The sequence below is a fragment of the Cibotium barometz genome, chromosome 66 (genome assembly GCF_041138505.1).
Source record: "Cibotium barometz isolate CiBa-2024 chromosome 66, ASM4113850v1, whole genome shotgun sequence".
Taxonomy (NCBI): domain Eukaryota; kingdom Viridiplantae; phylum Streptophyta; class Polypodiopsida; order Cyatheales; family Cibotiaceae; genus Cibotium; species Cibotium barometz.
The window spans coordinates 10,530,246-10,602,334 of NC_141111.1; the positions used below are offsets into that span (position 1 = coordinate 10,530,246).

Consider the following 72,089-nt stretch of genomic DNA (forward strand, 5'->3'; position numbering starts at 1 on the left):
CGAGTTCCTTTCCCTTCCTTTGAAGAGACTATGGGTCTTCTTCATGATAAGTGCCTTACTCGCAAGCAAAACAAAAAGGACTCAGCTTTTGTAAGCCAAGGCAAGGACAAAGGCAAAGGCAAGGGAATGATCAACGCAAAGGCTCTAATTCCAATGCTAAAGATTCTTCAACCAAATGCAACAAGGACAAATCAAAGGATTCTTCCAAGGAGTGCACTTTCTGTTGTCGTAGTGGCCATACGGAGGATCGTTGTTTTGCTAAGAAGGCGGCATCCAAGAAGGTAAAAGCTGAACTTGAATCCAAATCTAAGGGTTCTTCTACATCAACATCTTCTCATGACAAAGACAAAGACAAGAAGGAAGACGGTAATGCCAAGGTTGCATATGTTGCTATGTCATCTACTTCTTCATGTGACACATCACTTGTGGTAATCAAAGATCATGATATGCATACTACGGATGAGTGGATTGCCGACAGTAGTGCTACTTGTCACATGACGAATAGTTCTTCCTTATTGGAAAACCATAAGTCTATCTCTTCATCATAGTACACATTGGTGATGCTTCGTCTCTCCCTGTGATTAGTATTGGTGATGTTTCTTTTGGAGATGCTATCTTACATGATGTTTTGCATGTGCCTAAGATGTCTGCCAACTTATTTTCTATCTCTAAGGCTACTTCTAAAGGTCTTGGGTTTACTTTGATGATGAAGTGATTAAAATCATTGATAGACAGCCACTTTCTTGTGTGGCACATGGTTATCAAAATGTTGGGCTTTATCATATAAGCTCTTTTACAGCACAGTTGCCACCACATGAGTCTCATCTTCATCAATTGTTTGCTTCTCCTAAAGCACTTGTTTCTAATGAAGATAGTGATCTATGGCATTTCCGCTTTAGCCATGTTCCTCTTGCTACTTTGCAACATCTTGTCTCACATGACATGGTTACAGGTCTACCAAAGCTTCAGAAACCTCGCCATCACATTTGTTCTTCTTGTGCTCAAGGAAAGCAACATCGGGCTTCTTTTCCAGAGGAGGCTACTCATAGGGCCACACGCATACTTGAGCTTATTCATGCTGATCTTGCAGGACCTATGGAAGTACACTCGCTTGGTGGATCCAAGTATTATATGCTTCTTGTGGATGACTTCTCTCGCAAATCATGGGTTTATTTCTTACCTAAGAAGTCTAATACTCTTTCTCATTTCAAGGTTTGGCTTGCCCAAATGGAGAATCAAGCAAGTCAAAAGGTATCTTTTCTCAAGACTGACAATGGAGGTGAGTTTACAACATTTGAGGATTTTCTAGCTTCAAAAGGCATACAACGACAAACCACCATACCCTACACTCCTCACAGCAGAATGGTGTGGTTGAAAGAAAGAATAGAACGGTGAAGGAAATGGCCCGCTCCCTCTTACATCATGCGAAGCTACCTTCCTCCTTTTGGGGTGAGGCTATAGCTACTTCAATTTATCTTCTCAATCGCTCTCTTATGAAAGCAGTGGACAGCATGACTCTAGAGGAGGCTTTCACACAGGCCACAAGGAGGTAAATATAATTTAATGATAAAAGAGAAATTCCCATGACATTGGAATTCAATCATTTAAATGAAAAAAGAGGAATTCTTGGTATATTAGAATTCATGGATATTTTATCTAAATTTAAAAGAGAAATTTTAGATAAATTTATTTTATGTACGGGAAATATTTAAATGATAAAAGAGAAATTACCATGACATTGGAATTCAATCATTTAAATGGGAAAAGTGGAATTCTTGGTATATTGGAATTAATGGATATTTTATCTAAATTTAAAAGAGAAATTTTAGATAAATTTATTTTATGTATGAGAAATAAATGATAAAAGAGGAATTCCCATGACATTGGAATTCAATCATTTAAATGGGAAAAGTGGAATTCTTGGTATATTGGAATTAATGGATAATTTATCTAAATTTAAAAGAGGTTTTATGTATGAGAAATATTTAAATGATAAAAGATGAATTCCCATGACATTGGAATTCAATCATTTAAATGGGAAAAGTGGAATTCTTGGTATATTGGAATTAATGGATATTTTATCTAAATTTGAAAGAGAAAATTAAGATAAATTTATTTTATGATAAAAGAGGAATTCCCATGACATTTGGAATGCAATTAATTAAATGCAAAAAGAGGAATTCCCATGATAATTGAGATCCAAGAAATTAAATGGAAAAAAGAGGAATTTTTAGTATAATTAAATTTATGAATATTAATCAAAAGTGGAAATATAGATAGAATTTATTTTTGTAAATCCCATGAATTCTTTTATTCAAAAGAGGAATATTGAATATAATTCAATATAATTCAATTGAGAAATTGAGAAAGAATATGGAAATAGTCATCGAGAAGAAGAACCTTTATCTAAGCCAAACAATTGGCAAAAATTTAAAAAAAGTCCCATTATCGGTATCAAAGTAGAAAAAGCTATTAAATGGGACTAAGATGTGAATGGGATGTGATAAGATGTGAATGGAGGTGATAAGATGTCAATGGGATGTAAATGAATGTGATAAGATGTAAATGGGATGCAATAGGATGTGAACGGATGTGATAAGATGTAAATGGGATGGGATAAGATGTGAATGGATGTGATAAGATGTGAATGGGATGGGATAGGATGTAAATGGATGTGTGATGATGCCATAGGTACACCAATGAAGGAATGATTGGAAACTAGAATTCAACCGAATATTTTGGAGGATTATGATCTGTGATACTATGATTTCATTAAAAGATTATTTTAAAGTTAGCTAAACCTATGAAACAGGCAATTTCATATTGGGTGTGTAAGTGGTGTGACTAGCTTGAAGTTTGCATGAAAATCCGGCTAGGGGGCCTGGGAACTCTTTTCCCTGATACCCAGGACAAAACCTAACTAAATTCCTATATGGATCCCATAACTACAGTGGTTGGGCGGTTGGCTAGCCCATGGGACTGGATGGGGTTAGGCTGGACTGATGGATCCCTAAAATGAGACTCAAATTTGTTATGGTACGATAGATGAAGTAAATCCCGGATAGTCTTGTTCTATGGAAAAGAGTCAACGACTGTGCCTCTCGATGAGGAAAAAAGCGTTGGTATCTATGATCCAAGTGCAAGTTCCTTCCTTGGTCTGACCATGTGACTTACAGGTTCGGTCGGATCAGTTTGGTTAGTTAAGGCTCTTGACTACGTTAGAATAAAAATATCCTAGAGGAATCGCCCGTGCTTTCCGAGCGGGGGAAGTTTTTCCAGGTTCGGTTTTGGGAGAACTGAGGGACTAGTCTCTTTTTTGGATATCCGTGGGAGGCCCCAAGTGAGAGGCTATGTCCTGCGCAAGAAAAGTGCTACTTCCCCTACTAGCACCCCCGAATTCGTTGCACGGAGGGGGCAAAGATCTTTCAATTTCTATAATATTTTTCCAATTACATGATGCAAATAGTGCTATTACAAGGCCACGAGATTTCCCCTAGGGGGGAGATGCACTAAATATAGAAATCTCATTCTTTCCCATGACCTCTAGTAGGGAGTAGTATCACCAAGAAGGGGGAGGGGAAGAGGGAGAGGGAATGCACACTTCACAAAACCAGCATATGAGCCCAACTCTAGTCTTAACCATAGCTACCATATCTGATTTGTTAAGGATGGCAACATAAATACATAGGGGGTGACAAGGGAATTAGGAATTTCTCAAGTTCATGCCCTAAGCTAAAATCCCATGAAGTCGTACTACAAAGCAAAACTCATGCAAAGCTTCAATGGAGATGGGGATCCCATCCAACACGTGGAAATCTTTGAGTCCATTTGTGAAACATGTGAACACATTGATGAGCTCATAAAGATCCATTTGATTTTCCTATTACTATGTGGGAAGACACATCAATGGTATAGGATGCTTAAGCTAGAGGATAAGGTCAATTTCACTTATCTTAAGAATGTCTTCATGCCAAGATTTGCTACTAGAAGCGGTGATAAGTGGAGCCCAGTGGCACAGCTCTACAATATCAAGCAAAAAGAGCATGACTCAATGAGGGATTATGTCTCTCATCTTAAAAATTTGAACTCTTGATGTAAGCTTTGGGAGAGGCTAATCGATAAAATAGTTATTGTCGTGCTTCTTGAAGGGAGTACAGACCTAAGAATACATAACTATCTGCTCTTGTCAAGACCAGCCACATTGGATGCATGTTGTAAATTTATACATGTGTTAGAGAATGCACACTTTGGGATTGCAGGAGGACACTTCGCTAGGGAAGTGACAGCACAGAAGATTCTCCAAGTAGGACTATGGTGGCCAACATTGTTTATGATGCAAAAGAGTTTTTCAAACTTTACGAGGAGTGTCAATAAGTTGCCATACCACATCAAAGGGATAGGATGCCCCATACCCCCAGTTATTGTACAACAACCTTTCGAGAAATGGGGATTAATTTTGTAGGACTCATTAGTCCTACCAGTATAAAACCCAAGCCTGCTACATCATAGTGGCGATGGACTATTTCACCAACTGGGAAGAAGTTAGGGCTACCAAGAAGGCATACTACTACTAAAGAAGGCATACTATTTCACCAACTGGGAAAAAGTTAGGGCCACCAAGAAGGCATACTACTACTAGATTTCTATACAAGAAAGTCATTTCTAGGTTTTGATGCCCATTATTAGAGCTAATGAGTGACCAAGGGTCACATTTTATCAATGAGGTAGTTGATTGCCTTATGAAGGGCTTCATGATAGTTCACAAAAAGTCGTCACCTTATTATTAGACAAGCCAATGGGCGAGGCACAGAGGATAAGCAAAATCTTGTGAGTGGCATTTTGACAAAAACTGTTCAAACTAGTAGAATGGATTGGGAAATGATATTAGAGCTAATGAGTGACCAAGGGTCACATTTTATCAATGAGGTAATTGATTGCCTTGTGAAGGGCTTCATGATAGTTCATAGAAAGTCGTCACCTTATTATCAGACAAGCCAATGGGCGAGGCAGAGAGAATAAACAAAATCTTGTGAGTGGCATTTTGACAAAGACTGTTCAAGCTAGTAGAATGGATTGGGAACATAAGCTTACAACTACGTTATGGGATTATTGAACATTATACAAAGTGGCAACTAGGTATATACCTATACCCCATTTTCGATTGACCTATGGGGTTAATGCTATGATGGCCATGGTTTAGATAGTTCTCAGTTTGATAATTGCAGTCAATGAGAGGTTTATAGAAAATGATTTGGCTAAAAGACTAATTGACTTAAAAATTTGGGAAAAGACTAGACTATTAGCAATACATGTGCTAATTTGGAAAAGACTAGACTATTAGCCATGCATGGGCTAATGTGGTAGAAAATCTTCGATGGAAAAAATGGTTTGACCAAAATGTTAAAGACAAGGAGCTTAAAGAGGGAAGCCTAGTGTTTATGTATGGAACAAGGAGTAATAAACAAAAAAAGTTGAGACTCTGGGGAATAGGACCCTTTAGGATCACCAAAATTACCCCATAACAGTCGGTCAGAATTGGGACCCCTAATGGGTAGTATCGAGACCAATGGGTGCATTAATGGGAATAAACTAAAAATTTGTTATGGACCCCTAACCCAAGACATGCTTGCTCAAATCCATAAAAAGAAAGAGGAGAAAAGAGAGCAAGACAGGGTGAAAAGACTTGCCTAAGAAGAGGCTACGGCTAGGATCAATAAAGATAAAGAACGGTTCAAGGGAATGGCATTGTCAAACCAATATGGCTACGCTATCATCCATGGAGGATGAGAATCTAGATAGAGTCTATAAAGGTCAATATGCAAGTGTCTATGGCTATAAGCCATAATAATAGCATAGCTCTAATAAACACAGGAGCAAGTCACAACTTGATGTCCTATATAACATGGGAAGGTCTATAGTTGGAAACAATAAATGCAAGCAATCATAGTTTCTATTCTATTATGATAAAGGTTGAAGGCTATTTAAGAGTTCAAATCCTTATCAACAATAACCCTATGGCCGGAAAGGTATATGTTATTTATGCAAGTGTTTATAGAAGAGTAGATATAAATAGAAAGAGGGTGGATTAGTGCAGCCGATTTCTCCATGGAATGAACCATCCAAATGCAAACAAAAAGAGGCAGAATGATAGTACCACTCTAGTCCCCCCAAGTACTAAGAAATGCTTATCTTCAACAAAAACTCAAGGTTGCCCCAACTCACATAATGATCAAAGGAACCATGAGGCATTGAGAAAAGCTCAGTCTCACAGAATGATCAAAGGAACCATGAGGTCTACATTGAGAAAAGCTTGGTCATGTGGTGAGGCCTCTCCAACTAATCCTAGCAACTATCATCCTTCAAGCTTATTAACGAGAAAGTAGTGAACCTCCTAAAGACACAAGGCTATTATGAAGGGAATACCTAGGGTTGGATACCCAAATAGGAAGTGAGAAGGACCCTAGCTTATAATCAAGATAGTCAATGACACCGAGATGACCATAGTGGTCTTAGGGCAACTCAGCATAGGGGTCTAAAGGATATAGGGGTTCTTCAATGATCAGCATGGTTCCTAGATGCCTCACGGTTCCTAGATGTCGCATGTGTGAATATGTAAATGTGCACATGTGCACACACATTTACATATTCACACATGTGCACACACATTTGCACATGCACAACCACCTACCCACATGTGCACCTCCATTCGCACATCGCATATGCATGTTGCATGTCTACATTCACTCATGCACATGCACATTTACATGTGCATGCACATGCCCACACCTCTGCTCATCGTACTCCCCTTTACATATTCGCACATTGTACATGCCCACACACTTGCATATTTTACACATGATCACCCCACACATTCACCTCGCGTAAAGGCATATGCACACACACTTTCACCACACATTCATCCATGCACACCCACGACACCCTATACACTTACACCCGCACATGTATCCACAATAATTTATGTATGTGCATGCACACATCTTTACACTCGTGCGTGCATACGTACACGCATGCACCCCATACATGTTAAATTGCAGCAATGTGATGAGCTATGGTGGATCAAATGCAAGAATCAATATCATAAATAAAGAGATTAGATGATGATTAAGATGCAATTAGTGAGCAATTAGTGAGCAATTAATTGATAGCTTAATGTAGACGGATAATCAAAAACCAGCAAATTCTCATTAGGCCAATGCCTCAATTTATAGAGTTTACATCCAAGAATCTAATCCCACTAATCTCTCCTTGATTCACTCCACCTCTTTTGCTTGATTCTCTCCATATCTTCCCAAAATATCTCCACACATCCTAAATCTTCTCATGCTGCCCTTTATTCTCTCCCAATAGATACCTCTCACCTTTTCACAGCTTCTCTCTCATTTATAGATTCTCTTTTACATCCTCTTGCTAAGGGCTTGTTCCCGCACACACCCTATTCACTTGTATATTTCAACACCTCCCCTCAAGTGAATAATCCTAGCACACTTGGACCCTATACCAAGTTTTCCTCTTACTTGGTAGCCCGCGACCAGTGCCTCAAGTCCCTAAACTCATAGTCCTTGACACTCTCTCTCTCTCTCTCTCTCTCTCTCTCTCTCTATGTGTCCAAGGCTACTACAAGTGCCCATGACCTTGACTAAAGTGCTCACACATACATCTACCACATGGCCTATATCATCGATGGCTCAGAGGTGGTTTTACTCTGTTGGGGCAGGCTACATTGGCTTGTGGGGTTTCTCTCTCTCTCTCTCTCAGAAAATATGATCTGACTCCACTTCCTTTAGGAGCCTCCATGAAGTTTGCCGATGTCGTTCCTTCTCCACTGGGTTAACTATAGCAGTCTCTTGCCATGTGTCGTGGCTTCCCGCAGTTGTGGCAAGTGAAGGTCCTTCCTCCTACTCTTCCTCTTCCTCATCCTCGTCCTCTCATGAGAATCCTCCTCGGGTGAAGAATACTTTTTCCTCTCGAGTTGTTGAGTCCAGCCATTTCTTCTCTTTGACCTTGGTCTCTTGCTCTAGTAGAGCTCCTTCTATGCTACCCTTTATTCTCTCCCAATAGACACCTCTCACCTTTTCACAGCTTCTCTCTCATTTACAGATCCTCTTTTACAGCCTCTTGCTAAGGGCTTGTTCCCGCACACACCCTATTCACTTGTATATTTCAACAATACACACATTTACATTTGCATGTCTATCCATTTACAGATTCTCTTTTACAGCCTCTTGCTAAGGGATTGTTCCCACACACACCCTATTCTCTTGTATATTTCAACAATACACACATTTAATATCCACCTTTGCATGCACACTCGTATTTCCATTTACACATTGTGCATACACATTAATGCATGCATGCACACATTTGTGCTTGTGTATGCACCATTACACCCGTTTAGGTACAAATACACTTCATGCACCCAAGATTCTCCACATTTACACCTATGTGCACCCCACATGCACTCACCTTCGCATGTGCAAATGCTCTTACACCCGTTTACATCGTACATGCCTGCACCTTTGCATGTGCACAAGCACACACACCTACACCCCTCGTGTGTGCAGGTTCATTCACTCACATACCCATGTGTATGCACCTTTGCACATGCACGAGCACACACGTACACCCCCCACGTGTGCACATTCATTCACTCACACACACCCATGTGCATCCATTCATTAAAAGAAGCACCTGCCTTTTCACACCCATGTGCACCTCATTTATCCACACATGCACAACACCCCCTCTCATCTCAGAAAATCAAAAGCCGTCCCAACTTCTCTCTTTTCTCTCGCCCCTTTACCCATGCCTACACCCAAGTGCTTAACCTACCACTTCCCTTTGATACAAAAGGATGTAGCAACTACATTCTAAATGGCAGGTACAATTTTAAAATGTATGCTTTGCAGTTTCCAAAACAGATTTACACCATATGCAAACTAGTCATAAAAGCCTTTGTCAGCTAGCTTGTAGAACTTCAACCACATTCATCAGTGGAAAGGGCAGGTAGTGCCATGATATGCAACATTTGTCAACTTGTGTGAGTGAAGAGAGAGAGGTGGAGGGTAACCAAACAATTAATTGACTACCCTTTATAATCATATGAGCCTTAATATTTACTAAGAATTATTGATTAATTGACTACCCTTTAGCATCATATGAACCTTACTATTTACTAAGAATTATTGATTAATTGACCACCCTTTAGCATCATATGAACCTTAATATTTACTAAGAATTATTGATTATTGACTGTGTAAATTTATGTCTATCTAGATTAATCCAAGGGATTAGGTTAACAAAACTAACCCTACCAATTAGGAGAGATAGCCTAGGTGTGAAGCAGTCATTATTGTAGAGAGTTAACCCTACCTTAGAATTAGGATATATATATATATATATATATATATATATATATATATATATATATATATATATAGAGAGAGAGAGAGAGAGAGAGAGAGAGAGAAACCCTAGCACACATACATATGTAGATTTATTAGTGAATTAGGTTTATTTTGGATAAACTTACAAGGTAAAATATATTTGTAGAGAAACCTAGATAATTAAACTTTTTGGTGTAAATCAGATAAAAATTTATCCTAGAATTTGCACATTATCTACCCTAAGATATAAGAATCCATATCCTAAATATTTGGAAAAGAAATGATGGAAATGAGACTCATGTGAAACTAGTTTGTCAATACTAAAATTTTCTCTTTCTAGGAAATTCCTATAATGTGCATAATTTAAATTTGCTTTAGTGATAGATTAAGGTCACTGAATAGAGATTAGAAGATTCGGGCTGAATCTAGAGAAAAAATAAGGATTAGAAATATCATTGATAAGGGTCAAATCAAGAGAATAAATGAGGATTATAAATATCATGATAGAGGGATTAGAAGCACGTGCACCCTTCCAACCAAATGAAGAAGAATTGGCTCCAACTGATAATTTCAAGAGAGAAACATGGGAGAGGATGGTGAGACTGGTTGAATGGTGGACTGAGTCCCCACATCGACTTCCCAAATGTTCATGTCAGGACCTTTAAGACCCTTGGAGAAGGAATTCTAATTTCTTAACACAAAAATTAGAGCATAGCATATACTTGCACAAATTGAAAGCATAAACCTTAAAAAACCAAATAAAATAAACAAGAGAGAGATAGAGTAGAGGTCACCGTCAACACAAGATTGGGTTGAATCTCCCCTGGGTAGAGTGTGGCCCTTGGACCACTCTTCCATATTTATATGTATTAGAGAAAGTACTTGCTTTCCAAAAAGATAATTCCAAAAACAAAGCACAAGTGCTTTTGAGTTTATGAGCATGCAAGCTCTACAAAAATATAGCAAACACTAATATAAAGTCTTGGGCCTATCAAAAGTATAAAATATTATTTGGTATATACAAAGATATGAGGCCTTAGCCTTACAAAAATATTGATGCCTAAATATAAAACCATAAAAGGTGTTCACATATCTTCCAAAATATCCCATAGTGGTCTAGCACTTATTCCACCCATGATTAACACATAATCCACCACTCAATCATTTCCTTCATCTAAAATAATATTAGTCAGTACACACAGCTGATTAAACACATTAATTTTGACCATATCACACTAGTGCACATAGCTGATGAAACACATTAATCCTAGTAGACACATCATACTAGCGAACAAAGCTTGATAAACACATTAATCCTAGTAGATGATAGAAAAAAGCACTTTCAAAAATAAAATATACCAAAATAAAATACTAGGCATCCCCATAGAGGTTATGACTAACACTTCATGCAAGAGAAAGGAGACCAACCCAAGGATTATCAATTTCCCTTTCAAAATAGGCCAAATTTGCCAAATGAAACTTTAACCTCTAAGACAAGGTGATTAGAGAGCACTCAAGGTGTTGTACAAAGGTGGAATGATGCCATTGGCTTATTGCAATGATAAGCAAGAAGAAAATGAAACCAAAAGTGTCCTTGAAAATCAGACACAAATGTCAACACAACCAATGGGAAGGGGTAAACAACTGACTGCGTCTTTATACACATTTAGTGTTTTGGACCAAGGTAATGACTTTCAAACTCTTGATTAACCTTTGATGAATAAATGTACACCTAAAATTTCTCTAGGAGAATATGAGCTAAGGGCTAAAAATCAAAATGAATGATTCTAAAAGTGACTGGGAGTCAATAACCGAAACATATATGATACCTCTTGAGGATCCAGTCAACATTTGGCTAGATTTCCTAGTGGGCAACCATCAATCAAAATATCTAAAATCTATGCTTTCTGGTCATTTAGCAATGAGCTAGATGCCAAGCTATCCTCTGTCAAACAATCCGCTTTCTCATCCCAATTAATTAACACTAGTCGTCTCTAAAACACAACACCAAAATCAAACCACAACATTAAAACCATAAAATGTCTTTGCCTACCAAATAGACAAAGAGGGAAGAGTGTAGGCTTTCTTACTCAAAGAAACCTTCTCCTTGTGCAGGGTTTACAACAATCACCACCAGCGGCCTTGTAGCATGCCTCCACTTTCTTTCATCTTTATAAAATGCAGTTCTCCATTTCTGTTCGAACTCATTTGCAGGCAAGCTATCTACTAGGGGATCAATATCTTGGGTGGGCAAGGTACTCGTCCTATTATTTACATGTTACAACATTAGTTTGACAATATGTAAATGTTAATCATACATTTCAAGTGTTATAAGATTGAAGATTTACCTGGAATACTATTTGGGAATTTTCTAAAAGCTCGCAGTTGTACCAGGATGGGTGACCCTTTTTTTCTACGTCGAGGCATGCTTCTCCATCCATGCCTTGTTCGTCGCTCTAGTGTGCTTCATAATTGTTTCTTTATTTGTTAATCCAAGCGCCCTAATGAGGCACACTTTGTCCACAAGAGATGAAGAAACATAGCCCACTTCATTCATTCTATGGCAAAAAAATTTATAAGTTATGATGAAAGATAAAACATACTACACTTGGACCTTCCCATGTCAAACATACTTAAGACATATTTTCTCGTAATGTGTATGTTCTATTACCTATTAAAGAAAGCTTTGATTGTGAGGACCTCCTCCTCGCTATCCTCATTGAATTCAATAAGGATATCGTCAACACATGGATGCTTTGATACAATATTCTTGAATGCTACAATCAGTGTGAATCTAATTAGTCCTAAATTTATTTTAAAAAACTTAACACCGCATTCAAAAAGTAAGCAATTTAATATGACACATTTATTAATCTCCTCCATCCATGCCACAACGCGATGATTGTTCCCACACATAAAACATTTTGTTACTCATAAATACCCACTCCGTGCCTTTGATCACATTCTCAAACTCCTCATTTTTCATTCACCATAGTCATCCCATGCACTAACATCATTTTGCGTTACTTCTTTAATAAGATTATAAGATGAGGAGATAGAGCAAATGAACCTGCATTGATCAGCAACATAGCCATTTGCATAGAATTCCCTTGCCAGCTTCTTGTGCCTAAACTGCAGTCTTCGTATAGAGGGGTTAGGCACAAGTCTACACAAGGGAATAGATGGCAAAGGAGTGGATACACATAGGTTGTGCTTGGGAGCCATAAAAATACCTTATGCAAGATTTGATAAAAAGTGGATAACAATTACCTTTACTCTATTTAGGTTGTCCTATAGGAGTTCTAGTTGCAAACGAGTTGCATGTGTCACCATGAAGTGGTCTTCATTCTCACCTTCTTTTTTAGTTTCCTTCACCTCTCCTACTTCCCTTTTTGCTTTCATGAATTTTGAAGCACCTTTTTTTGAAGAGCGTGGTGGATTTCTTCAAGGAGTCTCATAATCATCATCATCTTCTTGTACTATTTTTCTCCTCTTCTTCGTACTTGTCACTTCTTGGCTTGCTTGTCTTGCAGCAATAGGTGTGCTCTTTAGGCATTGGGCACGCTTTGGATGTGGGGTTTCCTTTGATGTGTTTGGATCAATCTAAATACATCGACATATATAAGACAAATTACTCAATCGCTTGCTACAAATTACTCTCAGGAAAACCACCCAAAAAAGAACATAATTCCAAAGGTGGGAGAGAGAGATAACAACACTAACGCGATCGCTTACTATCCATTACTCTCTCAGAAAAACCAAAAAAAGAGCATAACTAAAAAGGTGGGAGAGAGATATAACAACACTTACGCAATCACTTGCTGGCCATACAATGATGTAGCCTATGGTTTGATTTAACGTGCTAATACCACCATCTTTGAGGGGAAAAGAAAGAGGCACTTCTCCCACTTTGACATCCTCAATCGGCACGCCAACATGACCAGGCACAGTAAAGGAATGCCATGGACGGTATCCACCACAATGGGGTTTACGTACAACATGGTCCCAATATAGCTACTTTGGTACCGTTGAACATTAAGAACACATGTGTCCCTCTTTCGAGTTGGGAAGACACCATGTAGAAAAGAGGAGCTCAGAAGAGGATTGCAAAATAAGACTACTCAAAAGGAGATTAAAAGAGGAGAGAAAGAGATCGAACAAACAAAGTGAACAAAAAAGAAAGAAACCAAGAAGTTATAAACAAAGGAAGAAGAGATATAAAAAGAGAAAAAGATATAAATAGAGAGAAAGCTATAAATACAGGGAAAGCTATAAATATAAAAAAATTTAGGGCTTGAAAATTTTTGGGGTTAGAGAGAGGGAAGGAACAAAGAGAAGGGGAGGCGTTTGAGAGAGAGAGAGAGAGAGAGAGAGAGAGAGAGAGAGAGAGAGAGAGAGAGAGAGAGAGAGAGAGAGAGAGAGAGAGAGAGAGAGAGAGAGAGGCAGAGGAGAGAATTAGGCGAGAGAGAGAGAGAGAGAGAGAGAGAGAGAGAGAGAGAGAGAGAGAGAGAGAGAGAGAGAGAGAGAGAGAGAGAGAGAGAGGCGGAGGAGAGAATTAGGCGCGAGAGAGAGAGAGAGAAGAGAGAGAGAGAGAGAGAGAGAGAGAGAGAGGGGCAGAGGAGAGAATTAGGCAAGAGAGAGAGAGAGAGAGAGAGAGAGAGAGGGGGGGGGGGGCGATCACGGTCCACACACACACACACAGAGGCGGTCTCAAGAGAGCGAGAGAGAGAGAGAGAGAGAGAGAGAGAGGGGCGATCATGGTCCACACACACACACACACACACATAGAGAGAGAGAGAGAGAGAGAGAGAGAGAGAGAGAGAGGTGTGGTGGCCTTAAGTGAGGGGAGGGTCCCCTCACTAAGGGCGACGTCACCCTTAGTGGGGGGACCCTACCCTCACTAAGGGTGATGTCACCCTTAGTGAGGTTACCCTTACCCTCACTAAGGGTGACGTCGCCCTTAGTGATATCGTCCTTACCCTCACTAAGGGCGACATCGCCCTTAGTGAGGGTAGGGTCCCCCCACTAAGGGTAATGTCACCCTTTGTGATGGGACGTCCCCTCCCACTAAGGGCGACGTCACCCTTTGGTGAGGGGACCCTCCTCTCACTTAGGGTGACCACATCTCTCTCTCTCTCTCTCTCTCTCTCTCTCTCTTCTCTCTCTCTCTCTCTCTCTCTCTCTCTCTCTCTCTCTCTCTCTCTCTCTCTCTCTCTCTCTCTCAAAAAAGGAGACATCATTATTCAAAATTATGAACAATATGACCATCACGTACAAATTACATGTATTCATGAAAATTCAAGATAGTTAAAAAAGTAATTATATTAATGGGAGTTAGTTATGTAAGCATTTATTATTAAATTTAATTTTATTGAAAACTAATTTTAGATTTTGTATAATGTTTTTATGTTTGTCAGAAATAATAATTTTAAAAAAATAATATATTTTTTACAATTTATTCTAATATGTATAGCTTTAGTGTTTAAAATTCGAATTCGTTTTCATTAGTTTGTTATGTGTTTGTGAGTTGATTTTGTGAGATATGGTGCTTGGCAAAATAGAGATCTCTTTCTCTCCTATCTTCTTTTAGTCTGTTTTTTTCTTCATTTAACATGGAGAACACAACTCTTTACATTTTTATAGGAGGTTTGCAGATTGCTCCTATTGTTAGAACTGTGCAAAGACATTTTTATAATACTAAGCCTGATGATTTTAATGGAATGTTATATCCTCATTCTGGATTGAAAGTTTTGCAATCAAACCACAAGATGATGGTGTGTGTAGATCATCTTATATCTATCGAGTCAGCTAGAACCACTAGAGAGGAACTATGTTATATCTTTGATAAAGATAAAATAACAGAATGCCTGGTTGTTCCAATAAATAGGAGAGTCAAGCAAGACTACATCAAGCACACCAAAAGCAAGTCATTATTAATCCTACAATAGAAGATTCTCCCACAAGTACACCACTTTAGAAGAGTGTGGTCAAATACTTATCGTCTGAGGAATATCATGTAGGTATTCTTTGTAGAATGTTGTTAGAAAGCACGCATATTGTGAAGGTAGAAGAGATTCCTCAAATCTATAATGGCTTTTGAGTTACCGAATGTACGTGATCCTTCAGTCTCTCCAATGCAAGTAATGGAGTAAGCACATGATGGCCATTGTTGGGTGAAACCTATGGAGAGTCATGTGAAGTTTCCCAGAGTAGTACGAAAGAGTTCATGTGGAGGCTTATTTAAGTGCACTGATGCCTTGTGTGGAAACAAAACTATGAACGGCACACCAAATACAATATCACGGATTGGTAAGCTTATTGTCTTGGCTCAATTAAAGTAAACCTTAATTAATATGAGTATTTATTGGGACTTTGTAATTTTCCAAAATAATAGGCAAGATCACACAGAAGCTTCCCTCACTGGGCTTAACAATGGATAGATATGGCTCTCTAGCTTGTTTCTACTGCAAGAACAAACCTGTATGTAGAAGAATGTGTGGTGCTATGGTGTACTATTGTATGCCTACTAAACCACATATGACCAGATTGATGATACATCAAGGGGAGTAGTTGCATGCAGTGCTGCGAAGGGGCACATCAAGGCAGGCATTGCAAAAGATAAGAGAACTTGTGCAAGAGGCAATTTCAGAGGTGGCTACAAGTGGTCCAAGGAAGATACAAATGGATATTACCAAACAACTTGTATTGGATACAGTTGTCCTCAGGAGAGGCATACGAAGCATGGATCAAATATTAGCAACATGGAGTTGTCGCTATTATTGGAACACATGCATCTCCTAATTCAATGTCAAAGATAATGCGTATTCCATATTGATTATAATTTTTTGATTATTCTTGTCAACTTAAGTTTACATAGTTTGTTAAGTTGTCCAATTCTCTTGTAGATTCAAAAGGATGGTATGTGCTTCTAGGATCAACGGTTTAGTGCAAGGAGCAAAGTCCAATATCCTAGAATTAAAGAGACAATGCGCTTTTGAGTTCTTCCATGGTAGTCATTTTCCTAGGCAAGCTTTGGACAAGTTAAAGCGGTGTTATGTGTTTAAAATGTCAACCACACAGGGCCGCATAGGGTTTGGATCTGGTGAGCCGTATATGCCAAACAAGAGATGATGATTTGAGGAGGGCTTGGGTTTGTTCTAATCACATCAGGCATATGCAAGGATGGACAACAATGGCTAGACATGTATATGATCCAAGGTACAGTTTGGTCTTGTCAAATTCTTCAAAATTTTAAACTTATTTTCCAACTGTTATATGATGGCATGCAGCCTACAAGAGCCCATCAATTGTGACTTATGAAATGAAAGAGGACACAATGGCACAAGTTCTTTTCTGAAAAATGATTAACAATGTTTTGGTGCAAAAAGACTTTTCCAAACTAGATTTTTTTGGCTTCATGGTGGTGGTGTGGCTAATGAGGCTGGAGCCAATTGGAGGGCAGTTAGGAAAATATATAATAATGGACTAGATAATATATTAGAAGGTCATGAGCATTCCTATCTTTTTCATTGGGAACAAAGCTTAAACATCCATACAGTACAATATGTAGTTAAGAATTTTCAAGAAGAGCACAAGCGACTATGTTGTTAGTGGCATTGTGCATTGAGTGAAGAAGAGATACTCTTGAAATATAGACACATTAGATCATGGTGGATGAATGATAAAGTCACTGATGCAAACTTACCAGCCTCCATGGATTATTGGCTTAGTTGGTGGCATACTAGATATCACCATTAGAGAAAGCACCTTGTAGGGGTAAGTATTACTGTCTTGGATTTGAAAACAAATAGCTTGCATTTGCAATATAATCTAATATAAATTATTAATCTAATATTTTGTTACGGAATGTGGTTGGAGCTTACAACTTTGATTCTCATTAGTTAATCCTTTGTTATAGAAGGTGGACAATGGCACTTTTTTGCACATGCCGACCACCAATCTAGCAGAAACGAAACATGCAAGTTGGTTAGCAGGAAAGGGTTTCAAGGGAACCATCTCTTTATATGATGTTGCTGTTTTAGATCTTGTTAATGCCCTCTTCCAATCCACAAAGAAACATGCATTCATGCAAGGTAAATATCATGGATCAGGCCCTACAATAACGAAGTTGATGGAGAGGGCCGGAACATTAAAAGCTCTAAGTTCGTCAACCATTGCAGATTTTGGTGGTGGAAGCAGTGAGAGGCACTCCGATTTCTTTTCGGGAGTAAAATTATATCTTGCCCGCAATTGGCAGCTATATTATCCTATTCAATTTTGTATTGTTCATTTTTCTTCATGGCATACTCGGTCTTCCCCAAAAAAGTAAGAAAAATTACCTTCATTATTGGGATGTAGGATTTCATGGAAGATACCTTTATCATTGACATTAAAAAAGAAGAAATGTATTGTTTTTTGTTTGGTGCAAAAGAAGAGTACACCTCTCCCACTATTATAAATATATAGATAGCCTCCATACAACTTTGTTAAGCACCATTTAGCTTAGAATTCTTAGAAGAGCACACCACCCATAACCCTCCTTTATATTGTTTGTGATGGCCTCATCAAAAATTAGCATTAAAGTTATTGTTACACATATCGCTAGGGAGGCCACCAATGTGAAGGTCAAGCAAAAGACCATAGATGGTGCACAAGCATGGAAAACTCTCACATCCTTACCAGTTCCTAGTAGTGATGATGATTGATGATATTTCTCGAGTGTAGACCAATTGTAATGAAGTAGGTTTGGGTGCACATGCACATGGGGATTGGGGCCTAGGCACTTGGGCTTAGGGACATTTACATGTGTACTTTTGGGGGCACATGGGAATTTGAGACAATTTGTCTTTGTTTCTACGCATGTATACACTCAAATAGGAATCCTAGGGGCACATGTGTGTGTTTTGAGTCCCTAAGTTAGGCCTAAGTAGCCCAAGCTTCCTTATTCTCTTTGTTTCTATGCATGTATACACTCAAAGAGGAATCTTGGGTGCACATGTGTGTGTTATGGAGTCCCTATAAGCATGGCCGAGTAGCCCAACTTTCCTTATTTCTTTTTGTTTCTATGCATGAATCCTAGGTGCACATGCGTGTGTTATGGAGTCCCTATAAGCATGGCCAAGTAGCCCATCTTTCCTTTCCCAACAACTCTAACTATGTGTATAGCCAAAATATTCAAAACTATGTGGAGAAAAAAGCTACTATCACCCATCCTAGTTGTGTCCTTATAGTGATCGTGGACTTAACGTACTCATAATTGAAGCAAGATCATAATCATAATCCATTAAAAATAAGCTTAATTATAAAATTTATAAGTAGTGTTTTATCAGTCAATTGATTCTCACAACCATGAAAATCACATGCATTCTCAGACCATGAGAATGTAGGTATAAGAACCATATTTGATTCTCATAGCCATGAAAATTGTGAGAGTGTGCAGATGTGAGAACCATATGATTCTCATGTCGTGTGACCAATCCAAAGCCCAAAAGCATTGCAGTAACTCATGTACTTCACCTTGTGTTGTGAGTGTGTGTTTTATCTATCACAAACTCATTACATGCAAGCTCCAGATGATAGTGCGTCAAATTACCCATTATTCTTGTTTTGTTGCATTACTCACCTTGGAGTCAATTAAGTGTATAAGAATCTTTCTAAACCACAAGTTGTGAGGCATCCATGGAAGAACCTCCTAGAGTGTTGAGGAGCAAGTTGGTAAGAGGATTGCATCTTCTTCCATAAAATTAAGTAGCCTTTTTTATAATGTTAAAGGGTTATTTGGGTTTTAATCAAAAATTGATCAAGAAGCTCAATTATCGGACTATGATCAAGCAATGAGAGGTGGGACTAATGAATGTTTCAGGTGGGCTAGGTACACAAATTGAACCCCTCCACCAATAGTATCTATGCAAGGGAAGACCCTTGTTTATGCCTTTCAAAACCTCAAATCTTTCCTCGGATTAGGAGGGATGATGCCAATGCTCTTAGGACTAAAAATGTGCTCTCCCCCACTATGAAAGAGAGGGAGTTGGAAGAAGATATCAGAGAGGCTCAAATACAAATGACAATGCTAGAGCGTAAGAAGTAAAGCTTAGACTTAAGCTGAGCTAATGCTGAAAGGAGGGATGTAAAAGCTCTATCATCCCTAGACAATGTTGGGTTCTAGAACCAAAATGCTAGAGCATAAGAAGCAAAGCTTATATTTGAGCTGAGCTAATGCTAAAATGAGGGATGTAGAGGCTCTACAATCCCTAGACAATGTTGGGTTCTAGAACCAAAATATTTGCAAGCCCATGCTCAAGATCTTGCTCAAGCATTTGAGTTAAGAATTAATTCAATAAATAGGGGGTTTGGGACTGAACTACTCACAAAAAGAGGTTGTGGAACCCAACTACTCAAAAATCTAGCGTCTAGGGAGGGTTGGGAGTCAACTACTCAAAAAGAGGTTGTGCAACCCAATCATGACAGACTAAAGAAATACACATAACAATTTTATACCAAATCAGGCATCGACCAATTGTTGACTGACCCTGAATTCCTAGTGTGACATGTTATTACAAAATCAAGATGAAAGTCGAGGAGCACAAACTCTATTAATATTAGGGGTGATGGTTTGATCACATTCCTATTTGGACGTAACTTTGGAAGAGGAAAGGTGTATTACCACCAATAAGACCAACACATAGAGACCAAATCTAGGTGGTCACCCAAGATCGGCCCCATAGCTAGAACCCTAGTTGATTTATTAAGAATGGTTGAGGAAATAGGTAGGGGGTTGCTACAAAGTTAGGGATGATTCCACAGCCACTAAGGACATCATAAATCAAGCCCTTTAACATTTCTAAATGTATGCAAAAGCTCATGGTGGGTGATGGAGACCCTATCTACTATCATTTAGAGATTTTTTTCTAGTCTATGAAACTGGTGGGGCCATGGATAACCTAACAAAAATCCATTCTTTTTTCTAAAATTAGATGGGAAAGTACATAAATGGTACATAACATTGAAGCCCAGGGATAAATTTAATTTTACTAGGCTTAAGAATATAATCATACCGAATGGCACAAAGTGGTGACAATGAAGTCTAGTGACACAATACCATAATAGCAATGTGGCAGTAAGCTATTGTCAAGGGAGTGTGTGACTCATGATTATTTGGTGTTATCTAGCATACTATGTTTTTTGTAATGATTGTTACAAAATGGCCATAAAATTTAAAGATAACATGTTGGAAATACCTCAACCTAATGATACCAAATCTCCATCTTCGACTGCACTATCTCGAGTTTTAAGTCAGCGTGATTCAGGAGCTCATGGAAAATAAGTAAATAACATGACTATAGACAAGTTAAGTATAACCATACTAGAAAAGATAAAAACACCATATTAGATAATTTGGAAAAAATCCCATTCCCATTTGAAAAATGGGATCATAGTGACCTATCCAAGATATTATCAAAACCCTGTCATGTGACATATCATTGGAACGATCTTTAAGAGTAGAATCTAAATCCAAAATCTCTGGCAAATTTCAAGTTAGTATGCTCAATACATGGCCAAAACTATATTGAAAAGTTGATTCCGAAAGTGTGAGATTTTTTCCAAATTATCTAATATTGTATTTAAAGCTAATCACCAAGGCTCATAAGTGGTCTATTTCTTGCTTAATCTCATGATACATGTGAAGTACATCACAGGGGTTCATCTTAGCTTGATATCACCACATGCTCTTGGAGTGGGAGCTTGATCATACATCCGTTTAGTGTGTTTGTCTTTGCTCTTTGATGTAGAATATTAGTAGCAACACCATTTAATCCCAAAATGGGTTAACATGTGCATGCAATTGGGCTAATAGTTGTATATAAGGGTATCAACACATGCTAGTGTTATCATGATTTTACAAGTGCATGCAATGAGCACAATAAAGTAGTTATCTAGGTTAAAAGTGTGGGCATTTGGTTTTGCCTACAATTTAAGCACTAGATTAGGTCTCTTCTTGGATAGAGATATTGATTGCTTAGTGATTCTCTTCTCCTTGGATAGAGATGTTGATTGCTTAGTGATACTCTCCCATTGTGTAATTGAGTCTTGTATATTAGTCAAATTTTCTCATAATGCAACACACTCCCATTGTGCAATTGAGTCTTGTATATAAGTCAGTTTCCCTCATAATGTAACACACCCTCCCATTGTGTAATTGAGTCTTGCACTTGCTTCTGTACTCCATCCTTATGCTTGTGTGTAGCTACCATATGTGTGAGAGAGAGGAGTGTGTGGCTACCCAGTGGACTATAATCGAGTCGGCGTGATAAGTACCCCATGACATGTTGCATCTTTGTTGTTCTTGTTTTCTCTATGAATGAGAGAGTTCAAGATAAAGTCGGAGTGGGCCATAACATTTTTGATACCATCACCGAGGAGCACCATTGTGCTTCTATAGCCTTCGTCTTTGATTTGTTCTAAAGAGCATTCCATAATAGCCTAGTGTGGTGAGTGATGTGTTCACTTCCCACATATGGTTGGAAAGGTGAGTGAAAAAAGAAGAAGAGAAAAAGAAAAGAAAATTGTTTTTCTGATTTTATTATAGTATTTTCCTTTAGAACTATAGTAAATCTATTTTTTATTTTTTTAAATTCCCAAAACAACATGCTAGCAAGATACATTTAGAATGCATTGTTGCATACAACAACTTCAAATCTAAGAGATTTAAGAAAGTGTTTATGATACGTCTAGAGGTTAGATCTAACTTTTGGTTTGCTTTTTATTCTTTTTCTTGCAAAATAGAGTAGGATAGCAAGGAATTAGGAAAGAGCAATCAAGCAAAAAATCATTAAAAATTGTAAGAAACTCTTGATTTTCACTAATACTAATCCATGTATTTTTTCATTAATAGAGTCAAGAGAATGAAATTTTTAAAAATTACTATATATTGTGTTAATTAGGTCTCATTGCGCTTAAAATCATAAACCCCTTGTTTAAGAACCTAATTTGGATGAATCAACAATACCCACAAGAAATCAAATCTGTAAGCTGCACACACATTCACACCCGTAAGCAAAACTTGCAATTTCATACCGTGAAAAATGTTTTTAACACCATGAAAATCTCCCCAAGATTCTCATCGGAATGTTAGAAATTGCATGGCTAAGAATAGGACATTAATCTGATAACATTATCCACAAATCAAATTTTATTTCACACCATGAAACATAGATTTTCACGTCAGACTTTCACATTGTGAAAAAGGATTTTCATGTCAAATTTTTGCACTCCATGAAAAAAGAGATTTTCACACAAGCCTTTTCACTTAAACCTCCTAGAACGCTACTCATTCACAGTTAAGAACAGAATGCAACTTGTGTGGAAAACTTTTCTTTCTCCCCAGCTCAAGCCTCTTAAAGTCTGAAGCTCCTCTTTCTCTCTTCCAATCCATCATCATGCAAGCTATATACTCCATCTTTCAACGACACGCTCCTCTCGCTCTTCACTCTCACACATTAAGCAAAAAATGCATATGTACCAAGAATAATACCTCCTCTCTCAACTCTCACACACATATACCACAAGCTAGAGACATCAAGTAGATAGCATAAACTAAATCGGTGCAAAGGAAGATTTTACATTATGAGAAAATGACATATACAACTAGCCTTTATTCACACTTGGACACCCAAAACTCAAAAGTTACCTAAATAGAGTTTGAACATGGCCAACCTCTCGTAACAATTAGATGTTTATAATGTTGTTACATAACACTTATTTCTTGCTCTCATAAGTAGCGTGAGCAATAGTTAACATGTGAAATGGGATTAACAACACATGCACACACGTGCACGTACACACATGTACACATATACGCACACACGTGCACAAAAAGATCACACACACACACACACATATATATATATATATATACAAATGTGCCCAAAAAGATCATATATATATATATATATATATATATATATATATATATATATATATATATATATATATATATATATGCAGCAAAAAAAAATGTGTGTGTGTATATATATATGTATATGTATACATAGTTTTAGTATATAAATATTAAATTTGTATATATGGTTGTGTGTATGGTTGTGTATGTATGTGTATATATTTGTGTGTGTGTATATATAGTTTGATATATACATATATGTGTATAGTTTTGACATAAACACGTGTGTATTATCAAAACTGTGTATACAGTTTTGATATAAACATGTGTTATGTGCATGTGTATTAATATGTGCATGCGTGTGCATAGTTATAACACACACACAACACAAACACACACACACATACAAGTGCGTTAGCATACACATACTTATACATACATACATATAACACACACTCGTCGGGAAACATTGGGCAACTGGGCAAGCCATCTTGCATCCTCTTCCAAATGGGAGATGATGGCCTTCTAAAAGGTGTTAATGCACGACTAAGAGAATGGAATGTGGAGAGGCCATGGAGGCCCCTTATACTAACCCAGATGTGGGTTTGCACCAAGCATAGTCAACTCATCAAGCCCACGCAGTATGTCAAATCACCACACCACACTTCTGAGACTTGGCTTCCACTCATTAAGGGTTGGACATTAGAATCAAGTTGGCATCAATAAACAACAAGAAGCACCAATGACAATGCTTACAAGAATAAAAGCATCAAGAATTACTGTTTTTTGCAAGTGACTGTTTTGTAGACTGCATTCATGCGTGATTTCTCCATCCAGTTTTGAATTCCTGTATATTTACACAGCTTTCGAGCTCGATAATTTCAAGACTCCCCTCAATATCACCAAGTTTGGGCAATAAAAGTACCAAATAGAAGTACTAACCATTGCACCAGGGTTTGGCTACAGTTCAATTGATTAGGCATACATTACTCCTTTAAAAATTACCTATCCACAACACAAGATCTTGGCCTCCCTGAATTTATCAAGCCCTAGGACTTCCATTTGGCTTTTAAATTTGAAGTTCAATTATTTGACTCTGAAAAATCTATGGGACTACACTTAGTGAGCATCTTTTCGTTCACTTTTTATCTATAATCTTTCAAGTTCTTTAAACTAATGGTCTTCTTAGAGGTGTGATGATCTTTTTGATGGGTTTACTCTGATCGACCAAAAAGATAACCACACCCTGAATAGTCAAGATTTACTGAAGTTATCCAAGAAAAATAATTCCCGTATGCATTCAAAGGGATCATTCAATTTAAGCCCCTTGGAATTGGAGGTTGCAAGATCAACATAATATGGATGAACTTGCTTGGTACCCTTGGAAAAACTCCTTGTCAAGCCAGACTATGTTATCGATACCCATATTGAAACAGTGGCACATCTCCTGCCCTAATAAGAACATCCATGCTGTTTGAACTTCTAGACACCATCTGAGAGTACAAGCTGCTTTGAACCACCACTAGCTTTGAGATCCTATCAACTGATGCTACTAAACAGCTCCTTAATAAAAGAATGCAAAAACACCACAAATCAATATGTACCAGGAGGTTAAGGGAGCGGCAATCTTGACTTCGTGAGAGTTTACTCACAGAGCTTTGGACTATCCACTCCCATCGTGTGTACGTTACAATGCTATGGGCACATCCCTACCCATGTTGTCAATCCCCAAAAGGAGGTGGGGGGTTATATCTATATCATGGAAACGATCCATCCTCTCACCCACTTTCAACTTTTCACCATTTGGATGATCTGAGAATGGAACGCAGCACTAGATTTTGAGTACCTATGCATTGGCACCACACCATTTACCATGCAAATGCATGGAAGCAAAGTTATCTTCCTCCAAGCTTGGCGGGGAAAGTGCAAGCTTAACTTCATGAGACTACTCACAATGCCCCAGACCATAAGCTCACATCATGACATGCCATGAAACCCCTCAAGGAGATGGTTTCTACACCTAAGAAGAGATGGACTCTCTGTGTCCATCAATCATTAGCTTTCTGTTCCTGGAGGTGGGGAGTCCTTCCAATGTCTTTTTGGTGATTCTTTTCGGCCTCGGTTCCCGAATGCTTCCCGATCACCCCCTAGTTTTCGAGACGACCGGATTTTTGGGGGGGGTCTCCTCTCTAGAGGAGGTATTGGCCAGAAAGGACCGATTGGCTCTGGCAATCGGAGTGGTGGGGGACCTGGCCCCAAAATACCTGGGGTATTAGGACTTTGAAAGATAGGGAACTCTGTTTGAGGCACAAAGTGAAGGAATGGGACGAAACTTGGGCTATTGTGGGCATTTCGAGAACGGCCTCTGTGGCTATCACCTCTTTGGTTAGGGGATAAATGCTCACTCCTGTGATCGCCACCTCGGTCCCTAGACACCTTGGGGTTGTGAGAAGTATGTGGGTTATGCCGGGATCCTTGAAAGTACTCCTGCTTCTCCTCCGAGTATGATGAATGATGATGATGTGGCTTACTTGAAGGTTGCGTGCCACGATACCGCTGCTGGCCAGATGTCAACCCTGACTGCGAGCCTCCAAATGAAGAGCGCTTACTGATACCACTGCAGGGTTGTTCTTTGCCACAAGTGTCAATTCTCCCTGTAGAATGCTTATGAGAATGCCATTCCCCCTCAGCCTCATTATTTTTGGTGCCCAGCAATACCTTTGCCCGTACATTGGGCGGTGTCCGAATTTCAGCATCCTTTGCATGCACTTCATTGTTGGAGTGTGTCGGGTCTCCACTCTCACTCCCAGCCGATTGTAAATCACTTCTTCTCTGCTCTTCAAACTCATGTTCCATTGAGCTTGTGCTCTTTAAAGGAGGGGTGGAAAAACCCTCCATAAGAGGGCTTGACTTACTTGGTCCCAAAGCATGTTCCCCCGAAGCAGCAGCTAAGTCACACTTCTTAACTAGATTTGCCTCTGAAGCTTGATTTTCAAAGCTGCTCTCTTCTTTCTGCTCTTTCATGATTTCTCCCGTTTTCAAATCTGCTACAGAAGAAGGGTTTCCTTTGCACAAGTCTCTCATCAATTCATCCCCATTTTCTGAGTACAGCTGTGAGCCACCTGCTTCATCAGCCAAACCTGTGCACTGTTTTACGTCACCTAGTGGACTTCTCGAATCAACGCCCAGAGGTGTGCCATGTAGTCGAGGCACTTCACACTGGCCTTCTAAGACATCCTGATTCTGCTCCATCTCCATGGACACCCGATGGTGTTGGCGGAAATTATCAGACAGACCCTGCCTCAGGTTTTTGGGAAGCTCGGTCAGATGACCACCTTCCAACTCCGAGCTTTTGTCAAAAACTTGCTTTTCGATATCCTCTCTTTCTTCTGTTCCTGGCCTGCCAACGTTTACATTCACCTTGTCGGCAGCAGCTTTAGCATCAAATGCCACCTCCTCTTTGTCACATTTATCTGACTGCTTTGAATAGCAGCTTGAATGCAGATCTTGTCCATCATCTTTACATCCATCCCCTGGGCGAGACGTGTGTGAATTGCCTTCCGGCTGAATCATTGCAGGGAAGCCTCTGTTATCTTCCTCTGATCTCCGGTCAGGGGTTTCTTTACCCTCATTCTGAATAGAAAATTCAACTGGTAATCTCCTCGCTGAGGTGATGTGTTGTTCACCTCCTGGTGAACAGTGCTCCTGGTGAGGTGCCATGTTGCCATCAAAAGCCTCTTCAGAACATGTTTCTAGCTGATCTTCGTCTGCAAGCGGCAAGGGGCTCAACATGAAATCCGGCTCACATTGGTCTGCCTTTTTGAAGATGAATGTTGTATATAAGCCTGCATCCATGACAAGCGAACTGTTTGTCACCAGAATCATTTCAAAAGATGCCTGAAACCAGCCAAACTGTTTGTCACCAGAAATCATATCAAAAGATGCCCGAAACCAGCCAAACTTTAAAAAACCCTTGAAACGCTTAGATTAAAAAGCTGTTTGAAAAGATCAAACACTGCGGAAAACAGATATAGTAAATGTTACGATGCCTTACTTAGTATATCATGAGCAAACTGCGGAAGCTTGCCCTTCGGATCCACCAGGTTTGCACATGTTGCCCGCAAGATATCCAAAAACTGTATGCTACTCTCAACAAACACAAAAAACAAAAAGCAAAAGCTGAGCCAGCAGATATCACAAATTGTTGAGAGCTTCAACCATAGTTTCAAGAGACAGAATGTCTAAGAGAGCTGAAACAGGGGACAACACATCAGCAAGGACGACACAAGCAAGGGGATAGGAGGAGGAGGAGAGAATGGAAAGGAATGAAGGGAAAAAAACACACGAGAGATAAAAGGAGAAAGGAGGGGGGAAGTGGCAGCTATTATTAGGGAGAAAAATTGACTGACACAGGAGAAATGCGCTGTTTCGAAAATGGCAAATGGGAAGACAGCTGAAATGCATTTCGGACGCAGGAACCCCTGAAATGGGTATTCTCGCCTGAAGACCCCCCATTTCGGAATGTTTCTTATGACTATGGTGTCAACACAGCCAAACAGCTTGAATCTACTTTAGATAGCTTTGGAGAGTAAACCGACTGTAGCTTGACAGTTAGGAGAGATACCGGTAATCATCATAGAACTCCTGTAAATTTTGTAGCTCTATGTATTCGAGACCCACTTCCTCTGCTAGCCTGCAAGAAAACCCAATAGAAGGATGTTATTCATTATTAAGAGTTTCACAAAAAAAAAATGCAATACACCTTAAACCATAGCTGTCCAACCTTGGCACTGGCAAAGTGCCCAGGAAAAGCCGTTGCCAACCCCATTAAGACGTTTGCATCTCAACTTGCCAGCCAACCCTTTCCAAGACCGTTGATAACTACGTTGGGAAGTGTTGGTTAGCAAGTTGGAAATGAACACATACAACACCGCATGAACATAGTTACCAGGTGTTTCCAAAATGTTACGAAATATTTCCTACAAATCCCAGACATTTCCTGTGTGTGTGTGGGGGGGGGGAGGCTTTTCAGCTCCAAAAGACTTGTATATGCATTCTTTAATACCCAAGTGCCGTACAGAACATACAAGGATTAAAATAGGCATCATTTTAGCTTAAAAACAATGAATACACTTCAAGTGGTGCCTGGAATTTTTGAAAACTCAATGAATAGACTCCCAAAATTTAATGTCTTGAAAAAAAGCTGATTAAAGAAAGGTTTCAAAGGTATGAAACGTTTAGGAAAGGTTTCGTTTCCTACAGAACTTAGGAAACATGTTTCATTGCTACTAAGCGCATGAAGCATGGCCATCACAAAATAATGTCCAGTTAGGCACCACCGTTAGCAGAGTTATGACATGCCACTGTCATAACCTTGCACATTCATCAAATTGATCCCCCCTAACGCCCGTGTGCATGTTTATGAAATGCATTAACCCTAAAATGGCATAATGACATGGCATTGGGATCCATTATTTATTTCATTTTTTGCTTCAAAACATTTTGGGAGTTACCTTATCAAGCTAGGAAAGTGTATCAGTTGCTGACTCTCAGAAATGACCCCGTCTGCAAACTGCAAAGTGTATTTTGTTCCAAATGCAGTAAACCTGTGAAATTTTTTTATCAAAAAAAAAAGTCAAACTAGTACTGAGCAATCTTTAAAAATGGGACTCAAACAAAAAAAAAAGGGTACCTGTCATCCTCGAAACTTATTGCATAATGTTCGGAATTCACACGAGGAAGGGCACGCAATGACCCGGCCTTGTGGGCACCCTCAACCACTTTCTGATATTTAGACCTGTGGTAAGAGAAACTATTTCAGAACTACCAGCCTAATGTCTATGGTGAGACTTAAAGGGCCTAAGATGGTGTTACTGGCCAAAAACAAAGACTTTGGGGTAGATGCGCAGGGCATCATTCAGGATAATATAGACCTCAGTTCTTACAAACTACCATTTCCAAATGTTCCAAATACTGTTTTTCTTTAATGTTAATGGCATTGCTTGAATGGCATTGCCATTCAAGCATCAGAAGCAGGATGCAATTAGGCTGGGTTAACAAGGGGCAGCCACATCCACAAGTTCACAAAGCTTCGGCCTGCTAGTGAAACCAGCCTAAATGCATACACAAGACGAGGGTTTTTCACCTGCAAACCACCTTATGATGCACCTACGCATTTACCTCCATAAAGAGGACTTAGGTTTGAACTCAGTAATGTGCCTACATCTTGGGGTGAGCCTAATAGGAAAGACACAGTGCTTGCCATGGCTGATCAGTATGCAGGGCAGTATGAGACATAGAAGTGCACTGTGAGAAGGATGTGCAGCCCCTCCCAAGCGACCATGTTCTCAAAGTTGCAAACAAAATACACAGAAATTAACGAACCAGGAGAAAATTGTCATTACGGATTCACCAGAAAAAATAGAGCAGTGATTACCATATAGTGGAAGAATCAGCAGTTATGCCAAAAAAATAACCGCCAGGTTTCAATATCGATGCCACATTATGTAGCAGACTCCTTACCATCTCTTCCTCAAAAAAGCAATCCTGCAAAGTCCAAGAAATGAGTGAGCACTAATCATGTATGCCTGGTTTGCCAACAAGGGGAGAACCACACCTGCAAATGTCCCATGCACGTCACAAAATCGGCAGGTAAACCCATATGTCTCAATTCTGTTTCCAGATTGGCCTATACAAAAAATAAAGTGAATCAATCTCTCTCTCTCTCTCTCTCTCTCTCTCTCTCTCTCTCTCGCTGGCAGCAGAAAAAGGACATACATTTACATATGGCAGAGGGGAGGTGGAGATAGTCTCATCATACCTGTACTTAGGTATTACCTTCTTGAGACCCATCTTTACCACGAGGCCAGCAGCGCAGACACATATAAATACACTAGGTAGTGGTCACCTTCCCAAGCTACCACCTAAATCCCGCTTCTACAAAGAGCACTTCCTCAAGCTCACACCAGACGGATTCATACAGAGGCCAAGCTACCTACAGAGACACATGTCCAATGCTATGAGGATAGCGATCGGGTATCATCCCACAGCTTGAGGATAGAGATAGAGGTACGAGAGCATAGAGGAGGAGCAAAGGATTTGCAAAAAATGTACCATGGGGGAGGTAGAGACAGAGGAGCATTACATATGCAGAACCCCAGTGTACTATGAGATACGAGGCAGATACCACTGCCTATTCAGGGGAGATTTTGGCCCCCTCTCCAAAAGCTTGGACTATGAGGACCAGCGGTGTTTAGGCCTATTTCTCTTGGAGATGCATTGCCACCGAGATAGGCTATGCCGAGCACAGATACCACAAGGAGACACATCACCGAGAATCCTGAGAGTACTTTATTTAGACACCATAGGAGGTGCCCATGAGCAGGAGGAAATTCAGCCCAGGCACACCCGCTGGCGCCTTATCATGAGCACACACCCACGGGGAGTTACTGTTGAGAGGACTTGCCGAATCCAACAAGCACGATGACCCCGACCACAGAGGAGAGACCCTTCTATGAGACAGCTCCAGATCCGAAATCTACTTCAACATCGGAACCATCCTCCCCTAGCAGTGGTGGATATATCCTTGTGGATGTGGATGTGGATGTGGATGTGGATAGTAATGCAACACCAATGCTAACATGATGTATGTACACCCCAAGGCCTTTGGGCCCTTGGGCCTTGGGCTTGAGGTAGACAAGTTTTCTTTTATCCATTTCATTTCATACCAGATTTTGTAGCATAGACCTTTGTAACTTTTTGTCTCATAGACCTTTATGGTCTTTTGAAGACATTTAATAGAACTCTCTCTCTCTCTCTCTCTCTCTCTCTCTCTCTCTCTCTCTTTTTGCCACTGTCCAGTCTACTGTGAGATCCGAGGGAGATTTCACTGTCTCTTCAGAGAGGATTTCGGACCCTTCTCCAAAGTGATGGACTTCACTGACCAAAGATGCCTCGGACTTTTCTTATTGGAGCTATGCCGGCACAGGGAGGTGCTTCTACGTAGCAGTGGACCCCTGATCAGAGGACCAGTACAGAGACATTTGACCGGTTATTTGCCACCGCTCAACCCTAGACACCCTTAGCATCTACACCGAGAGCTGCCTCTCGAGAGGAGCAACACATGATCGGGCGCTACAGCTTAGTAGAGCCAGACGTCCAAGGCCCAGAGGACCCAGCAGGAGATCTCGTATGCACCGGAGGATACAGCTGATCATAGCCAGGCACCAGCAAAGGCCTAGCAGGCACTTTACCTCAGAAGAGATTGGCCTCATGTTACAGCGTCCCATGCGAGAGTTTCTCCGATGACTCCCCCCCGGATGCTATCACTCATCTGATTGTACCCCTCTTTAGTTTAGGTGCTCTTCCCCTATCTATTCTTTGAGGATTTACTTCAGTTATTTCAGCTTTATATCAGACAACTTGTATCAGACCTTTGATTGTAACTTTTGTCTCATAGATCATTTTGGCCTTTTGAAGACGTTAATATGACATTTCATTTCATCGCTCTCTCTCTCTCTCTCTCTCTCTCTCTCTCTCTCTCTCACACATGGGGTCTATGTAGTACATTGATCCTGTTGAACCTTTTGGCAACTAGTCTTATACTTTTTCATGTTGTCTTGACATCCACTTTACTCATGGATCACAGGTAACAGCTTCTTGGTCTCACAAACCCTTCGGGTCTTCATAGGCGTTAATAACCTCTCTCTCTCTCTCTCTCTCTCTCTCTCTCTCTCTCTCGCGTCTTACAAATTAGTAGCGCATGTGTGAACATGGGCTTACCAAGGGCACTTTTTCCCATTAGGTTTTTCTCCCTCGACATCTAGTGTGAAAGGACACTACACTTTATATCTTGTACTTGTACTTCATTTTCTTATCACTTAATATGCGTGCAAGTACTTCTCCCACTCCTGCTCCCAATCGTGTTGCTTCCTGTGAGTGTGTGTGTGTGCGTGCTTCATTGCTATCCATACCCTAACTCTAGCATCCAAGCGATGCCAACATTTGGTATCAAAGCTTCTGAATCTGCTCATTTTACATCCCATTTCAAGGTTTTTTCTCTGAATCTGACCAAACCCTTCATACATGGGACTCATCAGACCATCCTGAATCTGATTCTGCATGCATTTTAAGAAAACCCTAATTTTTCAGTTGTACTAACAGTCCGTACAGTTGTACAACCAACCCTGAAGTCAGATCTAACTTCAAATGTGTGTTCGCCTCGCTCTACCGCATCTGTCCGTACAACTCTAACCTGATTTGGACCAGTCCACACAATAACGGATGTACCTTTTGCTGCTGCACCTGTTGTACCTGAATATACGTCGTTTGTACTTGCTATGCACAGGTAATTTGTAAAATTTGGGGCTTTTTGACAATTTCTGCTTAATTGCAAAATTGAAGCTGCACGATACACAAAAAAATGGGGTTTTTGGATTTTTGTGCAATTAGCGCACATTACAGCCCAATTGAATACAAAAATTTGGGGCTTTTCTGTTTAGGAGCACCATTGCTTCCCCTTTACAAGTTTTTGGCACATATTTGTTGGTCAATTTGCAAGCATTTTGTGGGTAATTCATTTGCACAAGATCAGCTGAGTTGCCTGGCACAACACATTGGTGCTTTTGGGATTTGCCTACAGAAGTGTTTGCTCTTTCAGGAGAAGTATTTTGCAGGTTGTCAATTTGTGCATCCAATCATTATGGCACAAAATGCAACTAATGTATTTGGTGTACTCACACAGGAGGATAAGTTGGATGGCACCAACAATTCGCTTTGGAGCTTTGCGATCAAAAGCCTGCTTGTGGCTAAAAGCCTATGGGGTTATGTGAGCGGGGATGAACCTTGTCCTGCAGACATTGCACCTGCCACACCACGGCGAGGTGCTCAGCAGGCTACACAGCCTATAGTTGCCACTCCGGAGCAAAAAAAGGTGGGATGCACATGATGCCCAGGCCATGGCAGTGATCTCTTTATCACTGAAGAGATCAATTATCCCACACATTCGGTCATGTAAAACGTCACAGCGTGCATGGGAAGTCTTGGAGACCATGTATCAGGCCAAGAATGAGGTCAAAGTTGCCTTTTTGAAGAAAGAGCTTGAAAACTTGGACATGCAAGAACATCACAGTATGGCTGATCATCTAACTAAGATCCAAGATTTTAGAGAGCAATTGCTCAATATAGATGAAGTCGTACCAGAAAAAGAACTTGTATCCAGGACATTGAATTCATCACCAGAGTCGTACCTCAACTCCCACACTTCTCTCACCTTGTCATTGAGGGGCAACCCTCAACCCCTATTGTTTGAGGAGTTGGTTTGTTTGCTATTACAGGAGGAACAAACGCAAAAGAATATATCTTCCATGGCACATCGCAATGATCAAGCTTTAGTTGCCCATGATAAGGACAAGGGAAAAGCAAAGAGTGGCTATCAGCCCAAGGCTGATTCAGGACAACCATCAAACAAAGGCAAAAGTGATGTAGATCAGCCCAAGAAGAAGGGCAAGTCTCACCACTGCAAGAAACCAAGACACTACATTAGTGAGTGCAGGAAGAGACAAGCTAAAGAGAAAAAGGAATCAGGTTTGTCACTTGACTCTTCTAGTATGCCGGCAGCAAAGGCTGAGGATTCAGCTCACTTTGTGTAGGATGATTGGGCAGGAGCACTTGTCTCTCGATGTGAATGAGAAACAAGTTATTTGGTACTTTGACAATGGGGCTTCTAGACACATTACATTGAAGAATGATTTGTTCATGTCATTGAGGGCTGCCCCAAAAGGGAAGGAGGTCACATGTGCAAACAATTCTTCATATCCAGTACAAGGCATTGGTGAGATTATGCTCACAGTTTGCAGATGGTTCAGACCTATGCATTTCAGATGCGTTGTATGTGTCTAGAATCAAGAAGAATTTGTTGTCAGTCTCCTCTTTTGCTCAGAGAGGCTATGTTGTGAACTTTGAGGATGATAGATGCACAATGAGGTATAAAGAGGAAGACTATGCTATAGTCACTTTTGGCACATTGTACCAAGGCTTGTATCATTTGGACACATGAGAAGAATGGACAGGATACATGCTTGGCCACCACTTATACTTTTGCCATGCAAGAGGCAAAGTTATGGCATGCCAAGTTTGGGCAAGTAAATTTTGGGAGTTTGATGTTGCTCCAGAGGCATAAAATGGTGCAAAGTATGCCACATGTTGAGCTGCCACCTAAACATGTATATGAAGGGTGCATTTTGGGCAAGATGCACAGAAATGCCTTCCCCCAAGATGGATCTGTAAGAGCTATCCGGAAATTACAGCTCATACACAATGATGTGTGTGGTCCCATGGGGACACCATCATTTGGGAAGCATCTATACTTTGTAACATTCATTGATGACTATTCTTGATTTTCTTGGGTTTACCCTTTGAGGGCAAAGTCTGAAGTCTTCATTTGTTTTCAGCATTTTATTGCTAAAGCTGAAAATGAGATAGATTGCAAAGTACAAACCCTCCGCTCAGATCGAGGGAGGGAATACATGTTAGATGCATTTAAGGCATATTTGGCAAAAAGAAGCATAAAGCATCAATGTACTTTGCCTTAGACACCACAGCAAAATAGTGTAGCAAAAAGAAAGAACAAGTCATTGATGGAGATGGCAAGATGTATGGTTAAGGACAAGAATCTGCCTCACAAATTCTGGATGGAGGCAATTATGTGTGCTACACGTGTTTTGAATAGGTGCCCTACGAAGGCTTTCAAGACCATCACTCCTTTTGAGGCCTCGTATGATAGGAAACCTACGGTTGACAATCTCAAAATTTTTTGGTTGCCTTGCATATGCTCATGTGCCTTCACAGCTTCGAGGCAAGTTGAATGACAAGGCAGTCAAATGCATATTTGTGGGCAACAGCAATGGTAGCAAGGGATACTGTCTCTACAATCCATGCAGTCAAAGGATTTTTGAAAGTAGAGATGTTGTATTTGCTAAAAATTCAACACAACCAGGCAGAAGGGGTTTCACAAAGCACTTTACCATTAATGCAATTAAACACTTAAAATTGGCCACAACCTTAAACATATGCCACTTAATTCCATAAAATCGTTAAGAGAGAGATGTGCACATCTGATACCACAGAGGCTGGAATGGGCCACCCCCCCCCCCCCCCCCCCCGCGGGCGCGTCACGTGCACGCCCCTGCAGAGTATTTTAGTATTGGTTTTTAATGGTAAACTTATTAAATGCGCGATAATCTACACGCATCCTATAAGTATCATCCTTCTTTTGAACAAGAAGTACTCAAGAACAATATGGTAAAAAACTGATACCTTTTTCCAAGAGGTCATTCACCTAACCCATGATTTCCTCTTGTTGAGTGACACTTGCCCTATACGGTGGCCTATTAGGCGGAGAGCTACTAGGAATGAAATCTATGCAATGATCCTTCGGCCTCTCAAGTGGCAACTCACCTGGCAAAGCCTCTGCAAAACAATTTTTGAATCCGAATCCTCTAAGAAAGACAACCCTTTCTTGATCTGAAGTATCCACATTAACATGATCATGCTCAACAATCTCTCTCACAAAACCCAAGTAAGAACAAGCAGATTTTTTCATTGCCAATGGATTTGAATATGGCTTACAAGGGGTATGGTACTTCTCGTAGTACCAGCATTAATAGTGATGTAACCTCCTCTATGTACAAATAATCTTCTTCTCTTTGTAAGCCTTCTATGAGTCTAGGAAGTGATGCCATGGCATGCCCAAGATTAATCGCATCCTATGAGAATTGCAACAATCCCCACTGTAAATGCAAAGTTTTCCAATACTTCCTTTCTTCTCATGAAACGGGTAACCTAGAGAAGAGTTTTCCAATACTTGGCTATAGAAGAGGAGACCAAGTCTCCTTCATTTTGGAACAGCCAATCCCATTCCTTTTGTATATCCTTCTCAAAGTTGGAAGGGAGAAACAGTGCATAAAACTACTTCTTGAAGTCTTTCCACACATCCATAATCTTTGCCAACCACCAATCACTGGTGATATCCTTCAAATGCATGCCAACATGACAAAGCATAGACTTCTCAAAGAAGTCCTCCGAGCAAAAGACTATCTCTAAACTGTTGGATGAAGGCAAGCGCTTTTGTCGTGTTCATCCTGTCACTCAAGTTCTCAAATTTCGCATCTTTGTCCCGTGACTTGAACTCTTAGGCCTCTTCCTATAAATGCGAATCCACATCTTTAAAGTGGCAACAATGTCACGGGCCATTCATGTCACCATTTGGCCATCCAAATGGTCCTCTCCACTCTGGTGCGTGCCATTTTACAAGACCAAGCAACCTTTCTGCCACACGTATTGAGGCTGGTGTGTGGATTAGAGTGTCCGAAATCCCAGTTTTGTGGCCATTGCATGGATTAGAGTGCTCGGAATCCCACTTCTGTGCTTTCCCATGAGTCAAGCATTCCGAAAACCACATGTTGCATGACCTGGAGTTTTGTTCATAACAAGGTTGCACATGCACACACGTTTGCAAGTGTGAAACTGTTTTTGTGTGAACTGTTTTCATGTGAATTGCATGCTACGGATGTCTAGTTCACAGGCCTCGAACGCCTACCTGTGAACCGTGTGAATGCCCTGTGTTCTTACATGTTTTGTGGCATGTGAATGGGTGGTAAGTGCACCCCAAACCTTTGTTTTAATTTATTAAAATGCTTTGTAATATTTACAAGCTTTGTAGGTTCACACATTAAAATTTGGGTGGACAATTTAAATTTCCCACAGCACAACTTGGTGGACACCCTATTTGGGCATCGTGTGGCCGTGGAGTGTGGGATGGGCACCCAATAAGTGGGAGGTGACAAGGCCACCCAATTGGTCCACCCGTGCTTTCTCATCATGTATGTACATTTGAGTCTTGGACTGGTGTCCATGGCAGGTCACCTCCCAATAAGTGGGAGGTGACCTCTTATCACCATTTGGCCACCCAATTGGTCCACCCGTGCTCTCATCACGTATGTACATTGGAGTCTTGGACTAGTGTCCATGGTCGTTGTATATGCCGGTGATTGATGCTACTCGTGTGATACTGTGGAATTGGCTTTCCGTTGGGACTTGTGCCTTTGTGTACATGCCCAGAAATGCCTGGTGGATTGGTGTTTCATTGGGTCTGGTACCTCGTGTACTTACTTGGAGCACGTCTATTTTGGTATAGTCTCATGAACGGGAATTGTCCATACCAATGCTATATTGCATAGCATCTTTATGTGCTTGCTTGCAATTGAAATTGCATGCTGTTTTCATGCTTGCTTGACTAATGTGTAGTTCCACGTAAGGGGACGCCCACCCGTAAACCATGCGTGTGAAATTGTCAGCTGACATGGTTGTGGCATGTGACAGGTGGTATTTATTGGTCATCAACCTAGCCTTAGGAATTAGCACTAATTTATAAGTGAGCGTGTACTCACTTCTAAATTATGACCAGCCCCGTGTTCACACAGTGATGTCCCAAGGTGGACAAAACCCAATGTCCACCGCCCAAACCTTATCCCCTTTGTACAAAGGGAGTAACCAGCCATGCGTCTGTTCTAGCTTGCACCACATAGCATCTACATGATACCTAGAGTGGAAAACTCACCACCTCACTCTTCCCTCTCTCTCTAGAAGTAGGCACCTCCTTCATGAGGCCTCTGGGGCTATATTTTCTACACTTTCTCCTTCCCAACTCCATATCCAAGCTTGCTAGGGTGTTTCCTAAGCCTCCAAGAGTGTTTCCGGGTGCTCTTCACTCTCCTACACACTCCCAATGACTAAAATTCAGCAAATCAACTCTTTTTCTTGTTGTAATTTCTGGTCTTTTTACTGAAAACCCTAATTTCAGCCTTCCTTTCTCAAGTAGAACCATAGGGGAAGCTTTCCCAGGGTTCCCTTCATCCTCTTGAAGACTTTTGTCACGAAGAATTGCAACAAATCGAAGATTTCAACACTCCAAGCGCTTCCATCACGAAGACTTCCGCTGTCATCGACTCTACTTACAATTGGTAAGCTTTTATGCTTAAATACGGAAGCAAGCAGCAAAAGGGAGAAACCAAATTCCAAGATCGCATACCCTGTGTAGTGTTCTCTTGTCCTATGTGCTCTCTTGCAAATTGTTGCTACCTTGTGTTGGTGGAACAATAGAGAGCAGATTGTAGGGAACATGGACACTTGAGAGGATAGTGTGAGTTGCAAGTTTACACTGACAACCACTTTGTTTACAATACTATATTCATATGCATTGGTATGGAAATCTGGTCAGAAATGCCCATGACACTATGTACTTGATTATCCCAAGATCAATATACTCTATTTGAGGGAGGGGCCAGCCGTTCCGGCTCATTGTGCATCTCTTGTCAATTCAGCAAATTACTTCTTGTATTGAGCATGTTGTCCATTAAGTCTTACTGTATTTAAGTGTATTGATTAGCATTGTGTTCAACCAAGTTACACCTCTCGAGTGGCAAAGGGTGACTGTGGACACTCCAATAAGCATGCACAACTTCTTCCTCCCTCTCTACAAGCTTAATCTTCTCTGCACGCAAGCACTCCGTCATTTTTGCTCATACAAGAGGCTACACTCATCCATTCGCATAACAGAGCACATTTCTATGACCCTCATCAAAAGGGCAACCTCCACGATAGTTTTCTAGCTACTTTAGCTCAGGCGACCTGTACAAGTGCCACGCCATCAACCGGATGCTGTTTGGCTACTCTACGGCCTCCCAACGCTACCCCTAATCAACCCTTGCTGCTGGTCGGCCTATTTCAAGGTGGGCCACTCCTTTTGGGAGCTGGTCGAGCTGTTTTTAGGGCTATTCCAGGCGTCTATAGTGCGTGTTTGGCCTGTGGATGGCATCAATGACCAAGACCCACAACACCAGTTTCGAGATTACTTCACTCCAATGAGCAGAGGGGAGTTGCTCGACAAGCTCTACATCAACGAAATCATCACCGGATATATTGTTTGATACATGTTTTCATATTTCTTGTTTATAGCAAAGCTGGTTTAAGAGCCCATAGAACATTGTACAACATAAAATACTCCAATAATATACTTAGTATTGAAGAGAGAGAGGGGGGGGGGGTCGGCTCACTGTGGTGTCACTACACAATTGTTCATTTTTAGCATTGTCTTTGTCTTGTGATGTTTCCATTTCATAAAGTTTAAGTGTTAACTATTTAATCCAACCTTGAACCCTTCCCACAGAAAGGGAACTGTGCTCTAATATGGGGAGGTGTCTATCAAGGAATCAATTAACAATAAACAAGATTACACACTAATCATGTCACAACCACAATAAACTATGCACCACAATAGGGGCTCGAATGAGGGCCGAACACCCGCCCCCCTTTAAGGTATATAAAGGAGTCTGTTCCGTGAATACAAGATCACCGGTGCCATGGGTTCACCACCAATATGCACATCATACTCCAAGTACAATGAATACAAGTCAAACAAGACTCCATGGGTCAACACCTCAAGTCCTCTGCCTTGCACCAAGAAAGATGACACCACGGGTCTTTACCCTATGTCTTGCGCCATTGCACCAAGAATACTCTACGTGCAGAGTATCCCTCCGATCCCTTCATAGTTATAGGAAACCGACAGAAATGGTTAATCTAGAGGGCCAAAACGTAGAGGGACGAAAAGCATTTCCATCCCCGAAACGGCTGACTAAATCGTTTAAGCCATGAGGGGAAACATTTCAGACTGTCATCTCCCACTACGCTAGGCGTTTCAATGTTTTTTTCACGCATATCAACATGAGTGTATAAGAAAAATTCCATTACATAAACTGATATCCCTTTTATTCCCCTTCTATTCTCTTAAACCTTAAAATTCATGTCATAATGTGATCACATATGTGTACAAACAACCATGAACTTTCAGCCCCTCCCCTCCCTCAGCCCTCCTTGCTAACGTGCAGTACAGATGATGCTGCAAGCTGTACGGACAGTTGTGCCTATTGTCTGAGAGACTATTGTACTCACTGGAAACTCTAAATCATCCGGTCGCATAAAAGTGTGCAGAACATCTTGAACCGCACCAGAACATCCACAGACAGGCCTACAAGAAGGCAACCAGCTGAGAGAAGCCTTCTGGAGCAGTCGACCAAACTCTTTACAAGAACCAAGCTCTTATTATAGTCAATCAGCCCCCAAACCACCTTTTTATAGCGAGCTAACCCTTACTTCTCTCGTTGCTTTTCCTTGTTTATAAACAAGTGATTTAATAATATGCCTTTTCTTCTAATAGGCACCTAGCAAAGGGGTATCCACATGAATAATTCATGTCCCCGATCCAAAATATAACTTGGCCCGGCCAGTTTTCAATAGGTGTGGGCACCCCACCCCATGATCCATGGAACCACATCCACTACCCAAAGGAGACCACACACAAATTGAGAGAGAAAAAAAATTAGAGCTGGCATATAGTTTCCTTAAAGCAAAGAACAATAAGATATGTCTTTTAAAGCATACAATGCTTGGATCAACTTCACAAAAATCTGCAGGGTATGGCCTGTTGTGGTTATTCCATTGCTCACGAGCCTCCTCCAAGGTTGACGCTGCAAAATCTGAAAGCAAAGGCCCATCACAAGAAGACAGATTATGAACTAATCACAAGAAAACGGTACTGCATTCTCTAAATCATAACCATGTCTTGAATAGGTTGCACTAAAGAGGTTTTTACCAACGCCTACATATCGACCAATCTGAGCACGTGCCCATTTCTCAGTGTCCACCCCACGTCCACAATACAAATCACAAACCTGCACAAACACCTTTCACATTTATGGACCAGCTAGAGTTTGTAGAAACTATCATACATGCATTGATGCATACTCAGAGTGCCATTTTCAAGCACTTGCGTTTTGAGAGAAATATGACTACTAACTACTGAATGCTCCTGGGTGCACCCAAGATGGTGCAGGCCAGCAGTGCACAATTAGAGGGTACACGTGCTAGGATATGACTAGAATGTCAAGAGAATATCTAAATTTCTACTTGATAAAAGTGGTGAAGGCATTCCTCTTCCAGTATATGGATCTGTGTTCCATCCCTGCTAGCTACACCCACTGACATGATGAATGTCTATCACTGAATACTATACTATATAATAACTTTCAACAATATATATATATATATATCAACCAGTGACTGCGGGATAAAATTCTCAAGATGGTGCAGATGGGAGTAAAGGTTATCTGATGCTAAGGTATGAATAAAACTCTGACAGTAAAACTACTAATTTATGCTTATTTTACTGCAAATTGCCGATATTAAAAGCCCAATGTTGACAATGGGTGTGCAGCCTAGTGGTGTGGGTTTGTGATGGGTCCCGAGTTCAAATCCCCCACAAGCTCCCCGGCAGCATCGGAGCCGTTTGCGGCCATAATTGTACCGCCTTCGGGTGGGCACTCAAGTTGCTACTACAGAAGGATCTACTGAAGGGGATGAAGAAAAGCTCAATGTTGAATATTCTGGAAGTATATGTAGAATTGATATGAATGTTTGCTGGTAAATGCTAGCGTATAAAGCCAAACTTCATAAAATTTTCTGAAAGTATGGAAAAGCAATCTCCTATGGAAGAGGACTCACTCCCAAGTTCCCCAAGTTACCACCCCTAGTACTTCTTAGCAAGCTCCATCGATCATGTCAGAATTCATCCACACCAACCACCCCGCACCCACCCGCAGAAGACCCCAAAAAGGCAGCACTACATTTTTTAAGCATAATATGAAATTTTGTTAGCCTAAGATGATTTTTTTTTTGGGGGGGGGGTATGTGAGAGCAGGAGGCGAGAGGGGTACTCACGGTGGCACCAGGGGGCACGAGCTGCTGGAGGAGGGCATACTTGACAAAGTTGTGGAGGCGAGCTTGCAGAGTGCCCGAGGAGGAGGCAATGCGTGAGTTCACATGTGCAGAGTGTGCGGGCGCCCCTTGCGCGGCCCCGGCCATGGCTAAGCTACTCTTACCGGTTCTGTAGCCACCCCATGCCTCTGTGTTTTTCTCAAGATCTCCCCTCTCTCTCTCTCTCTCTCTCTCTCTCCGGTGAAGAACTTCTGGTCTGTGTGTGTGTGTGTGTGCGCGTGCGCGCGCGTGCGCGCTTCTCGCTCTGTGAGAATCGCTGCAGCGCGGGCAAATTTACGCTCACGATTGCTTCAAGTCAAGCACAGATGTGAGTCCTTTCAGACAGCCGCCCGGACAATCCTGCTCACTACATTAGCCTATAGGACGCGTTCAGAAAAGGGCGGACGCCGAGCGGCCCTTGGGCACCCGGACAGGTTACGCCAGTTATTATTTCATGTGTAAAAAATAGCACACAAGTCCTATGTTGAGTCACCTTTATTTCATGTGTAAAAAATAACACACAAGTCCTACTTCAATGTGTTGAGCCACCTTTCTCTGGGTCTCAACCAGACTGGTCCTTGAGAAGGAGATGTGGATCGTGGTGGTCTAATTGCGAAGTGATCTAGAGATCTTTGAAGGCCTTATGCTATGGTGGTACATGTCTCTCTCTCTCTCTCTCAAGCTCGGGGGTGTTTGATCTAGAGATCTTTGAAGGCCTTATGCTATGGTGGTACATGTCTCTCTCTCTCAAGCTCGGGGGTGTTTGGTGTAGCAAGCCTATGGCTGGGAGGTGAGCACACCCACTATCAGTGCTTTCCTCGTGTGATCTATGATTATGCATGTATAAGTGATGTAGGTGCACAATGATTGCCACACCTGACATCAACGCTAGACTTGCATTAAAAAGTTAGAGCTACAGACTTCTCGTGAATATACATTTTATTGATTCACAAAGTAAGTCTACTTTCCAAGGAGATTTTCTCACGTCTTCGAGGGAGACGTACAAAACCAAGAACACATTTGGTTTGCATCACTTGTGAGGAGGACAAAAAAGCAAGGAAAAGGTGTTAAAGCCCCTAATTTTAGGAGGTGCTAATTTGCTTTCTAATACTATCGTGATTTGAGGGAGTGCACATACCTTAAGTAATCTGATACCAAGGATCAAAGTTCCTTGAGAATGGTGCAGTGATTGGTCGTGATCCATGAGAGTTGGGTGCATTATGGTTATGCGTAAGCAATTATAATGGTGTGCGCACACCTTAAAAGCAATTAAAATGGTGTGCGCACACCTTAAAAGCAATTAAAATGGTGTGCGCACACCTTAAAAGCAATATGAAATTGTCTACTAAGGTTGAGTGTTTAGGTAAAGTAAAACTCTATGTTTAGGTATTGTCCGTTCAAAAAAGGTCATCATAATTGGGAGATTTTGCCACCCTAAATTCTTAAATTTGTAAGGAAAAGGGTGCTCTATTATTTTGAGGCAAAATCTATTAATGGTGTGGACCATTCAATCAGCCTACTAATTCATATTCATTTAAAGGAGACATCAAAGTTGGTGTTTGTATGGGCACTCATCACAGGGGTTGATGTTTGTGTGGTTACTCATCACATGGGTTGATTTATGAAGTGCTTTTGTGTCTTTATGGAATCCAAGTGAATGCCAAGGGTCATCGTCTAATGAAAAGATTTCATCTTCCATTAGTTCCAAGTCTAGTAGCGTTGATACACCGTTCCCTTGATCAAAGAGAGAGATGCTAAAGTTATGTAGCAGTTTCTCAATTGTTAAGATTTACTCTATCGATTTCTTGAAATAAATACTCATTAGTTCCAAGTCTAGTAGTGTTGATAGATCATTCCCTTCATCAAAGAGAGAGATGATAAAGTTATGTAGCAGTTTCTCAATTGTTAAGATTTACTCTATCAATTTCTTGAAATAAATACTCATAAGTTTAAATATTCTATGTTTGCAGTGGGGTGTAATCAAAGGGTGTACTTATATTAGGAGACAATTAGGGGTCTTTCTATAGTTTGGTGGAACTTTTCCTCCCTTGGCCCATTTAGTGGTAGTTATTGTCAGGATTGAGAACCTTTGAACAAGCTTGAATTTTAGTTGAGACTGTCGATCTGGGATCTCATACCTTGAATATCCACCCACGTAAAAGCTTGTGACTTTGCCTTAGAGCACACATACTAAAGATAGTAGTTGTGAACAAAATCTTGGAATTGTTTATGAGATAATGAATGTGAGGGCATTCACAAAATAACACCGGCTTGTATAGTTCTCTCCATGCATAGAATAGGTGATCGTATTAAAGAGATTGTGAAGTGTCGCTTGAAAATATTTTGCAAAGTGTGACTCTTTTAGGAATGGTTATTGGTCAAGAAAGGAAAGTTTTGAGCACTTTGGAAAATTTAATCACACAAATAGGATAAACACACATTGGTGGATCTTATTGGACATAAATGCTCCACCCTGATATTATATGGTCTAGGCACTAGGACTAGCTCATGTATGTATGGCCCCCATTATGAGAAATAGCCATGGTTGTGAGCAGCTCGAAGCCTCCCTACCATCCTTGTATTTTCGTCATGATTCCACATGGCCTAGGAGGCCAGATGCTTTAGAGACATCTAAGATTAGATTTTCCAGAAACACAAACATGGGTGAATCTTGTTAGACATCAATGCTCTACCCTCATATTATATTGTCTAGGCACTAGGGCTAGGTCATATATGTAGAGTCCCCATTACGGATATAATAAATTTTAATATTTTATTGTGCATTCATTTTTATGTAAATATTTATGTGCATTTATTTTATGCAAATATGTTTGGAAGTTGGGGCTAACGTGTGCGCAGGGACAACCCCCAAATGAAATGGGCCTAGCATGCGAGGAATTATTTATTCAAGAGCCTTGTGCGGAGACCTAAACTGTGTGTGCACATTGCACATGTATTTTCTATTTTGTAAAAGTGGCCCAAGGGCTAAGATAATTTGAATGGTTATCAAATAAACCTAAAAGTGGAAAAGCAAGATGTATTTTGGGCTCAAGCTATTTTAATATGAAACAAGCATAAATACTCAAGTTGGGGAAGCGTGAGCCATCCAAATAGAGGGGGCAGATTGGGCCCGATGTCGTGCACTCTATTTTGGGTCTTCTTCAAGCTTTGTCTATGGTAATATTTTTGCCTGCACGTAGTTCGAAGATATGGTTATCTCTTAAATCTTTTTATATTTTTATGTTAAGATTTTACGTAATAATTTGGGTTGAAGTCTTTGCTTAGTTTAATTTATTTGAAGGATTTGTGAGCTTTAATATTTTCTCCAAGTACTTGGGTAAGGTCTTGTAGCAGTGGTATCAAAGCCATGGGTCAAGTACAAGGAGAAGGAGAAGCTCCCTAAAATCCAAGAGGTAAAGGAAGAGAAGGTGTGGACGATCCTTAGGTAAAGAAGGAAAGGTTGTGGGATTTCTATGAGCCCTTAGATGAGGGATTGGATCAAGAGATGAGATTTATGCCATCCCTTTTTATGAAAACCACCTCTGTGGGAGAAAAACCACACCTCGTCTCATAAAACCACTTTTGTCTACACTCCACCTCCTTCAAGTCAGGTTTCAGAGATGCTTTTCTCATGCCCAAAAACCCTCAAACCCATCTCTACCTTATCAAGAGCTTGCAGCTTCTTTCTCCCTACCCATGGAGGCGGCCCACGCGGCGGAAGAAAAAAGAAGCCAATGGCCTAATTTCATGATTATGCCGCACCGTCAAAGCTAGAAGCTTATAAATCTTTTAATCTTTTATAAAAGCCCATAAGGCTTTACACCTTATGCTTCCAAAGCTTTAAAAGCTTTTATCTTTACTTATTATCTTTTCCTTAAAGCTTTGTTAAAAGCTTTATAGCCATAGCTTTTGGGGCCTAATTTTTTTTTCTATATTTTATAGCTCTAAAAATTTATAGAAAATTCCATTAAATTTTTGTTACTTTACTAAAAAATTCAGAAGAGCTTTCAGACAACTTGGACCCTCAACAAGTTCCAAATGGAGGTCAATGGAGCAACATGAAAGTTTCATACTGTATTCTCATTTTTAATCTTATTTTGATTCTAAATAATTTTTTATGTTTATCCATCCAATTATGTTTTGACTAGGAAGTTACCTAAACTCTTTCATTTGCTTTTACAAGTGTTAATTTGTTTTTCAGTAATTAAACCTTAATTATATTGTTCCTTGAGCCTTTAATTCGTTTAAAAAATTATCAAGCAGTATCCTTTGAATTCTAAATAAATTTATAAGTCATTGCTATGATTTTCAAATTTTCATGATAATTATTTCATTTTCCATGCATAAAATTAATTATTTAAGCATTTATAGTTTTAGTTAAAATTGTCAAAAAATATGGTTTGCATGCTAGAAAAATTCATTAAAAAAATTTTTAGTTTTTGAATATTCTTGGATTATTTTCAAATGTTAAAAGTATTTTTTTAATTTTGGTATTTTATTTCATTATATAATACATTAATAGATTAAAATTATGATAAATTTGGTAAAAGTAGTAGAAAAATTTCAAGAAAAATTTTTAGTAGATGTTTAGATGTTTTTATTTTTTTAGAAAAATTTAGAAATTGATTTTTATAAATTTAATCATTTAAATTAATTATTTAGTGATTTTTATAACCCTTTAATTAAAGAATTGTATGAAACTTCATTTTTGCCAGAGACCCGAGATTCCTACTTTAAACACATACTCATTGAAAAAAATGTGAGGTGTGACGGTACTAAATGAGGTGTCGCACCAGTGAAAATTAGTGTGAGGGTATCGAATGAGGTGTCAACACGAGTGAGATGTGTGTGAGGGTACCGAATGAGGTATGCTTGGACATCCTATCATGATATTACGGGCCCCAAATGAGCTCAAATAGGCATGTTGGAAGGGGGCGGAGGAGTTACTAGTATATCTTAATGGGTTGAGTCTATACCTATGGATTAGCTCAAATGGGCATGTGGGGGGGAGTTACTCTCTTGTAAGCAAGAAATCCTTTGTCTAGATTGCCATCAAATCTCCTTACCCAGAGCACACATGTTATAATCAAAGTTTGCAAGCAATAATATTCTTTACTCTCCACTTCTTTCTGCAATTCGGAGCTTTATATTATGAAGATCTTGGTTTCGCTATTATATTTTCTTACATGGCATCAGAGCTTAGGCTCTAGGTAACGCTTGTTTTAATTTGTTATTTGAAGCTATATTTGGAGAGATGGCCCAACCTGTAAATAACACAGTTAGTCATGCCTGCCATCCTCCACCATTCGGTGATAAAAAAAAAGTTAGATGAGATAAATTACACCTTTAAGAAGTTTAAGATTAGGTTAGTCATGCCTGCCATCCTCCACCATTCAGCGATAAAAAAGTTAGATGAGATAAATTACACCTTTAAGAAGTTTAAGATTAGGTATATTCCACCATTCGGTGATGGAAAGTCAGATGAGACAAATTACACTCTCAAGAAGTTCAAGATTAGGTATATTCTTGATTTATATGAGTTGTGGGAAATGAAAACCACAACAAGGGTGGATGCAAAGCCCAATTCTACTATGAATCCAGCAAGACTATACCTTAAGATCTTTCTCTTGCTTTGGTATGAAGGCAATGGAATTATGTGCCATCCTCACACCATGTCACTTATTTGGTGATGACACCAATTTAGCATACTACCATAGCTTTTGAATCATGGCAAGAGATGAGGAATTGGATAAGGATGTAAAGCTTCTGAGAAGCATGGCAAGTTCTTAAGAACTAATATGAGACGAGGAATCATACAAGGAGTCCCATGGATGTTGTTGGACGAGATGGCAAGAAGTATAAAAAGGGAGGGGGAAGGGCAAAAAAGGAATAAGGGTGATGTTGATGAAGTCTAAAAGAAGGAAGGATCGTGCCAAAGATGTATCAATGTAGAGCATGACCCAAGCCCAAGGATCCATAAGATGTGTCAATGAAGAGGATCCATGCACCAAAAAAGTTAAGCGAGGGAAGCTCCCCTGTCTCAAGAGTATAGACCATAGAAAAAAGGGAAGTGAGGGGTGCTCCCCCACCTCAAGAATATAGACCATAGAAAAAAGGGAAGTGAGGGGTGCTTCCCCACCTCAAGAGTGTAGACCATGGAAAAAAGGGGAGTGAGGGATGCTCCCCACCTTAAAAACCAATCCTATCCAGTGGGATCCCAAATGAAAACGATGAACTTGAGGGGCTTCCAAAGGTGCATGCCGAGATCCCATATGTCAGAGGTTAGAGTAGGTGCTCCAGCAAATGCCAAGGAATGATATGTCGATGTAGAAGGTGGACGAAGCCCATGGAAAGTTGATGTAAACTAATTCCACATCCCATACAAAGTGGGTCAAGGCGAGTGTAAAGGCCACGATGAATGGTAACCATGTGAAGTAGAGCCTATGGAATAAGGTGGAGCTGAGCCCTCTGAATACATCCCATACAAAGTGGGTCAAGGCGAGTGTAAAGGCCACGATGAATGGTAACCATGTGAAGTAGAGCCTATGGAATAAGGTGGAGCTGAGCCCTATGGAATAAGGCCACGATGAATGGTAACCATGTGAAGCTGAGCCTATGGAATAAGGTGGAGCTGAGCCTATGGAATAAGGTGGAGCTGAGCCCTCTGAATACATGGAATGGAAGGGATGAAAAGGCTCCCCCTCAAAAGATGTAACAAGGGTGGAGATGGGATCTCCCTTGAAAGATGTAATGACGGTGGAGATGGGATCCTCCTCAAAAGTTGATAATGAGGAAAAATTATCCACACATAAGGATCCCGGATCCCAAATGTAAGTGTTTAAAGGGTGGGTGCTCTCACAAATGTAAGTGATGAGTTAGAACCGTGCAACATGAGGGCAGTGGATGATGATAAAAATGGAGTATGTGCCTCAAATGATGGCAGGTAATCACACAGGTGAAGGGATGCCCACAAACAAGATGTATTAATGGTAGGGGGAATATCCTCCTCAAAAAAAGAAAGAGGGTGCTCAGATACAATGCTTGATGGTGATGATATGCAAGGTAAGGGCACTCCTCCCAAGGCTCAAGATGTGTTGATACAAGGCTTTATGGCGAGGCAACATGGGGCATGTAGAGCTCCTTGTGATGCACCATAATGTGGTCCAAGTGATGCAGTAAGATACTAATAAAACCCGCATATAAGACACTAACAATGGATGTGAGACACTAATAAAACCTACATAACCTCGAGAAATGAGGTGAAGTAAGTTAAGGTGAAGATGTGTGTGGAAAAAATCCACATGACCTTAGAGTAACATAAAAAGCCACATGACCCTAGGGCAATAGAAAAAAACATGGAATGCCATAAAGAGTATTGTTCAAAATGGACAGAATCCAAAGCCACAATTAAATGCTTGTAGTACAACAAAGTTTATCTATGAGTATACTATTACCTTACTATGGTGGCTACCCATTGGAAACAATGAGTGATAGGGAAACACGGCAACTTGGAAATTTGAAGACACGTCATTGAGGAACTCTTTTAGGCTAGGCCGCAATGACACAAATTGTTTTTCCACATTGTGCACTCTTCCGAAAGTGGAAGGGAATTTCTTTTTGAACCACATCTTTAATAGAATTCCATTAAAAAATAAGAGATTATCAGTTTCTTTGCACAATTAGCCAAGTCACCTGTGGCTGTAAGATTCCTCCTCAGCCTAAATAATGAAAAAGCTTTTACCTCAATCCCCTGTAATCATTCCCTATTTCTGAATACAAGAAAATATTATAATCTCTATTAATGATGTTGATTCTAGCATTTGATCCACCATAGCTCATCACATTGCTGCAAATTTAACATGGTATCGGAGCCTAGCCTAGAATCCATCAAAATTATGAGCTCATTATCTTGCTGATTAGGATTAGTAGAGGATTAAAAAATAATCATTTTTTTAAGTTGTTTTCAACAAGCTCTTTGCACCCCCAGCTAGTGGAGGGGCTTGATCTCCCTCTAAGAGAAACATTAGGGCTAGGCAAGCATAGCCAGCATAGTCCAGCCCATCAAATCGGCACGTCAAACTGCCAAGCGACGCTCACAAAAATTGCGATTTAGCAGGCTCCATTTTTCTGAGGGAAAAATGAAATGTCTTCTTCTCCAGATCAAATAGCTCTAATTCCTCTTGGCCCTAGGGTTTTTCAAGGGTGCTCTACAAGCTGGTGAAGACAGATTTTGATTTGAAAATGAGTGGAAGAGTAGGAATGAAAAAGCATTGGGACTTATCGCACTTAGTGTAAATGATGAAATCATTCATCAAATCACAAGGATACAATGGGAAAAAGATGCATGGGATAAACTCAATGATTTTTTTGCTTGTGTGACAAATAATTTATTTTCATCTTATGCATCTTTTGCCCACTGTCTGTGATGTGATGAATGATTTCATCATTTAAACTGAGTGCGATAAGTGTTGAAATATACAAGTGAATAGGGTGTGTGCAGGAACAAGCCCCTTGGGAAGAGGCTGTAAAAGAGAATCTGTAAATGTGAGAGAACCTGTGAAAAGGTGAGAAGTATCTACTGGGAGAAAATAAAAGGTAGCATGAGGAGATTTAGGAGGTGTGGGAGAGGTGGAGAGAATCAAGCAAAAGAGGTGGAGAGAATCAAGCAAAAGAGGTAGAGTGAATCAAGGAGAAATCAGTGAGATTGGATGCTTGGATGTAAACTCTATAAATTGAGGCATTAGCCTAATGAGAATTTGTTGGTTTTTGATTATCCATGCCTACATTAAGCTATCACTTAATTGGTCACTAACAGTGAGATCCAAGCTCTTCATCAAATCTGCAGGTGACTTTGGTAAAACAAAGATTAAGCATTCAATGTTTGGTCAAATCTTGTGTTTCTTGGCTTAATCCTCTACTAGGCTAATTGCTATTGATGGCCTTGAAAGGATTTGAGCTCATTTGAACTCTAAGGCCTCAGATCTGGACTCCCCGCATACTCTATTTTTTACACACAAAACAGAGAATTAATTTGCTAATCAATGATTAATCAGCACTAATTACTGTATTTTGGTACAATTGAGGGTTCAAATTAACCATTAGGTATCTGATACAGATCCCCATAACTTAAGATTGCAATCGGAGATGGTTTGATACTCCAACCATTCCATACAGATTTGTTACCTTTGATTTAATGTAATTTTTGATTAAAATTATGCTGATAAATCTGTTGTAATCATTACCTAAACACCAGATTGTGTTGTAAAAGGGTAGACACTACCTTGAATCTTGAAATTGGATCAAGAGGTAAGACCCCCTTCACATCATCATGAGTACGGCACAAGAGATAGCCAAATTTAATGGGGAGCAGTTCTACACATGGCAGACAAAAACCATATATTTGCTCATGAGGAAAAATCTGTGGGGGCTAGTTGAGGGAAGAGATGAATGCCCAGAGGTGAGAGGGGAAAATGAGTGGAAGAGCAGGAATGAAAAAGCATTGGGACTTATCGCACTTAGTTTAAATGATGAAATCATTCATCACATCACAAGGATATAGTGGGCAAAAGATGCATGGGATGAAAATAAATTATTTGGCACACAAGGAAAAAATTCAAAGATAAATCTGTTAATGCAATTCTACAAATTGGATATGAAGGAAAGTGAACCTTTAATCACACACTTGAACAAATATAAAAGCATAAAGCAACAACTGACAGCCATTGGCAAAAAGATAGAAGATGATGAGGCACTAGCAGTGCTTCTGTTGAAGAGTGTGGACAAAGGTGAATATGAAAACATTCTAGCAACATTAAAGAATGTGCCTGAATTGAAGTTGCACGAGAAAGAAGGAGCTCTACTAGAGCAAGAGACCAGAGGCAAAGAGAAGAAATGGCTAGACTCAACAGTAGGAGAAAAAAAAGCATTCTTCACCTGAGGAGGATTCTCTCGAGTGGACGAGGACGAGGCAGAGGAAGAGGCAGAGTAGGAGGAAGGACCTTCACTTGCCACAACTGTGGAAAGCCAGGACACATGGCAAGAGACTGCTACAGCGAACCCAGTGGAGAAGGAACGACATCAGCAAATTTCATGGAGGCTCCTAAGGAAGTGGAGTCAGATCATCTTTTCTGAGAGAGAGAGAGAGAGAAACCCCACAACCCAATGTAACCTACCCCAACAGAGTAAAACCACCTCTGAGCCACCGATGATGTAGGCCATGTGGTAGATGTATGTGTGAGCATTTAGTCAAGGTCACGGGCACTTGTAGTAGACTTGGACACATAGAGAGAGTGTGTGTCAAGGACTATGAGTTTAGGGACTTGAGGCACTGGTTGCGGACTATCAAGTAAGAAGGAAACTTGGTATAGGGTCCAGGTGTGTGAGATCCCACTGCCCCCTCCATGCACCGGATTCCCGGTTGCTAGCAGCGGAAGTAACTTTCTAATGTACGGGGCAAGGTTTCCCACTCGGGGCCTCGCCCTCGAATGTCTGGACACGAGACTAATCTGGTGGTCATTCCGAAACCGAAACCGAAATCGGGAAAATTTCCCTTGCCCGAAAAATGGGGACGATTCCACCTTTTTGATTTTTTTAACGAATTTTCTAACAGGGTCAAGAGACTAAACTAACCTTCACCTGATTAAATCAGATAGAAGGAAAACTATTACAGACTTAACTTGAAGAAATCAACGCTTTTTCCCTAACTGAATCAGGCACAGCCGTTGATCTATTCATTTGAGAAGTCTTCAGGTTTTTATTTAACTACTCGAGTTCTAAGCGTATTCCTATTATTCAATTTCATTATTAAAACTCTACTGATTCAAGCCTAACCCCATCCAGCCCATGGGTTAGCCACCGCCCAACCACTAGAATTGGTAGAACCAAACAATTACTCACCCACCCATAATTGAATACCTTTCTTAACTTTTTCTTTCGAATACAGATACGCACACACTCCTCTTTAAACTTTAACTTATAAAACAATCCATTGACAAACAATTATTGGTTATTACAGATGTCATAACTCAAAGTTTCCATCCAATCCTTGTTTCTAAAAAAAAATAGTATCATTCTGGACTCTCCGTTGAGACCAGCTCGTCAGCAAAAACGATATCTAGTAAACAGATTACAATAATCATTGGTCCATCATACAAATCTTCCCACGACATACGCATAGGTGTCCTAGGCACCGTGAGCCCGTGCATCGCCTGGTCAGAACCCTCCAGGATCCTCCTTAGGTGTCCTGGCACTTTACTCAGGGACCGCTTCGTCAGCCCTCATCCATCGTACTGGAAGCGCACCATTTTAACCGTACCGAGGCTGGTCAAGACCTGGGCAAGCTTTGCAGCGTGAGCTATCCTTTGAACACTCCCTGCCAACTGTTTTGCAACCGAACTTCCCTTAGAAAAACACATACCAAATGCTCCCTCCAACATTCTAACGTAAGACAGTCCTTTAAGAAAGCAGGGTTTCTATGCAAGTTTTCAGTTTGATTTTCTTTTGAATACAATGAGTATATCTTAAATCAGTATCCCCAAAACTTCATAATTGTAATACTGAATTTCAAAACAGAATTCCTTGAATTCCGTAACCTTGATCCTCATATCAATTCGAAGGGTCTTAACTTAGTTTTAGATTTGTTTGGTGGGAGATTTGAGTGTATTTTCCTGAACTGGTCACATCTTCTTTCCTCGAAACAGACGAAAGAGTTTGGTCTCGGTCATAGTCTGATTCAAGGTTCGAGTCTGATAAGGTTTTTTCTGAACTATCTTTCTCAAAAAGGGGGGTGATATTTTTGTTACTATTTTACTAAATTTCATTCATTGAATATTCATTTAACTGATTTCTAAATTAATCACGAATTTTGATGAGAAATAATTTAATCATTTATCTGAATATTTTGACTTCGATAGATTTTTTGAATTTTCTCTTTACAATCCGAGTGGATATAAAACGATCGAAATTCCTCTCTCAGAGTATTTACTTATTCACTTATCAAATACTCATAGAAATTAAACATAGAATTAAGAATCTAATTTTGATATAAAAATTCTTTATGCATCTATTTATGCATAAAATCCAACTTCAATGGAAATAACACTTTTATATAAAAGAAAATCCTTTTATGCATCTATTTATGCATAAAATCAATTTAATAGGAATAACACTTTTAAAATCAATTTAATAGGAATAACACTTTTAAAATAAAAAGATTTTCTCTATGCATCTTTTTATGCATAGAAATTAAATTCAATGAAAATAATGCTTTTATAATAAAAAAATTCTATTATGCATCTTTCCATGCATAGAAATTAAATTCAATGAAAATAACACTTTTATAATAAAAAAATTTCTATTATGCATCTTTCCATGCATAGAAATTAAATTCAATGAAAATAACACTTTTATAATTAAAAAAAATTCTATTATGCATCTTTCCATGCATAGAAATTAAATTCAATGAAAATAACACTTTTATAATAAAAAAATTTCTATTATGTATCTTTCCATGCATAGAAATTAAATTCAATGAAAATAACACTTTTATAATTAAAAAAAAATCTATTATGCATCTTTCCATGCATAGAAATTAAATTCAATGAAAATAACACTTTTATAATTAAAAAAAATTCCTATTATGCATCTTTCTATGCATAGAAATTAAATCTAATGAAAATAACACTTTTATAATTTAAAAAAATCTATTATGCATCTTTCCATGCATAGAAATTAAATCTAATGAAATAATACTTTTATAATTAAAAAAATTCTATTATGCATCTTTTCATGCATAGAAATTAAATTCAATGAAAATAACACTTTTATAGTTTTAAAAAATTTCTATTATGCATCTTTCCATGCAAAGAAATTAAATCTAATGAAAATAACACTTTTATAATTAAAAAAATTTCTATTATGGATCTTTCCATGCATAGAAATTAAATCTAATGAAAATAACACTTTTATAATAAAAAAATTCTATTATGCATCTTTCCATGCATAGAAATTAAATCTAATGAAAATAACACTTTTATAATAAAAAAATTTCCAATATGCATCTTTCTATGCATAGAAATTAATTTCAATAATTAATATCAATGATATCCATGCATATTCATAGGTGAATATGTACATGGAGTAAATAAAAATATTTCTTTTAGAATGCACAAACGGTGGGGATTACTCTTTTAGAATAACATAAAAATAAACTTTATTTTTCACAAAATTCAAGAAAATTTTACCATATTCTCCTTTGTATAGCTGACCATTTCTCAATTTTTACATTCTAATATCAATGTAAAATTAATCCCAATTTGAAGTAAAGTACTCTAATCTAATCCCAATTTGAAGTAAAGTACTCTAATCTACTCAATTTTCACTTTCTAAAGAGTAAACAATAGGAAAAGTTTAAATCAATTTATTTGTTACACAATCTAGGATAAAGAAAGGCTGAATTCTTAAGGAAGAGAAGGGGTAGCCTTTTCATCAAGGCATAACATCAAGATTCACTTTAATCAACTAAAAAAAGCAAAGAAATCATAAAACCATAGATTAGAAATTAAAAAGTAGAATTTTTAGCTTACATGGAGTTTTGTGAGCTTTCCTTTGGCTTGAGGGATTGAGGGTTCCACTCTTGTTTGGATCAAGAGTGGCCACCAATTCTTTTGGAGAGGATTTAGTCAAAAAAAATTGAATTATCAAGTGAATTCAATGTATTTGGCTCTGGGAAGAAGAAGTAGAGTAACAGTGCATAAACACTATTAAGCTTTTACAAAGGGAGAGGCTTCTATTTATAGGAAAAATGAGCCTCAGCATAAACACTATTAAGCTTTTACAAAGGGGGAGGCTTCTATTTATAGGAGTAGAGTAACAGTGCATAAACACTATTAAGCTTTTACAAAGGGGGAGGCTTTTACAAAGGGGGAGGCTTCTATTTATAGGAAAAATGAGCCTCAAACCAAGCAAACTGATTCTAGAATTTTCCAGATCAGTTTGGTCAATTTTTGACCATTTTTGGGTCAGTTCAGCTTACTTTTTGGAACTAGAATTTAAATAGGAGAGAGGAGAGATGAAATATCTCATTTTATTGATTTAAAATGGGGAGTAATGATGAGAAAAAAGGCGCCTCCTTCATGAGGGGGAATCCCCACTCTGAGGTGTCAAAAATCAGTTTTTTAACTATTTTCTTTGGTTCTTAGTCCACTCTTCATCTTATGTGAGTATTTACTCATTTTTGGGGGGTTTTTCTTTATTTCTTAACTTTCTCTCCTCCCTACATTTGGATTAATCTTATTGGTCCCTCAGAACCTTAATCCAAAATTTTTAGAAAATCTGGACCCTTAGGCTAAGGTCTTTTGAGCAGATTATAATTTATTTCTAATGCACCTTAGGAAATTCTTTTTAAACTTCTGTTTCGGGGGTATCTATTTTAATAAGAAATGATATTTTTCCATCCAAAGATATCTAAAAACTGAGTTATCTCTCTCTAGAATATTTTCTCTCTCTAGGCCAAAACAGGTAGAAACAAGATCTTTTATTATTCTGAAAAGGGGATTGATTACAGGGGAAGAAACTGGACATTTTGAGGGGTTGGGGAGGAATCTTACATTCTCTCCCACTTGAAAAACACGAGATGTCCTCATCTCGCAAACTGGGGGTAATCTCGCATCAGTGCGGCTTCTTTCTCTCCCAGGTGGCGTCCTCAAAGGGATAGAAGTTTCATTTGACTAATAATTCTCTTAGAATTCTGTTCCTAAGAACATTCTCTTGAACATCAAGGATTTCTTCAGGTTGGAGTTCCATCAGCCCTTGGGTTGAAGAAGTTAAGAGTTCATCATAAAGCACATGATTCGGGCTCGGTACATACTTCTTAAGAAGGCTGACATGAAATACATTATGTACTTTGAGATGAGGAGGTAGAATAAGTTCATAGGCTAAGTCACCTACTTTCTTTGTAATCAGATATGGCTCACAGTATCTGGGGGATAACTTCTTGTACTTCCCAAGAGAGAGAGAACTTCTTTTGGGACGTACTCGAATGAAGACCATATCTGCTTCATCAAATTTTCTGTCTGACCTCTTCTTATCTGCATACTGCTTCTGTCTATCCTGGGTAGCTTTTAAATCTTTGTGGATTGACTACATCTGCTACTCCATGTCATCAAGCATTTGTCTGAACATCTTGACCCTAATCAATGGGGGTCAGACCAAGTTAATGGTGTTAGGCAGTCTTGTCCATACAGAGCTTTGAAAGGGCTCATCCCGATGCTTCGGTGATAAGAGGCATTGTAGGCGAACTCGACTAGGTGCAGATAGCTTAGCCACTTCTTGGGTTCCCTGCCAAAGCATGACCGAAGTATATATTCAATTACTTAGTTCACCCTTTCAGTTTGACCATCAGTCTTGGGGTGGTAAGCTGTGATGAGATCCAAGAAAGTTCCTAGTCCTTCGAAAAATGCAGTCGAGAATCTTGACGTGAACTTGGGATCTCGATCACTTACTATTCTCCTGGGTAGGCCATGCAATCTGAAGATTTCCTTGAGGAACACTCTGGCCACATCCAGTACAGTGTAGGTTTCTTTTACTGGAATTAGATGGGCAACTTTGGTTAGTCTATCAACTACCACGATGATGGAGTTGTAACCTGATTGCACTAAAGGTAGTCCAGTAATAAAATCCATACTGATACATTCCCACTTCATCTGGGGGATGTCTAATGGATGTAACTTCCCAGGCATTTTTACTCTCTCTGCTTTGACTTTTTGATAAATCAGGCGTTGACGTACATGATTAAGTTTATCCTTTTCTAGTCCAAGCCAAAATAAGCTTTTCTTTACAGACATGTAGGTCTTGATGAAACCTAGATGTCCTGCAATAAGGCTGTCATGAGCTTCATTCATCAGAACTTGATCCTTAGTTCCCTCATCATTGGGAATGCATAGCCTGCTATTATAATACTACATAATTCCATCATCCAGGCTGTACTCTTGAACTAGGTTCAACTCTTGATGATGAGGAGTTTTGCTTTCCTGTATAAGTAGGGTAGCAATAGGGCCAAAGAATCTATCTTGCATGATCTTCTCTCTTGCTTCATTAATCAATGGATTTGACACCACTATGATTGCAAGCAAGGAGGCTTTTCTGCTAAGGGCAGCTGCTACCACATTTTATTTGCGTGGGCGGTACTTGATTTCAAAATCAAATTCCTACAGGGTCTACATCCACCTTCTTTGGTAGATGTTGAGATCCTTCTGAGTGAAGATCCACTTTAAGCTCTGATGATTTGTCATCAAAGTGAATCTTTGACCCAGTAGGTAATGTCTCCACAACTTCAGGGCATATACTACTGAAAGTGAATCTTTGACCCAGTAGGTAATGTCTCCACAACTTCAGGGCATATACTACTGAAGATCCACTTTAAGCTCTGATGATTTGTCATCAAAGTGAATCTTTGACCCAGTAGGTAATGTCTCCACAACTTCAGGGCATATACTACTGAAAGTAGCTTCAGGTCATGGACAGCATAATTTCTCTCATGCGTTCTGAGTTTTCGGGATTCATAGGCCGCAGCATGACCTTCCTGCATGAGTGCACCTCCTAGGGCAAAACCACTGGCATCAGTTACTACCTCAAAGAGGGTAGAGAGAATGTTTGGGACATCATAGCATAGCGGAGGCTACACTCCAACCCACACACTTGTCAATCCGTGAATGCAACCCGGTTAGCGCATAGAGGCTATCCCGAATGGGAGAAGAATAGTTAACCACATACTAATGACTTCTAGTCCTACTCAATCCTTCTTCAACACTCAAGCAATCAATCATTGATCCCTTCTCAATCTAACATAATCAACGCATCAAGATTAGGCTACACTTAAGCACAAAAATGCAACTTATGCAAAGAACCTAACATGCAAAGAGCTATCACACAAGCCTCAACTACACATCATTTCATGCACAAGCTTCATCACATGCACTCTACAATTCACAAATCAAAACATCATTAAGAAATCTAGATTAGCAAGTGTGTAGACCAAAACCTCATATCATTGAAAATGTAGAGAATAGAGAGTACAAGATTGAAGCAAGAATGGAAATGGAGAGCCTTGGGAGAGCACATGAGAAGGAGCCATGGAGCAAGCTCTCTCTATGAGCCTCTCAAGCAAATGACCAAAGAGTTCCCTCTAGCTCTCAAATGGGCCACCTTTTATACAAAAACTCTAGAACTCCCAAAAGTTCCCATGTGGGATTATTATCAAGCCCTCTCCCACATTCATCTACAACTTGGAATTCTTTACAAGAACCCTAAGTGTCTTTTTTGTTGCATCCTTGTATTGATCTTCATTCGTCATGCAACACTCCCCCCTTCCTATTTTGCGCACGTCCTCGAGCGCGGTAGTAGCAAGAGCTGCAACAAAAAAAACAATGGATACATTAAAGTCTTTTATTGAAAAAAAAGAAAAGAAAAGAAAAACCAGCAATGATAATTTCACACGTGAGCATACAAGTGCAAGGCTGATTAAAGTTTTAATGAGTACTAAAATAGGTGAGTAAAGACTAGTCAAAGTGAGACTTAAGTGGTAGATAGTGCTATGCAAAGGCAAGTGTGCTTTGTACACCGCCGGTTATGACCGCAGTCTCAATGTCCTACAAGTATGTAAGTTATTCCTAAGTGGCAAACCTACTCCTAAATATGAGCAAAGGTGATTGGATTTTTTTTTTGATGTGTGTGTAGAAGGTGATAAAGATTAAGGTTCCATCCCAAAGAGACCCAAGCAATGGCCAAGAGACCTCCGCCAAGAGAATCTAAAGACCGCTAAGTATCTCAAGGGCGACAGACCCTTTTTCTTTCTTTTATGACCTAAGGAGTACCCCATGAAGATGAGGGCATCGGTCCCGAGGGCCCATAGTGTACCCCAGAGTCCTACCAACATCCATCAAGGCGATAGATTCCTCAAAGGTCTTTTTCTGAAGCTTTCAGACATCAGTGTTCACCCCATAGAAACCAAGGCATCGGCCCCAAGGTGCTAAGACAACCCCAGGTCCTACCAAGCATTTCTCATGGCTGTAGACACGTCATGTCTCAATTTACTTTGTACATATTTTATTTTTTAAGGTATAATTTTTTTATAAATTATTATTACTCCTAGCACCTAGCTCATATCTAAGAGATAGCTACCACTAGGGATAACTAATATACCTTGAAAGCATAAGAACTTGGCATACTCCCTTGGTATATATCCTACACTGTCTTTAGATAGAAATATCTTTTACTAAGTCTTCTAAGAGTCTAGAATTCACTCACCATATTTTAACAACTAATCAAAAACTTAAACCAGCCAACATTGTGTGAACATGCAAACCATATATTCGAAAGATAAGAGCACATAAAGAAATAAAGATTAAGATTTGAATACACCTGTTGTAGTGCCCTGTTGATGTTGTTCGTTTGCATTGATGCATTGCTGATTTTGTGCAGATTGCTCCTCCTTGATCTTTGTAGGCGTAGCATGTCTCCCCCCTTCCTAATTTGTGTGCACGATAGGTGGACTATTGGGGCGTGTTTGATGCTCTTGTTTTTTATGGAGATCTCTGTAAAAATTTTATTAACAAACAAGAAAAGAAAAGAAAAGAATAAAATTTGCCATTGGTGCCAAACACCGAATATAGCCGAGGGGAAAAACCCAATGGGAGAAAAGTGCCCTGGCTTGTCGATCTTATTATGGAGTTACTGAACTTACCCTTGCCCTGGTAGTGGAGATCATCTTAAAAAGAACATAATCCTCTAAAGGCATAAGGAACCACTCTATGCAAACATTGATCTACCAAAGAGCTTCAATTGTAGTGTTAATGCCTTATCTTTGGTTTTAGGTATGTCTTTCTTGGGTGGAAATTTTATCAATTGTCTTGGAATTTGAGCAAGATAAGAGGATTTAGGCATTGAAATGCTAGAATCTATGCTTAAATGAGACTCATGTGAAGTTGGATGTGTCTTAGGTACAGCAGTTAAGGGTGGAATTGTGTAACAAGGAGAATTTGGGACAACTGGTGACTCATTACATGTTTTAGGAAGATCAACACAAGTAGATTTGTAGGTGCTATCACAGCCACCTCTCCTATCTTGAAGAGTTTGTGTTGATTTCTTTTGCACCCACTGATATGGAAAATCAAGGGTGGCTTTTGGCATCTTTCGGAAACACTCTTTTATCCCTAGCAAACCAAGGCATTTTGGAATCCAAATTGCTGTTACACCCTCATAATAGCCTTGTGCTTTAAGAACATGTTTTGGGACCCATCGAGTAACAATCCGAGGTTTAGGCTTGGAAATGATGTGCTTTTTAGGAGGTTTAGCAATTGGACTAGATGGTACAAGTTTGTACGCATCGTTGGGTAGCCACATTGATAATTCCTTCTTGCCTGGCCTTCTTTGAGCAGCAACTAGAGTAGTTGGAACATGCCAGCCATGGCCCTCACTTGAGTACTCATCAATTATCCACATCATTTGTGTTGGAGTTTCAAGAGCAGATTTTGAATGTGCTTTGTGTAAGGTAGAAACACCACCCTTTTGAAATGATAAAGCTTGTGTAGTAGCAGAGACTTCCTCTACATGCAGAGCTGTTGTTGATGCATTCCTATAGTACAAATCATCTAGAAGGTCACGTGGTTGTATCATTCGTATAGGTATAATGTCATATCCATCTGAGTCACAAAATTGAATTGGCTTCGGTAAAGCACATGTCGATAATGTTGCAAGGACATGACTCCATTCTAATGGATCAATTAAATGCTCAGGGAAGGGTTGTGGAATGTATGCCTCATCTGATACACTTCGATTACCCTTAAGTCTCTCTGTGTTGAAATCCCTACATGAGGCTCCACACATCCACAGATCTTCTCGCCCATTGGACAATGTAACTCTTGAGCCCTCAGATGAAGCAGAATCAAACTCATCTATTGGAGACCTTGTTACATCACGATATGAGTGATTCCTTAGATTGACCCTTGTGATGACAGAATCATGTCGAAGGTACAAATAATTGTATCCCCAATCTTGAATCATTTTAAATTGTCGCATGAATGGTCTACCCAATATTACTTCATAGTTTGGATGTTTTCCAAAATCCACTACTGCAAAGGTGTGCTCATATTCAATCCCACATGTGGTGACCAATATGTTCTCAAGCAGCCCAAGGGGATGTTCTAAGCTTCCATCTGCTAGCTGCAAGCGCATCCTGGTACTCCTAATAGCTGGTTTGCCCCATTTTTCCCAAATGGACCTTGTCACAATGCCCACTCCTGCACCACTATCAAGTATTGCAGTTGAAGATACTTTTCGCACTTCTAATGGGAGGGTAGCATTTCCCTGATCGTCCTCACAAAATTTTCCTACTTTGTTGATAGGAACTAGCATTACATGCTTTGTCTCAGAGTGTATAGTACACTCATGGTGACCCTTTTGTAGCAATACCTGCTCTGACAAACATGTGGCAATATCATTCCACAACTCAGGTCGAATTTTTATCAAATCAAGCAAAGGTAAGGTACAAGCCACTGGTGCTGACAAAATAGCTTGCACCATACTCATATCTTTCTCCTTTGTCAACCTTTTATGCATGGAGGGTATCCTCAAGGTTTGAGAACAGTTCTCATATTCTCCCAGATATGATGGTAAGGTTTTGATTGTATGCTTACTTCTAGGAGAAACAATTGTTTAAACTTCCTCCTGGATGCTTGGGCGTCTAAATTTGTTTTCCGTGCCCCTGGTAAAATCCACCTCAGAGAATGGAGGCGAACTAATAGAAGACATGTTCTCATGAACTTTCTCATGAACTGCGGCCCATATCTCATTTGCCATGTCCTCATTAGCATCAATAACTTCATCATTGCATGGGAAGACAAGGCTAGGTGGTGGCAGATTACCCCCTTTCAATTGGGTGTCAATTGGTACAGACCTTTCGCTATGAGCTTGTGAAATGAGCTCACTTTTCATTTCCCGACTTGATGACACTTCCGGTATGGTTTCTAATGTTGGCTTAAGAGAGGTTGGGCCCCGAGGAATAGGTGGTGGTGGTCCCTCAAGTATTGACTGAGCTTCCCTAATGAGTTGCTGATGTACAGCTAGATTGATCTTCTCCTCACGAGGGTTTGGGTATTCTTGAAGCTTCTTGGGTAGCTCAGATAAAGCTGCAATGCGACTTCTATGAGCATCAATGATGGCCTCTAGAGTCTCATTCACTTTATCCACAAAAACAGAATCCCCAGAACTATCCTCAGTTGTACTAGCCTCATTTTGTTTAACACTAGGCCCAGGTTGAGGTTGATGTTCCTCATGCACTTCTTGGGATGTAAAAGTTTTATCCCTCATGTTTTGTTTTGAGGCTTCTTGAGAACCAGTGGATGTACTTTTAGTTTGCTTGTTTCGGTTCTTCTTCCTCCGAGTGGTTTTTTTTCTATTGGACTGTAGGGTCTTGTCCACTAGATTTGTCTTTGCATCCCTAGTTCGAGGTGTCTCATCAGTTTGTATTTCGGCATTTCGTGTCTGTGATCTAGTCATGACTCTAAGTGGCACGACATCCTCATTCTTAAATGAAGGTGGTGATGGAACTGCGCCTACAAGGTTGAGTGAGACCTTTGGTTGAGAGGTGCCTTCCTCATGTGGTTTTAGCAGACAATCTTTTGGGAAGTGTTCTACACAACACCCTAGACAATATCTTTCAATTGGTGGAAACTGTTGTACTGTTGTATTGGATCGAGATGCTTGCCTAGAGCGATGTGGACAATCACGAGCCCAATGGGGTTCTCCGCACTCATAACAGGGGCCCATTGGTTTGGCCTCTACTATCCTTGGCTGCCATTGACCTGAGGGGCCTGGAGTCCTAGGTTGGTAGCCGCCTAGCAACATTAAAGAGTTTTGTTCCCCTGGTTGAACGTCCACCAGTGCTGGGCTTGGGTATGCGGGACTTTCAAAGATATTTTCTTTGGATGAATATGATACATATTCTTCCTCCACATAGCCTGGGTTTACCAATTCTCTACACATATTTGAATTGTCGTAGTCAACAACCCTCACAGGAGCAGTCCCTGGAGCAGGAGGTTGAGCACCACAAGAACAGGTCGTGCTTGCTCTTGTGCCATTAGTGGCTTACGTTCAAAATTAGTATACTGTTGATACATTTGTGGAGCCACTCCACCCCTTGGCTGCTCACGTTCCTGTCTCATTCTCGCAATGCGAGTACATTCCTGTGTGGTATAGGTAAAGTTCCAAGCACAGGCTTGGCACCACTTTTTTGTGGGTTGGTTTGTGATTAGAGGAGAAAAGGTATTACATTCCTCTGTTTTATGGTTACCGCCACATGCTCCACAAAGATGAGGACCTGTAGGAAGTACACTCCTCATTCTCTGCTGCTGCTGTTGTGGCTGCAAGGGTGGACGATAGGTCTGCCCCAATCTCCTTAGTACTAGGTTAGCTATCTGGTCTGGATTTACTAGCGCGCTAGACCCTGAACTTTGGTCATCACCCCACTGATCTCTAGGTTTCACCTCTGGGCCAGAACCATCTTGGAACTTGAAGTTATCGGTGAAATCCATAGCATCATGGCAACACTCATTGAAATTTGTATGCTTCTTCGCATAGAGATGTGTATGCAGTGTTGAATTTTTGAGTCCTTTTAAGAAGAGAGAAATTAATCGACTTTGGGCGGGCTTCTCATCTTCTGGGCAACGATTAATGTACTGCTTCATTCTATTTACACAGTCTCTAACACTCTCATTCTCGCCTTGCTTGAAAGAGTAGATGTGTGCTACCGTGTCATGTTGAATTCCCATCAAGGAAAAAGCAGCAATGAATCTCTCTTCCAAAACTCGTAAAGAAGATTTGTCTGAAGCCTCTAATGCCTGAAACCAAGCCAGGGCTTTTCCCTCAAAGAGTGAGTCCAAATCCTTCAATTTGAGTATGCTTATCAGCCACTTGCTCAGCTCGAACTGCTTGCCTAAATGTTGCTACATGGTCGTATGGATCTCCCGACCCTTCATACTTATTTACCAGTTTCTGAAGAGTTGATGGCCTTACTTGTCTTGAATACTCATCGTAGGGCCTACGGCCTCTTACTCTCAGTGGGAATTGTTCCTCTCTTTGGAAAGATGGTCCACATGTTTCCAAAATTGGTGTGGGTACCCTATTACCAGCCTCACCAAATCCCTCCAAAGATCTTGTCACCCGCATTTCAGGAGGTGCATTAATGGGAGGCCGAGTTGGCTCCCCTACCCTCCGATTGTTATAGTGAGAAAGATGTTGGTGTGTTGTGACCTGTGGTCGCACATTTGGTGTAGGACGATATCTTGGTGCTAGAGTTGGGCTACTAGCAGTGGTCCACTTAGATGTTGAAGGTCCCTCTCTAGTGAACTCTCGTAGGGGAGGAGCAACAGTTTCTCCAAGAAAGGCTGTCTCTCCCGGTTTGGCTGTATTTGTTGAGAACACTTCCATGAATAATGGATGTCCTTTCCACATGAGTTCCCGAATCTCTTTCCAATCTAAGGTTCGGTATTCATTGGCCCATTTATCAATTATTCTGTTCATGTGTCCTGCAAGCTTCTCAACTACCACCACATGAGCTAGAGGAAGATCCAGCTGTGGCAATCTAGTTGTGGCATAATATCCCTCTAACGAGTCCTTATAGACCTCTTGAAGTGGGTCATCCTGTAAGACCTTTGTCACTGGAATTTGTCGTACAAACTCCCATTGGCTTTCAGCCCCCTGATCCATTTTACTCTTGCCTTTCCTATCCCTTTCCAAATTTAGATCTACAAGAAGTAAATCATCTATGGATGGTTTTGAGGACTGGGCATTGGATGGTCCAGGCATGTCCGGCTCAATGAGCCAGTCATCTCTAGACTCCCTTGCTCTGGAAAGTTCTGATAAGTCTAAGAACTCGGTTTTAGAGAGCTCCCCTAATTTGTCTACCCTTTCTGGATGGTAGGTGACTTTGTAGCGAACACCATCTCCACCCATGTACATGTTACCCTGGTCATTGACTAGAGGTGCTCTATCAAGTTCTGAGAAAATGTCTGCGATCTTAACAAGATACCGTTGTTGTGGATCCCTAAAGATCTCAGCTCCTTGAGCATTTGTGTAGACATATTGGAGTCTCACATTGAGTGTTAACCCCATGGTGTCGGCTTCAAATGGATTAAAGGATCTTGAGGGTGTCCTATTTGGGGCTACAGGATGACTATTTGTCGGCCCTAGATTGTCCATGGACAATGAACTAGTTGTTCTGGAGGAAAGGGTATCGGATTGGGATTCAGAAAGGGTTTCAGCAATATCTGCCAAATTTACTACCGATTGGGTCCCACTTTCCTGCGTAGGTACTCTAGAAGGTGCCCTAGGCCCTATGGCAGAATCTACAAGACGTCCCGACCACAAGTGCATAAGGTCAAATTTTTTTTGGTTTTTTTTATGTGTTTTTGTTTTGTTTTGTTTTGTTTTTTGTTTTTTTAAATAATATATATATATATATGTATATATATATATATTTTTTAACCTACCTAATCACTAAATGCAACTAAAATGAGTATGTGGACATAACTATCTATCCTATTTATTATTATTATTATTATTTTTAAATGATTTTTTTATAATGATTTTATGATTTTTACTTTTCTTTTTTTTTTCTTTTTTTTTAAAACACAAAAATTGTGAATCACACTAAAAAATACTAATTATGCACAAAGTTACAAAAATTAAAAAATGCAAGAAAATACTAATTATGCAAAAAATTTAAATGAAGAATTACAAAATATGCACAAAGGTAGACTCCTAAAAACACTTAAAAATTTATTTTTTTAAATTTTTTTTAAACTTTTCTTTTGTTTTTTTCTCTTTTTGTTGGTTTTTTTTAATTGTTTGTTTGTTTGTTTGTTTTTTTTTAAACTACTAAATTTCGTGCCTAATTAAAAAATATAAATCTACTAATTATGCACGTAATTACAAGAATAAAAATAAAAAATGCACGCTACTTTACTTATGCAAAAATTTAAATAAGGAACAATGGATTCAAAAAAATAAAAATTGTTTTTTTTCTTTTTTAAATTTAATTATTTTTTCTCTTTTTTTTTAATTTTTTTTTCTATTCCTTTTTTTTTTCTTTCTTTTTCTTTTTTAATCTCTTTTTCTTTTTTTCTTTTTAATAAAAAAAATATTATTTTTTTGTTTTTTTATTTAAAAATACAAAAAAAAACATGAAAAATTAATAAAAATAAAAAAAATAAAAAAAATAAAAAAAATTGGAAAATATCACCTACCTTATCCTCCGCCTCCCGGCTCACTGGATTCGTCGGCTGGCGCGCGCGTGGGTCACCTTCAATGCGCCAGCTCACCACCGCTTGCTTCCACCTGCCTTCTCTTCCCACTGCTGAGCTCGCCTTCACCTCTTTGTAGTAGCCGGCTCCTCTTCGTTTCCAGCCACCGCCTCCCACACAGCTCCTCCACCCGCTTTCAAATGCCTTCGCCTGCTGTCTGCAGGCGACGCTTGCTGTGCTTCAATTGCAGACTTTCGCTTCCGTTGCAGCCGTCGACCGTCTACTCCACTGCAGACGCCTCCAGCTGCCTCGTTTCCCACTGCAGGCGCCTCTTGCTGCTTGGTCGCTTCACAGTGCAGGTGCCGTCTAATGCTTCACCCACTACAGGCACCTCCACTGTGCTTCACACGATGCAGACGACGCTTCAGTTGCTGCGCCTTCGCCTGCGTTTCTACCCGCCTACGCCAACGTAAAAAATAATTATATATATATATAATTGTTTTTTTTTAAAAGCCGTCTCCTCTGCGTTCCTTTCAGCCGCCCTTCCACTCCAGCGCTTGATGCAGCGCTCACGTCACTTTTTAACTGGCCGCCTCCTTGCACATATATATATACATATATATATATAGATATATATATATATGTATATCTATTTGTCTTTGCTTCACTTGATGGAGATGCCTCCCCACACTATAATCAAAACAACAAAACAATAAAAGAAAGGCCGCCTTCTACGCTTTCAACCTACCTCTCGCCAATCCCCATCAAAAATACAAAAACTTGAAGTACTTAGTGGCGGGATTTCTCTACCGCAATGAGGTTTTAATTAATTTTGTTTTTTTTTTTGCTTCTAATCAAAAAATTCCAAAACACAAAAGGCACCCTTGAGATCACACACTCAATGCCCTTGCTAACTCTACTCTAATCTATCCTAATCCACGATTTTGCAATCAATGGAGCACTTAGTAAGAAGTAATGGTTAACACCCTTCACTAACTTAGGTGTGCGTTCCCCGGCAGCGGCGCCATTGTTTGGGACATCATAGCATAGCGGAGGCTACACTCCAACCCACACACTTGTCAATCCGTGAATGCAACCCGGTTAGCGCATAGAGGCTATCCCGAATGGGAGAAGAATAGTTAACCACATACTAATGACTTCTAGTCCTACTCAATCCTTCTTCAACACTCAAGCAATCAATCATTGATCCCTTCTCAATCTAACATAATCAACGCATCAAGATTAGGCTACACTTAAGCACAAAAATACAACTTATGCAAAGAACCTAACATGCAAAGAGCTATCACACAAGCCTCAACTACACATCATTTCATGCACAAGCTTCATCACATGCACTCTACAATTCACAAATCAAAACATCATTAAGAAATCTAGATTAGCAAGTGTGTAGACCAAAACCTCATATCATTGAAAATGTAGAGAATAGAGAGTACAAGATTGAAGCAAGAATGGAAATGGAGAGCCTTGGGAGAGCACATGAGAAGGAGCCATGGAGCAAGCTCTCTCTATGAGCCTCTCAAGCAAATGACCAAAGAGTTCCCTCTAGCTCTCAAATGGGCCACCTTTTATACAAAAACTCTAGAACTCCCAAAAGTTCCCATGTGGGATTATTATCAAGCCCTCTCCCACATTCATCTACAACTTGGAATTCTTTACAAGAACCCTAAGTGTCTTTTTTGTTGCATCCTTGTATTGATCTTCATTCGTCATGCAACAGAGAAATCTGGCAATTTCAGAACGGGAGGCGGTCTTCAGCTTATCAAAAGCACTCTGACACCTGGCATACCATTGGAACGAGATATTCTTCTTGAGAAGATTAGTTAGGGGGGAAGCTATGAGAGCATACTTAGGTATAAAAATTCTATACCAACCAGTTAATCCCAAGAATCCTCTGACTTCTTTCACTGTCTTTGGTTCAGGCCAATCTATGACTGCTTGGACTTTTGCGAAATCTGGAGAAATTCTATCTTTGGATACCAAAAAGCCCAAGTATTCAACATGGTCGACAGAGAAAGTGTATTTGCTCTTTTTTACAAAGAGTTGGTGCTTCCTTAGAATCTCAAGAACTTTTCGGACGGGAGATTTATTGGTCAGCTACATTCTTTGAGTAAATCAGAATATCATCAAAGAAAACAAGAACAAAATCATCCAAGTATTCTCTGAGAATGTCCTGCATTAGGCGATTGAATGTAGCTGGGGCATTTGTCAATCCAAGTATTCTCTGAGAATGCTGGGGCATTTGTCAATCCAAATGGCATGACTGTAAATTCATAGTGCCCATATCGAGTATTGATGGTTGTCTTTCGAGATATCTTGCTCATTAATCCTGATCTGGTAAACCCTGATTTGAGATCTATCTTTGTGAAGATTTGGGCTCCACTTAGCCTGTCCAGAAGCTCGTCAATTTTGGGGATAAGATACTTATTCTTAACTGTCAGAGCTGATTGTTTGAGACCTCTGTAATCCACATAGAGTCTTAGCGTTCCATCTTTCTTTTTCTGAAAGAGAACTGGCACTCCCCAAGGTGAAACACTGGGCCTTACAAACCCTTGTTCTAACAGCTACCTAAGTTGTTCCTTGAGTTCAATGGCTTCAAGGACTAGCATCTTGTACATGCGCTCAGCTACCTACTGGCTGAGCTCCGGGGGTCAATTCTATCACAGGATCTACTTCCCGAATTGGAGGCACCTCTATTAGCTCTACTGGGAATAAATCATCATACTCACTTAACCATTCTGGTTCTTTAGCCTTTAACTTTGTGTCTACTGGATTCATTTTGACAACATAAATGAGCTGCTCCTTTCTAAGTCCTTTCAATAACTTAGAAGCTTTTACTAATTGCAGACCTGAGGATCCTGAAATTTCGATTCCTTGAACTTTGTTTCCGTGAAGGTCACGGAAGGAAATGGTTCCATTGTGACAGTGAATGTCAGCTTGATTTTTGTGGAGCCAATCCATTCCAAGGATCCCGTCAAAAACTCCCAAAGATAGGACTCTAAACTAACAGTCAGTTATATTCCCATCTAGATTAAACTGAATACGATCTGTCTCATGGTGAGTGAAAAGGATCTTCCCACTGGGCCAATTCCACTTGCATAGGTTTCCCTGATTTCTGTTCTAAGACTAGCTTACGCAAGCATCCAGGGAAAATAAATGAATGAGTACTGCCTAAATATAGGTCTAGTCCAGCTATATAATCACTAGCGAAGATTTATTGTGCCAGCTAGTAAATGTGCTCGTGAGACGTGTGGAACAATCACCCAGGCACATCATGAGACTGTTAGCTCTAGTTGAGTTGACATCTCAACACAAGCAGCAATGAGATACGAGGAGTTATTTTCATCACTGTTTTTGAGTTTCTGGCATAGAGGGAAGCTAAGGGGTAGAGAGAGAAGCAAGAGAGGAGAAGGGGGGCAAAGAATGACAAGATAATTATGCCATAACTCGACTGGTGGACTATGTAGGTGTAGTCCAACTGTAGAATCACTACCAAAGATCTATCATGAAGTCCATAATGTGAACATGGTGAATAGGTGAGCTAGCAAGATAAGTATGCCATAACTCGGCAAGTGGACTATGTAGGCATAGTCTAGCTATAAAATCACTGGTGAAGATCTATCATATTGGCTACTAGACGTGCCCATGATGTAAGTGTGGAACGGTCACCCAGACATGTTGTGTGTGTCAGCTCTAGTTGAGCTTAACATTTCAACAATGTAGCACTCAGGTGTACGAGGAGTTATTTTCATCAGTGTTTTTGAGTTTTTGGCAGAGAGGGAACCTAAGGGGCAGAGAATGGGAGAGGAGAGGGGTAGGCAAAGAATGGCACGAGTGCATGCAATGCTCAAGTACGAGGAGTTATTTTTGTTAGTGTTTTTGAGTTTGGAAATGTTTGAAAATACAATAGATCTTCGTTCCCTATAGTTTCTCGCATCCTACCTCATGGGCTATAAATTTTAACTTTTTGTCAAAAAAATTCTTTCATTTCATCAAGGTGAGCATTGATATCCTCTAGTGTAGCATGATACTTCTAATGTCATTCATGGAGTTCTTGCTCGGATGTACTTCTTTTTTCCCCTTCTTCAATTAGCTCTTCTTTTATTCTTTGTAGCTTTGTCTCACAATCCTCTAACCTTCTTTTATGTAGTGATGATTAATTATGATACTTCTAATGTCATTCATGGAGTTCTTGCTTGGATGTACTTCCTTTTTCCCCTTCTTCAATTAGCTCTTCTTTTATTCTTTGTAGCTTTGTCTCACAATCCTCTAACCTTCTTTTATATCCTTAATTATGATTAACGATATAAATAGTTAGCAATGTCATCATCTTTCTTTGTTGGGGATTCCATATCTTTGTACTTCTGACCTAGGTAATGTTCTAAATCTAACATATAACTTAGAAGGTTTGGCTCCATGTGGCATGGGGACAAGAGTGGCAAATATGTGATGATTTATAGGGCTAGCATTTACAAAGTAAATGCTAGCCCTAGCATTTACAAAGTAAAATCTTTAAGCGAGAACCTGCACTATACTTTACTTGGTCATCCGTTTGCCTCGTATACGTTTTCACTTATGTCATGATTTTTGGAGGACCCAACCTAT

At 39.8% G+C, this 72,089-nt stretch overlaps 1 protein-coding gene across 1 annotated transcript; it reads right to left on the bottom strand.

Annotated features, from left to right (window-relative positions):
- Positions 1 to 24,098: 24,098 nt before the first annotated feature.
- On the bottom strand, positions 24,099 to 42,519 carry LOC147602757 (S-adenosyl-L-methionine-dependent methyltransferases superfamily protein). The gene is made up of 10 exons (XM_086797711.1): positions 42,136 to 42,519; positions 41,012 to 41,090; positions 40,801 to 40,895; positions 29,918 to 29,989; positions 29,738 to 29,847; positions 28,994 to 29,098; positions 28,815 to 28,907; positions 27,926 to 27,994; positions 27,356 to 27,444; positions 24,099 to 27,146 (listed from the first exon to the last, which is right to left on the bottom strand). Exons 1-10 carry the CDS (start codon positions 42,277 to 42,279, stop codon positions 25,357 to 25,359), a joined length of 2,646 nt encoding a protein of 881 aa, XP_086653837.1. The 5' UTR covers positions 42,280 to 42,519; the 3' UTR covers positions 24,099 to 25,356.
- Between the last annotated feature and the right edge of the window lie 29,570 nt (positions 42,520 to 72,089).

Excerpts from the sequence above, each read along its gene's own strand:
- LOC147602757 (XM_086797711.1), bottom strand. The coding sequence starts at position 42,279 with ATGGCCGGGGCCGCGCAAGGGGCGCCCGCACACTCTGCACATGTGAAC. Across the intron at positions 27,445-27,925 it reads GAGTTCTATGATGATTACCG|CATACAGTTTTTGGATATCT; the intron begins GTATCTCTCCTA and ends TGTTGAGAGTAG. Across the intron at positions 27,147-27,355 it reads GTTTGCTCATGATATACTAA|GCTTATATACAACATTCATC; the intron begins GTAAGGCATCGT and ends TCATGGATGCAG.